This window comes from Cydia fagiglandana, chromosome 12, assembly GCF_963556715.1.
Source record: "Cydia fagiglandana chromosome 12, ilCydFagi1.1, whole genome shotgun sequence".
Taxonomy (NCBI): Eukaryota; Metazoa; Arthropoda; class Insecta; order Lepidoptera; family Tortricidae; genus Cydia; species Cydia fagiglandana.
Window position 1 is genome coordinate 2,017,679 of NC_085943.1, and position 72,089 is coordinate 2,089,767.

Consider the following 72,089-nt stretch of genomic DNA (forward strand, 5'->3'; position numbering starts at 1 on the left):
TTTGTAGCGACGCGACGAAATAGCGGAGTGAGCCACGCCTGACTATACACCATTCCCATCGAACAAAGATGGAGGAATGGGAGATGTTTCATGGCTCCTCTGCACGATGGGCCAGCGCCGGTCACGCCAAGGGACGCAGCCATGCGGTAGAATGAGATAGCAATATCACTTGCTCTCTCTAACGCATAAATGGAGTGGAGTGGCCGGCGCTGGCCCATCGTGTAGAGGAGCCATTATAATTAAGAGCCCTTCAACGCGCACACTAGCGCCACAGCTAAATATGCGTCCAAAGTTAAAACGGTCGTTTTTGTTTTGAGGTCCTAGATCGACGAAACCAGCAACATAAAAACTAGTTTGATGTATTCAAAAGGTACTTAAATACACAATAGAGTACGTAGCGGACCCCTTTTTTCAATATCTTTCGTTAAATTTAAATAATCACGATTATTTAGCTGTGGCGCTCTTAAGGAATGATGTTATTGATGATGTTGTAGGTTCCTGCCTCCTGGCAGCTACTTGGATGCACGCAAGTTGGGCGCTAAACGTCTGGCGGCGCGGATGGCCGCCATTATTGATGACCACAAGAAAGGCAACGGCCGCCTGTACTTTGACTTCTTTAGGTAATCCTTTTGTTATCATCAGGGCTCGATCAAAAACCGGGCAAGTGCGAGTCGGACTCGCGCACGAAGGGTTCCGTACCATAAAGCAAAACAAAACAGAAAAAAATGCAAAAAGAAAACGGTCACCCATCCAAGTACTGACCACGCCCGACGTTGCTTAACTTTGGTCAAAAATCACGTTTGCTGTATGGGAGCCCCACTTAAATCTTAATTTTATTCTGTTTTTAGTATTTGTTGTTATAGCGGCAACAGAAATACATCATCTGTGAAAATTTCAACTGTCTAGCTATCACGGTTCGTGAGATACAGCCTGGTGACAGACAGACGGACGGACGGACAGCGAAGTCTTAGTATTAGGGTCCCGTTTTACCCTTTGGGTACGGAACCCTAAAAATGACGTAATTTTGCACACAGGATGATGTTTGTATTTAAACTTTCATGTAACATGTCACACGAAGTAACAAAATTTGAAATCATCTCATGAGTGGTTTGATGTCATCCGCATGAATTGTTCCCTGGTTATCATGTGTTCGTTAATATTTAGGATCCTGCCTTTTTAGGTGGAAGTCTATTGTGCCGATCCGTCCAGTCAATTTGCCAGCGGCGCGTGCAGAGTTGTGTCGAGCGTCCAAATTATTTGAGCAACGTATACCTACTTTCCTTAGCACGAGTTTGACACTAACATTATTCGCTAACGACCTAACGTGTGCTAGAGTCAGACCAAGGATAGTCTGCAGCGGATTTGATAGCCCACGCAGTGACTGTTATTTTAAACATCAAACTTCTATGAAATTATGACGTATAAATGACACTGGCACTGCGTGGGCTATCAAATCCGTTGCAGACTTTTTTTGGCCCGACACTAACTTACTTTCTATGTATATCTCAGTACGAACTGACATATTAGTGCGAATGCTAATATGTCAGTGTCAAACTCGTGTGTCTACTGATGCTACTAGCATTATTTATTTATTTAGAAATTTAATTCAGGCAACAAGGCCCATGTTACAAATACCTTACACACTAACATACATAATGTATTTTATAAACTTAAAACTAAACACTAATTTAGTCGACAAAACGGCGTGGCTCCGTTGCATCGGCTGCTCTTGTGTCGAATTCGGCAGTTTGCCCCGGAACCTCCGAAACACGACACCTTTCGGCCAGAAGTCGGCGCACTCGATGGTCCCCTGCAGCGGTCGCGGCACGTGCACCACAAAAGAGTTATGATTGCATGATTAAGAGTGACCCCACACTGGCGTCACCCGAGCGTCACGTTGGCGTCTAGTCAGCGCTATGGAAAATGGCGTGGGTACGCTGCGCCGAGCGTCGTTGAGCAACGTTGCGTCGAGCAGCAGCCATACAGTTGACTAGACGCCGCGCCGACTGGCCACGGACGCCGCCGCTCGTGCGACCACTCTGTTTTGGTATAGAACGCAAAATGACCACTTTTTTAAATCACACAGGTAGGTTAGGTTCGTTAGTTTTCTTCAAATGGCCGAAGGCCAAACCGCACAGATTAGGAGCCCCGCGGTAGCGGGGCTCCGTCGACATCGCTAACGTAGAGATAAAATGACGGAAAATGATGTAGGCATTTTGCGTTCTGGACCGTCCGCGATGTAGACTAAGAGCGATATAGGCAAAATGTTACACTAGTCATTTTGCGTTCTAGACCGTACGAAAATAACCCTCAGTTTTCAATTTTTTCCATGTTTTCAGATGGCGAAACCATTACGTATTCAAAGCAACAGCTGAGGAAGAAGACGTATGCAACATATGTAAACTGCTCAACGACCCAGCAGCACTGACAAGAACGACTGTTCATTCAAATTTTAGGGAATGGTGGATGGATAAGAGCCTCTCAGAAACAGTGACCTCCAGAATAAGATAACTTTAACCCTTCGTGTGCAGAATTCCTGTAGCGGGGAGGAAATAAAATGGCCACGTCTGCGCCTCTATTTTACACTTTTTGCCACGTCTGCCGGGGTTGGGTGAGCCAACACAGCATTGCCCAATTAAACATGGAATTATGAAGTTTCTATAGGGACCGTGCGCGTTGGAGGGTCTGCCATATTGTGGTCTGAATCAGAAACAAATGTGCACATGTACATTGCCAAAGCAAGTGCTACCATCTACCGTTCGCGTCGGTACGTTTCTTTGTGCATAGTAGGTTTTCCCATCTTGTGGGAATCATAAACGACACATTTAACGCCTCGCGCCAAAAATCTGACGGCTCCTATGCTGCCCCCTAAAGTGCATGCACGGGGCCTATAAACCTAAAAGTTTGTTGACGATACTGAACAACCTGTAGCCTATCCTTGTCTAATGATCTCGCATTGTTATATTTGAATGCAGTGGAAACATTTTTGACAGTCGTTTTTCCATCAAGACCTTTTGTGCCCCAGCGAAACACCAGCAGACGCGCCGATATTGCAAAATGGCCTCTGACACAAGAAGGGATAAGAAAAAATATTTTCTCAAACATGCAATGAAATATTGATGTTATGTTCCTTATAATAGGCTGCGAAGTATGACGTTTCAGGTGCGGCTAGGACAAAAGGTCGTTAATGGAATTTCATACACATCTTGCAGGCCTAGGCCGGCAAAGTCCTCTTTTTTAATTTTCATTTCACAGATATTTGTGACACAGCATCGTGGCATTCATCCATTAAAAAAACTAGAGGCAGTTATTGCTTTATGGTTCGTAATGACACTCTGCCACTACGCCTATAAAAAAAAAACAAAAAACAATGTTTGCTATAATTTGCAGTTTTATTTGTATAAAATCAACATGAACTTAATAAATAATACATTCTATAATTTTAAATTATAAATTTAACTACACAAATAAAAATCTTTAAAATATTTCATCTAAACGTTAGCGGTAAAAAGGTCTACTCAAACACGCGTAATGATTTTTTTAATTGTTATGGAGGTAAAGTTGAAAAATATTCATTCTGTTTTATTGGATTTATGGTGCGTTGTTGATTTTTTGACTTTAATATGAGTTCCGACGAAATAATGAAATTAATATTAATTGTAATCGTATGTGTTGGAATTGGCAGCGTAAGCAGAATTGATTTTAAATAACTTGCTGCCTCTGCCGCTAAGTCAAAGACGAAGTATATATAGTAACAGCACCAGTCATGGGACATTTAAGAGGAAATTTGGAGTATTTGTGATATTTCCCTAATACATGTGAATGGTCTACCGCTTAGCGTATTGAAAGATGAAAGTCCTACCCGTCTTTCATGTTTCAGGCGTGTTGTATCAAAGATACTGCAATGAGTTTCCACATACTGAACAAATCAAAACTATGCTATTTTTCTCCAGTCATGGACACCAAAGCTCCAGTAATGGGCCCCCAGTAATGGACACTGCTCTATCAGTATAAAATATTGAAATAGGTTATCAGATCTGGTCCATGTTATCATAATATTGCATTATCATCCGATTTGCATATTTAATTACGAATACAAAATTTCAACTCAATCGGAAAACAGGAATGTGGCTCAAACTCGGCTACCAAGATTTGACCCACACTAAAAAACGATATTAATTTATCCGAAGTCCGAGCATACCTCCTGGTTGACATATTTCGTAACTACATTTTACTTCTGTATTGTTTAAACATGAAATGATGGCATGGCAAGCATCATTATGTAAATTGCCCATTATAGGAGGTATGCAGTTTTACAGCTCCTATAATGGGATTGGGCCAAATACAACTATTTTTTTACATCTGTGGAGTCACAACATAGTATGTTGTATACCTTATCTCATGGTAAATGCAATTAACAAAACACATTCTAGTTTTCAGCAAGTATTAATTAATTAAAATTTAATAAATTAACTCACCTCTCTTAGCGAAGTTGTTAAGAATTCGTAGTGGTATTTTTTTTCAGTGACACGACAACTTTTGGGTTGACGCCAATTTCTTAAAAAACAACCAAATTTAATAAAAATTCAAACTGAAACAGCTCTAGGACTCTTATTTATGATAATATACAGGCAGTGTTTATAAACTACTTTTAGACACTTATTTTACAGGATTTGTGGTTTTTTGTCCCATTACTGGTTCCACGCCCATCATAGGGTACACTACTATATATGGTTGCTTATGGCAATTTTATTCTTTGAGAAACTAAGAAAAATGGCTTACAGTTTATTAGAAACAGTTTTGTGGCATATTTTAAATGAATGTAACTACAAATTCGTCAACACTGTGGAAATTATACTTATTTACTCCATGCATAAAGCAACGATGTATGTGAAACATGATATCAACATGAAAGACTATGTAAACCTTTGTGACGAAAACGACAGTCAGACGGATACAAGGCGAAAAAATCAAAGATACGTGAAAATATACGGGTAGTAAAAATACACGACTCGTGTAAAACATACGCGTGATAATGATATAGGTACGTGTTGGTTATATTTTGGGTGTAGTTTACTTTTAGTTTTTTCTATAAATAAAACTTGGGTTTCGTGGATTTTTTATTTTATTTATTTCATTGCATGTTTGAGAAAAGCACTATACATACCTCGGCGGGAAATGGGGTTGCCCGCGCTCAGACCTATCCTATATGTCTAGGTCTATATGTCTTCGGCCGGCAACCCCTTTTGTCCCGGCCTCTGTAGTAATGTACTATTTTACAATCAAGCATTTTTCGTAAAAAGATATTAAGTAGAAATTACGATAAAAGAAATATCGTGCTGTCTACAGATTCTGAGTGCAATTAAATATGATATATATATACAGTGAAACCTGGATAAGTGAGATCTCAAGGGACGATCAAATTTGTCTCACTTAAAGAGGTTTCCCACTTACCCAGGCTCCCAGTTAGCCAGGTACAAATAAATTTCTATCTCATTTACAGAGGGTTCCATTAATAGAGGTGAGAATAGAGTATATATCAGTTATAGAGGTGGTTATTAAGGTAATTAGTAATTAGGTATCTTTAAAAATAAATAAGGTAAAAATAATCCTTGTCCCTAAATATTTTTTAAGTCTGTTTAAATATTTCTTTGAATTTATTTTGAATGATTCTCCAAAGGATAGATATTTCAACATTAAATTAAATTTGATACGGACTTCATTGCGTATTAGAAATTCAATAAATGAAATTTAATTTTTTCGTGTTACTTATCAAAATTTCAGCTTTCGTTTCGGTAGTTTTAACTACTTACATAAATTAACTAAATCAAAGTTTGAAGTTGTTTAGACACAATTAGGCAAATGCGGAATTTGTGGATAGACTAAGAGTTAGTAAGAATACGGAAATTGTTTAATGAAGTTCAAGTTAGAGAGGTCATAGATTGACGTTATCTCAGATACAGAAGTCAATTCCCTATAAAATTCTAAAAAACAATTAGGAAAATGTAATCTTATAAATATAGTCTCAGTAAAATACACTCTCTGTCTCAGTTATAGAGGTAAATGTGACTATAAAATCACAACAACAAATCCCAGTTATAGAGGTTCGTTTTATCTCAGTTACAGAGGTAATTCAGTGCTAAAGTGTCGGGACCGCACCATGAGTCCCAGCTATAGAGGTTTCTCACTTATCCAGGTCCCACTTAACCAGGTTTCACTGTATATATATATATATAGGTACCTATTAAAGTCGAGATAGAAGAAAATGAAAATTGAAGGATGTCGATGTTTTACGTTTGTGAATGAATTATTTAAATACATGATTGGCAATGGAAACGTAGTGTTATATATTAATATATCTCGTCGGCGTAAGATCTTTTTCACATGCTGCTCTCCTGCAGCTGTTTTCTCATAGGCGCCTTCCGACATTTTCTGATAATTTCAGTCGTGGTGTCGGAGACCCCCCATCAAACCATACGTAACCAGTTATTCGAGTTTCCAATAATCGGAAATTCTTTTCGATGTCTTGTTTTTTGTTCCAAAAAATGTGACGGAGTGCTTTTTGTATGGGGTGGCATTTAGTATTTAATTTTTCTCAAGAAAATTTTATTATTTATAATCTACAGCTAGAAAAACATGCAATAGCACTCAACTTTTTTTATTTATTTGATAAAAGACGAAAAAAGAAGCGTGACACAGTGGTCAGAAGCAAAACGAAATGAATTTTTACCCTTTTGTCAAAGTAATCGGTTATAACCGACATGCACATGGCCGGTTTTAAGTATCCGACGGGTCGCCTTGTTTTTGGAGGACATAATTAACATAATTATACGGAGATTTATAAATTCATCAAGTTCTGAAACAGCTGCTAATTTTCTTGGCTGAAAATTAAATGTCTGCGCCGAAACTTGTTCGTAAAATCTAAAATTCACGCAATCGAAGACCTTTTGATGTCCCTATTTAGTATTTAAGACAGTGACTAGTATTTTTTTAACTTCATTTCAAATTACGCACGAAAATCAAAAGTTTTATTAACTCATATTAAACAGTGTTTTGAGCTCTGAATCAAAAACCTAACACCTTGTACATATCGATAATAAACCTTCCTAAATCGTCACGACAAAAAAGTCTCGTCACGATGTCACGACTATTGACTATACTGACCACGACTTGTCACTCCAGCGATAAACAAGCCGGTAGTTTGTCGCTATCTCCGCGACTACGTGCGGGTACCGATAAACGTGAGTTTCTTTAGTGCGAATATAATACTCTATTCTGTTCGTACGAGTATAATATTCGTACGTACAGAAATAGTACAAAGGCTGGGAAGTAAGGGGTTGCCGGCCGAATGCATATAGACGGCGGATAGTTATGAGGCCGGCAACCCCTTTTCTCGCCGAGGTATGTATAGTTCTTTTATTAAACATGCAATGAAATATTAATAAAAATTGATGATGATGATTGTTTCATGTCCTAATGTGATAGGATATTCAGTGCGTGTGGTTCTTAAGGGGAAGGGAATTTTATTATTTTTACGCTACAACGCAGCACGGTTTAGGAGATACAGCCATAAAGATTTTTTAAACTTTTTTTCGTTTTTTGTTAAATATTAATTAAATAGGGGTCTTATAAAGAAAAACGAAAATTTTATTATTTTTGCTCTACGATGCACGGTTCAGGAGATACAGCCCTAAAAAGATGGAAAAAAAAAGAAATCGAAACATAAAGCAAATACTGCCTGTAGTTTTTTTTAATGATTGAATGCCACGATGCTGTGTCACAAATATCTGTGAAATGGAAATTAAAAAAAATATACTTCCCGGCCTAGGCCTTCAATTTTGTATGAAATTCGAGTTGCTCTGTAACAAGGACATTTCGTTTCGACAAAATATTTAGAAACATAAACTAAAAAAAAAGAATTACTCAAATCGGCCCACAGATCTCGGAGTAATCGGTGAACACACATAAAAAAACATAGCCACAACCAAATTACAGAACTTCCTCCTTCTATGAAATTGAAGTCGGTTAAAAATCGACGGAGCCGGAAAGCGACAACCTCGATTAGCGCAACGAGCCGAAAGTTGATGGTTTCCGTACGGATAACATAAAACACTTTTGACAACACAACCCTTCGCATCTTAATTACTTTGCCACTCTTGTTGATAAGATGCGACTTACTCATCAGTTTTTGGTGAATAAAGAGAGATGTGGTGAAAATATTTTACCTATACCTACTCTGTATCTTTAGGTAGGTACTTAAGAGCCCTTCAACCATAGACTTACAATACAGGGTGAAATTTAAATCACTGGCCATATTCATTCCCGGCACTAGGTTACACTTAAGGAATCTATTTAGCGAAAAAAAAGAATACACTTTTTTTTAATTTTCAGTTGTGGTCACCCTAATACCACAAATGTAAACAAACCTAATAGTAGGTTTTAACAACAACATCAGCAAAACCCTTATCTGACCTTCACTAAACCTTATAATCGTTGCAATAGGGTCCACCCAGTTAGTGTTGGCGATGGTAGGCAGGTTTATCAATTTCGAGGGTAGTCTAAACTAAACCATTCCGCGCTAGCGGTAAACATAACGGTAAGCATAAATGATTAGTCACTCGTCACTCGCCAACCTTAAAATAATAATCGCGCGCGTACTAAGGTTAAAAAAAATGTTTTCGAACCGGGAATATTACGAAGTGGTACGGTGTTATTGACCGAAGCGAAGCGAAGGTCTACGTTTTGACTCGGGCATTTTGCTTTCGTATGTCCGGATGTTCTCCTCTACAGGTCGCAATTCTTAACCGATTCTCGTGAAATTTTGTGACCGAATTTTATGACTAAATAAAATTTTTTTGTCAATCCGGTTTTTGGAATTTTTTAAAAATGGCGGAGTCGTGATACCTGGCGCCTAAACAAATAGTCGTATCGATATCATAAGCCTATTTTCTTTTTGAAACATGTTTACAGAGTTAATAGCAAAAAATGCAGAAAAAAATTATCGCTGGTTTAGGCGGTATTTAGATATTTAATTTTAACTAATTTTAATTTGAGAAGGAGTAGCTAAATTTCGTCAACCCATCTAAGAACTATTTGGCTCAGTTTGTAAACGTTCGCTTTTTCTGTTTGCACAGAGGGTCTGGGTTCGATCCCCAGTAATTGTATGCTGGGATATTATAACTTTTTGTATTTTTTTACACATAAATTTCGTATTGTTTTTCTTTAATTTACTATACACCGTGTTTTTATTGAATTCCGTTAATTTTGTAAGCAGGTTCGATAGTTAAGGTTTTAATTGTCAAATTAGATTCTCTAAATTCTTCTAAACAACGAAGCCATACATTTACTCAGTTTTAAGCTCAGCTCGCGAGGTCTACAGCTCACAGAGCCACTAGTTTATTAAGTGGTGAGTGTTTACGTGGTGCACAAAGATTATACGAAATGGAATCCGTTCCACGCCTTCGCAGACAAGGATTGAATCCAAGAGTACCATCTCGTGGGACTTTCGTTAATTGCGTCGATTTTTAATCAAATGTACGTAAGTTGATTCAATTTTTCAAATACGCCTGAATGCAAAGATTCCTGACCTAGTTTTTACTCATTGTTTTTAAGCCACGGACGTTTTGTTAATAATCATTAGTCAGAAATAACATTTTAGATTAAAAATGGGTTGCCTTTGCATTTTGACGGTTCTAAGCCCGTTAATATGAAAGGAAAAATTAGCAACTTATGTAGGTAATCTCGCTGCAATAGGGTTCATAATTGGTGACGCGATTGCAAACAGCGGGAGGGGCGGGATGTCAATGACCTTAACTGATAAGAGAGAAGCGGGTGTAGTGGGTAGTTGTCGGTTCACCATGACGTACGAGGTTTTTAGGACAACTTGATGATGAGTTATTTCGGAAAAAATGTACTGAGCGGTATTAAAAGAAAAAACACGTGTTTAATATTTTTTCGAGTTCTTTCGGTTGTTTCAATTTGGCCAGTGAATTAAATTTCACCCTGTATATAGAGACGGGGTCTCAGCGAGCTGTCACTGTTGCCACTTTTGTTTAGTGTACGATTAACAATTTAACACCACCTTGCTGTAGCCATGTCGATAAAGTCATATCGATAAACTATCGACATTTCTTACAATTTTAATTTTACTTCAAAGGTTTGACGATATCTAAAATGAACAAAAACGCTTTTATTCTTTATTGTGGTTATCAGATCACAATTTTATCGTCACGCCCCAGCAGGGAACCAAGGGAAAGTTCAGATATTTAATTAAAATACATAAACACCTACTAAGATATGTGTTCCGCAATAATTGAAATATTTCATATATTCTAATATATTTATTATTCATTAGCATTTCAATTATGTATATTATTTATTTATTTAGAAATTTAATTCAGGCAACAAGGCCCATATTACAAATACCTTACAGACTAACATACATAATGTATTTTATAAACTTAAAACTAAACACTATTTAGTCGACAAAACGTTTATACGTTTTACGTATATGTTTAACAAAGATATTGAAGCTTCAATTAATTGCTATTTCGTTCCACTGTGTAGCATTTATCGATATATAACATGATTAAAATCGACTTTTCACATCCCTAAAAGAGCACACATACACGTTTTTACGCACACATACACAGCCTGGATGCATCAAAAAAGGCAACACTTGATTTGAAGTTCACCTTGTCAACAGTATGGTTGTCCTTTTTTGACAAATGGCATTTTAAAAGAGCGAGGAGAGAGAAAATGATTCTAGCTGCTGCGCCGTCAAAGAGAACAGAAAAGGTAGGGTGTGCCTTCAACGTGCACACTAGCGCCACAGCTAAATAATCGTGATTATTTAAATTTAACGAAAGATATTGAAAAAAGGGGGCCGCTACGTACTCTATTGTGTATTTAAGTACCTTTTGAATACACCAAACTAGTTTTTATGTTGCTGGTTTCGTCGATCTAGGAACTCAAAACAAAATGGCCGTTTTAACTTTGGACGCATAGATTGACGAATCCAGCAACATAAAAGTAAGCAAATAAACTGCATTTAACCAACCAAATACAAAACCACCTGGATCTATCACTCTGAATGACCTGACTTTAACCTACATTATTTGATCATGCAATGTTTTCATCTACCCTCAAATGGCTTAAGAAGCCATTTGAGGGCAGATTTTGTTTACTCTTTTTTTTTATATACCTGAAGATACAGACTATAGGTATAAATACTATAGATATACACGGTGTAACATGAGTAAACCGAATAATTTTAACAGCGTATTCCTGATCATATTTAGAGACAAAAATGTCCTATAAACTTTTTTGAAATTCGCCTAGTTTCAGAGATATTATTAATAAAAAAAAAAGTTTTTATTGTTACATAGTGTAAAAGGCCTTTTTGATGGTGATGTTGCTGCTATGGGACGTAGTCTAAATATCCTTATTGATAGATGTCAAAAAGTGACAAGTAACACTTTGCAAAAAGTAGGTTCTACGAAAAAAAAATGTAAAAATCAATTTTAAGTGACAAGTTTACCAATAACATTTATTTTTTATGTACAAATACATTTAAAAAATTGAAAAAAATCAAAACAAAAAAAAATTTTTTTTCTGGGACTTGACCTAAACTCATATTACATTTTTTACTTCTTTTGCACTCAGAAATGTGTGGTTAAAATTATTCGGTTTCCTCATGTTACACCGTGTATGAAAACTGATACAAACATATTACTTTAGTATAGTTAAAATTTTTCGAACTGATCTTGTTCACTTACCTGTACTAACAATGGCATTGTTCTATTACAATCCTATTATCTGCTTTTGTTCTCATAGGCGCCAACCAATTTGCTTACAAAATAAGTTCGAAGTACATTGCATGTATATTGAATTTTAAACCTTATTTCTTGTCGAATGGGGTTAAAATGGTCTAAAAAGATAATATCATATTCAATCTTTTGGAAAGACACATGCACCTTAGTCACGACAGGGACGTATTCTGGTGTTAAATAAAATATGTAGAAAGATAAAAATGTATAATTATTAATTATAATTTATTATACATATTAGTTAACAAAAATAATCACATTTAATCAAAATCAACAAGTTCTTATACAAATATATTATATCAATATTCAATCTGCGAAATGTTTTACATGCTACTAGAGGCAAAAAAAGTTACATAAGTGTATATATAAAAAAATAATCCCATGTGTCAAAAATCAACAGATTCTTATACAAAAATATGCCTATAATCTTAACACACACAATTTGATAACAGGCCAGGTAATTATTTTTTATTGGTGTCCCGCTCGCTCTTTTATTAGGTATACTTTTAGGTATAGGTCAGAAAAAATTACCACTAAATAACATTCCGACATAAACAGATAAACCACGTGCTTATCAATTGCAACAATGCGAGTACGACCCTGGCGGCACATCTGTTATCTCTAAATGCAAAACGTATGAAGTGTTATTCTTACCTTCAAAGCAATTTTATCCTTATGATAAGACTATAGAGCCGATAATATAATGAAGTTTTATGGTATCTCATAGCTGTTTTTCTACTGAGTGCATTCTTTTTGAGTGTCGATGGTGGTTAAATGCAAAAAAGTTAGGTTAGCCATTATTTAGTTAGTGTATTTTGTAGTCTATTGTTTAAAGAAATAGAGTCGTTAATCTATACTAACATTTCAAGGCGGTTATAATCCGCTTTTACTACGAGGTGATTATCCTAATTTGTGGTTTACCATCCACCAGATAATAGGATTGTAATAGAACAATGCCATTGTTAGTACGGTAAGTGAACAAGATCAGTTCAAAAATTTTTAACTATAAGTACCTATTCCGTTATCAGAGAAGATAATATTATTTTACGAGCGGCACGAGTGCGAAATAATATCTGAGGAAAGTAATAAAGTTTAATACCTACAAGTAAAAATGAATACCGCAAAAGTATAAAACTTTGCCCTTTGCAAGCGAAGGAGAAGGAGGTTTTAACTGTGACGCGGTGGGCAAAATTATGTTAAAGGGCAAAGTAAAAAAAAAAAAGTTTTTTATTTTTAAAGTACTTACTATTATCAGTATAGACATGCCTTTTTCTAGACGTGGAGTAATTGTAAGATGTATTGTTCTTTTTGGCTAAGCGGGACAGAGAAAAGTGTACCTACACATGTCATTTCCCTTTTCCCTTTCCCTCTATCTTTCAACTAAACGGTATCAGAATATTCAGGATATTGAAGGAAAAGGTAATTATAATTTCCATATATGTAATATCAATATTCAGAGAGGAAAATGGTTTGTATGGTTTGTATTTATCATTACAAGATACAAGATATTTATTCATAAACAATGTCAATTGTGTTTGAATACATAGAGTAGAAGCATAAACATTATTCTGTCATTATTAACATTATTTCTATGTACTATTCCAGAATATCGTACCATGTTCTGGGTGACCATCATCGGGGCTGCCCTATTATGGATCGCCTGGAAGCTGCTGGCAGACGATGATCCGCTGGACAAGCTACCAGGGCCGAAGAAATGGCCAATTCTGGGCAATCCGTTCATCCTGTCCATGACGTCACAAGGTACCTAGATTAACTTTGAACGTCAAAAACCATGGTCCCGGGCGTAAGCGAGCTAATGTAAACCTTTATATAACACCTACAGTGGTACATGGCGCGGTGGGCACGACTAGTAACGACGACTACGTTCTTAGCGTTCAAAAGGTTTAAAGCGGCGTAAGAAGTCATGCCCGTGACGCCAAGAACGCTTATTACGAGTGCTATGGCTATGGCGTACGTGGTCAAAGTAACCTTCGACGTCCCCAGTACAGTTTGAATTTGATAATGATAACATATAGTGATGTTGTCCGCACGAGCTGAAAGCGCAAAACGCGTCTGTTACGATCAGCCGGCCTAGCCAAGGTTATAATCGCTATCGCTTCGACAACGAAAAGCAATATGTCTCTCTATCACTCTTCCATATTAGTGCAACAGTGACAGTTGCGTTTCGATCGCTACGGAGCGTAAGCGATCGGCATCTTGGCTACGTGGCCAGGACAGATACGACCGCTAGGTGGCGACAGCGCCACGCGCTGCTTATGGCTAGCCACCAAAATTGGTGTGGAAGGGATGTACTTGTTGCAAAGCGACGAAATTGCGGAGTGAGCCACGCCTGGCCTAAGTATGAATTGGCCTTCGAATTCATGAAACACAAAGTTGTCTTTCACACTTATCAAAACAAGATAAACTCCTTAACAAATGGTTTAATCACAATCGGCTTAGTGCAATCGTGGAGACAAATTGAGTCTGTAATTCCATTATCCCCTCTGCTTGAAACTTATTGAACCCTTAAGTAATTTGTAATTTGATTGTAATTTCTATCTAATCCTTTCACAGTGATTAAAACCAAGTACATTTATCAACCAAATCCTGCTTTAGGATTGCGATTCATCAACAAAGTTTCACCGTAAATCTGAACTTTGAATGAGTTTGACAATCCAAAAGGTTTCGAAATCTCAAGAAGCTCTCGCAAAGAAAGTCGTGGAATTCATTATATTTATAAGATAAAATTAAGTTGATAAATAGATGTCCCTTTTCTGTACATTATAACTTATAATAATATATAATTTATAAGCGTTGGTGGCCTAGCGGTAAGAGCGGTAGCGGACTTGCAGTCTGGAGGTCGCGGGTTCAAACCCCGGCTCGTACCAATGAGTTTTTCGGAACTTACGTACGAATTATCATTACTTGTTAGTATTATTTTCATGTGAATATACATTCTAATATTATTCAATTCTACATATTAATCTGTACGAATTGTCATAAAAATAGCTAGTATATAGGTATGTACATACTCATTCTTTATATGATTATCTCATTATGAAATTACACTAAATTATTCTCATTATGTACCTACTTATGTCACATTAAAACCTAATTAAAAATTTTTAAAATCGGCCTAAGTGGCATTCGGAAACTCACTTATTATTTCTTAAGAAAATTCAAAGTATCGATATTTTTACTCAATTCTATCTCTTGATGTCGTCGTGTGGAAGGTTATTGAGGCTCATTGTGTGTATACGACAGGACGTAAAATTAATATCGCAACAAACGAACCGTACCTACTCAGTTTACGAAGGTGATGATTTGATGAAAACACAACGGCATCTAACAGGCCGTTTATATGACCCGTTCAAATTTATGAGCTCTCGGGTCTGTATTTTACACCACATTACCGCCTGCCTTTTTCTTATTCTACGGAAATTTTATTTCTTTTCACGACACGTCATGGTTTTAACGTCGATATATTTTACGGTGCGATCGTGAGCGGATCTATAATTATTGAACGGTTACAATGTTGTGGACGATTTATGGGAGTTGTACAGTAAAGTGTAAAAATATGTGTGCACACATCATACTCAAAAATATGTCCCATAGCTCTTATGTCAGCGAATTAAGAACTATCAGACATTTATTTGAGTAAGTTATATGCTCCCATATTTTTGCACTTGACATACGGTCGAACGTATTAATTTCTTACCTATTTCGTACCTTGTCACAGTGACAATCAAAATAAAATTCAGCGCGGCGCGCTCTTTCTTTCTTCCGTGTAATAAGTTTTTCGCAAAAATTTCATTTTTGGTACAAGCTTTTATCGCTGACTGTACTTTTCTTACGACAGACAACTAATGCTCATCGAGACAATTCTAAAAACCCCTAACACAATTAGGTTACGTTGTTTCATCACAGAGTTCCTATGGCCACCTCCTGTCTCCATCATCAGATCAGCTCGATGGTACCATAATATTGCATTGTCATCCGATTTACACACGCATGCAAAATTTCAGCTCAATCAGAAACCGGGAAGTGGATCAAATTTAACTTGCAAGATTTGATTACAGACAGACAGACAGACAACGGTCAGGTGAAACTAAATAAAAGCTTGTAAAATTCGCTAGAGACCTCATACCATTGTCACTGTACCTTAACCCACTATTAGCTAATCTACTTTAATAAAACTCATCCAGAATTAATTATAAATAAATAAAAATAAATAAATTTGGCCATGTGATCGTCTAGTGAAATTAATACGTTGTGAACCTTAATACCCTTCGTCTTTTATGTGCAGACTGATTAGATTTGGATTTAAAATACTACCCCTAAAATACCCTATGTAATTGTAAATATTTCTACTGTATTTCTATATTATAACACTATCATATGAAAAAAATTAAATAATAAATTATATTTTTTAGAATTTATCTTCTACCGAGCCCTACCGTGACCAGTTACCATGAACAGTAGTGTAAGCCCTTGTTGTTTGTAATTATATTTTCCTTTTATATCCATTCGCTAATCTAGCTAGCTAAAGGAAAATATATATATGTAAATGTTGCAAAAATTAATACGTACAAACATACTTTATCTACTGTCACGCCTCGGATGAAGTCGGGTCTCTAAACTAAATAATACCTATTTTATTTTGTTTTGTTTTTAATAGGTATTCCTAAACACTATGTAATATTTACTTTTATCTGCGTTTCGGAACCTATTTTCAGACAAGAAGAAACGCCAAGAAACTTATCTGAATATACTATAAATATATGGAATACTGAAGCGATCGTCTAATAAACATGACTTTTTAACCCTTAGATACCCAATATAGAAAAGCTCAAATTGTCACTAGTGAACTGCTTCGCCTGTCACTAGCTCCCTATAACAAAATTATTTAGTATGTCCTCAAATAACTTTGTTCCCCTATCTCACCAAATATAAAAATGTATTACCTTTAAATCATATTTAATATACGAGCCTCAGTAACCCATCCATATGCTACTAAAACTAGACTTTAATTTATTCTGTATTTTAAAACAATTAACACTCTAATGATTTTAACACTGTATGTAACCAAAATACATGTGAAAGAATAAATAATAATAAAGAAAGAAATAATAATTAACCCTAACACCCAAATAATGACTCTACCCTAACTCTACCCCTAATTTCACCTATTCTAATGTGTAAGACTAGAAGCGAACCTCTAGTATTACAGGGGGGGGGGGGAAGTGTGTGAGAGGGACCCTAATTTAAGCTGTAAACGTTCGGCCGACAAAACCGAGGTATTGCAAACCCTAGTGTCTGTGTAATTTGCCTCCCTCCGCAGTATAGGCCGTAGCCAAGGGTACTGACGAATAAGGCGCCCTATTCCAAATATAAAATGTGATTATATAAATATATATAACAAGACCACGCTTCTTCAATTACCAACAGATTTCAGTGAGTAAAGATTACTCTTAATGATCCACACGTGAGATCCTCACATCCCTCTGTCAGACCTTGAAGAGAACGTAAGAGGTATAATCGTCACCTGTGTAGGTAAAAAGGTTGACGCCAGGCCCCTCTCGCGACCTGGACCTAACACTCTACTGGATTCCCGGAAAAGCCTGCTTATCACCGCTAGGTTAGGCGTTTTCGGTTGATTGACCGTGCAATCAGACACTAATCTGGCTCTAAAACACAAAAACACCAAAACACACGTAAGTATTTACACTGAACTAGCAATTGAACAGTCTGACAAAAAGCAGCATAGTAGCTACGTAATGTCAAACATTCAACCGTAAAAATAACACCTTTGTTTTAACGTCTACGGGCGAGCCAGAGATCGTGACAATCCGACGGACAAAAATAGAATCACCCGTTCCCAGCTTGGCGTGGGGGTATTTATAACCATAAAAGACATTAACGAAACGCGTTTGACGCATTTGACGCGTTAGGCGCACTTCAAAATAAAAACTTTGTTATTTATTTCCTTTAAACTCGAGTTCCAATCTTGAGTAGTTTTAGCAAAGAGATGTGAATCCCATAAGACAAGCAAAGTCAAAAGAAACCCCTTGCCTCGGAAATCAAGACAAAGCCACTCTCTAACAGATGGCGCCACTCTCTTGATATTCAACAATTCTAATGCACATCAATGTAAAAAACATGGATCAAAACACATGGCGTTCCAAAATTAATAAAAATCATTTATGTCTATATGTAAATATATATGTTTTATTGATATTTTTATACATTTTCATCTTTAGTTTCAATACTGCGTCAACAGATGGCAGCATAATCTTCGTGACTACAAAATTCACCGACAGTAATTATCTATACACATTCCATTCTCTTTGGATTCAGCGAATCAGTTTTTCTGATTAATGGCCCACTACAAACTTGACTCAGTTAAGTTTTTGTTTGTTGTTTCGAATTTCTCGTGAGAATGTTTTGCTGTTATTTAAAATTAATTTACTGAATGCATATATTATAGTTACTTACATGTATTTATTTTAAGGCGCTCTTATACTGGAGTTTTACGTTTCCGAGGGGGTGAAGCAGACGAGTGGTAGAACAGGCGGGCGGGCGCCCCGCGCGCCCCGCCGCACCATTCTCACGCAGCACGTCTACGTCCTTATTCTGGCGCCATCGGTATTCTGAATATTCTGATTTGTCAGTTCCGGGATTTTTTCCGGCAATTAATATCGAATAAGGTTTATTAGCAAATTCGTATTTTAATGAGTACTTAATGAAATTATATGTATACAATATGAGAGTATACCCCGACAAACTAAGAAACTAATCAAATTATACCCAATTATTATGAGGCAGAAATTAGTACTTACTTACCTACCTTAAAAATATAATAGAGTTAGACCAAGAAAATTCTGCAATGATTTTGATTGCACACGCAGTGCAAGTGTTATTTTGAACGACAAACCTTTATGAAATTATGATTAACACTTGCACTGCGTGTGCAATCAAAATCGTCGTAGACTTGGTCTAATTCTAGAAGTCAATTTCGGGCAAGTAGGTATTGAAAATAAGGAAGAATACTGTAGTTCGTTTTTTTAGCATTAGAAAGTACTTGAAAGAAGGTAAGCGATCTTGACATGTCTTTTAATTGAATAGCGCTTTTTAAAAATCAGTAACTATTAAGTTTATGAAAGCTTATTTTATATATTAGGACTTTTATTTTATATAAAATCAATCAACATTTGCATGATGTGTCACATCCCCGTAGCTGCAGGCGTCCATAGGCTATGGTGAATGCGGGTCGTATGCTTGCTTTAAAAACAGCATTTTTTGGAATAAATTTCCATAAAGCACGGTACGGACTTGGCGGAAATAAGGTAGAAGTACCAGTGCTCAACGCTGCACTAGTATTCGACACGGGCACTTTATGTCAAAGTGACAAGAATTAAATTTGAATACAGAAAGATCGTCGCCGTTCAAATTTAACCTATATTACTTTGACATAAAGTATAGTGTGTAGCTTTCAAATAGAGCTCAACGGCTAATCCTATTGTCTATTGTTAAGTAAAACCGCACGTGCTACTTACCTGCAAAAAAGGGTCTTAATTATTTTATTTGGCACCTGGCCGCGTAGCCAAGATGCCAATCGCTAACGCTCCGTAGCGATCGAAACGCAACTGTCACTGTCACACTAATGAAGAAGAGTGATAGAGATACATAATGCTTTTCGTTGTCGAAGCGATAGCGATTGTAACCTTGGCTAGGGGGCCTGAGCGCGGGCTAAGCCAACGCTAAAAAACCAGTGTAGGTGCGCTCTCCGATAACGCGCCTTTGTTACGCATCTCGATGACACATTTTAGACTGGTTCTGTAGCGTTCGACTCGCCGGCATTCAGTAACTGAAGTACGTATTTTTTATGCAGGTGGTGGGATAAGGGCAGGGGAAAGAAGAAGGTTGTAGCACGTGGCATTAGCGGTTTTACTTAACAAAAGGATTAGCCGTCGAGTTCTATTTGAAAGCTACACACTATACCCATGTCGAATACTAGTGCAGCGTCGAGCACTAGTACTTCTACCTTACCCAATCATCATTCATCATTCTCTTGCCCTTGTCCCATTCACTTTAGGTCGGCGCAGCATGTCTTTCTCTTCCACACCTCTCTGTCGCCCGTCATTTCATCATTCACTTGCATTCGTTTCATATCATCTCTCACACAGTCCATCCACCTTTTCCTCGGTTTTCCTTTCCTCGTACTTCCCTCCACATTCATTCGTAATACCTTTCTCGTCACATGACTTTCATCCCTCCGCATCACATGCCCGTACCACGCTAGGCGATTTGCCCTTACTTTTTCTGTTATGGGTGCAACTTTCAGGCTTCCTCTTATATATTCATTCCTAATCCTATCCATTCTCGTCACGCCACACATCCATCTCAACATTCTCATCTCCGCTACATGCAATCTACCTTACCCAATATTAAACAGAAAACCATTTTAGGCATTTTTCGACCACTTCCCTTAAAACGCATGTAGGTAACTCGGAAACTAAAAGCGGTGAAATGATGGTGGTAACCATACACTAAACACTCACACATATGTATTTGAAATCCGTACACATATGTTTAAAAATGATTAAATTTGATTAATTTAATAGCCTTTAATAAAATATGTTTACACAATTTATCAATCGTGACTGAATTCCGGATTGGTTAGATGGGTGTGTGCCTTTGCTTCCCAACTTGTTATAAAATGACAATATGATGGGCGAATGTCTGAAATGTCACAGTAATTAAGAATTATTTTGCTTTTCTTCGTAAGTATGTTGAAAAACATTGTGTGTATAACATTATTTGCATATTTATACAGTGATTACCCATTTTATGAAACGTCGACTAAACTAGCATAGGTCCGACGCTGGCAGTGGCCACGGGCGTACTGGCGCGGGGAATGGGCGCAAGGTATTGCCGCGTAGGGTGTAATTTAGTAGGCAAAAGTTGAATTCATAAAATTATGAATGAAAAGATTAACGTATCGATAAAAGGACCAGCAATAACGAAGATTTACTTAAAAGCTATCGAATGAGGTAAGTTTCATATCCATTTTCGTCGTATTACTTCTAAAATATGGATCAAAAGACAGCTTTAAGCATGTTTTCAACTTAAGATTCTATCGAGAAAATAATGAGCCGTTGTGTTTCTGACAAGCAATAACGTAGTTCAAGGACTAAAGTTATACATACTAGAAAATAAAGCATGAAGTCCTTGTAAAAGTCTGTAAATATGTTTACAAAAAAGCGCATTTTACTACACACCGCGCCATTAACATTTGTATATAATAATTGAGGTTTTAAAGTTTATGAAAATAATATAGATCGATTGATCAGCTGTGTCAATCATTATTTATGTTAACTAGATCAGCTAGTGCGTCTAGTTACATCACTATGACAAGTGACAAAATCAGTCATAAATTAAAACTGTCGAGTGTACATAGCTTTCATGATATAACATAATTTATTAACATGTACCTACGGAAATGTGTTTTTTAGGGTGCCGTACCCAAAAGGTAAAACGGGACCCTTATAACTAAGATTCCGCTGTCCGTCCGTCCGTCCATCAGTTGAAATTTTCAGATGATGTATTTCTGTTGCTGTTCTATAACAACAAATACTAAAAAGTACGTAACCCTTCGGTGGGCGAGTCCGACTCGCACTTGTCCGGTTTTTTTAATAAGGGTCCACAGCTTTAGCACAGAATAAGTAATAGTATTATCATACAGAACGGACACGCACCGCCCCGCCCCGACTCGGATTACCTCACCCCGCGACTGAGTTCTGACGGACTCCTGACGTACGCTCAGTTCGGCTAGCGACGCCGCGACGCGATGACGCAACGTTCAAAATGCCGGTGTATTGTGCGATGTACGGGTAGTACGGATACCTACTTATTGTAGAAATGAATAATAATATAGTTTTCCAAAGAGACGAAATATGTATCAGTAAATAAGGCTATACTTTTGCGTAATAATAATAATATCATATGAATTAAAACCCGTTCGTTGAATTTGTGAATGTTAAGCCAACATTTAATATTTAAAGTACCTAAGGTAACTAGACCTTCTACACAGATATTCCTCGTAAATGTTTTATTTTTAGTTTAACACTCTTTTCACAAAAAAGAATATTGGTGGTCGCGGGACATTCGCGTTTGATTTTTAATTTAATTTTAAGAATTTAAGAAATAATTATGTATGTTATATAAAATAATCAATAGGCATCAACAATAAGGTACATTTAATAATGGCGTGTTGAAAGTCCAAGTACGTTCAGGACTATAAACTGACAAAGCCAATTCAACAATTGGAGCGAAATAAAACATAAACCTATATTTTGTTAAACATAAACCTATATTTTGTTTTTTTACGTATTTCGGCCGAATTATGCAACGCAGCGGGCCGCTTCGTCGTGTCCTTCCCCGCGCGCCGCACGAGTCAGCCCTAAGCCACTTACTCACATAATGACGCGTGTACAGACGTGCCGTGCACACATATAAACGCAAATGATTTTCTATGTATGGCGTGTCCGCCCTGTGGCTTTAGTTCATGTTTCGAAAATATTTTAAGCTATTTTGATTATGATGGCCAGTTAGAGTCTGTGAGGAAAGAGAAGAGTCGTAGAATGTATTGGTTCGCATATATTTTCCGTGCACAGACTCTAAACAATTTTTTTGAGAAAGTTTATATAAGTATATACCTATGCCAATATTTTTTACTAATACTATGTATTAACATGTATTAAGTAGGTACTTAAAATACTTTCCTAACCTTAACCATCCTTAACAAAAAGATGAAAGAATATCTTTTTCACCTCAGCAGCTCGAACAAGGATACTTTGCTGCTTAAAAACAGTGAGCAAAATGCGATTTTGCTCACTGAGTCATTTTGTCTCACTGAGTGACACAAATTGACATTCAAGTGACCTTTATTGTCAAATGTCATTTCAACATGCGGGGGGGGGGGGTTTCAACTCGCTCCGCTCGTGAATCTATTATAGAATCTTTCGCTGGCACGGGACTCAAAATAAGCACTCGAAGAAATATCAAACTTTGATCTCTTGTTGTACAAATAACTATTCTTGTAGAATAATTAATCGAAATGTCTTCCAGAGGAATATTTCGCCCTAGTGCGTGAATTCGTGAAGCAATATGGCGACCGGTTCGTGTTCAAGATTTTCAACACTCGAGTCCTCAACATCTGCGGCGCTAAGGATACTGAAGTGAGCATAATTATAAGAAGTGAACATATTTCAATATCGTAGAGTGCCATGTATTTCATATAAGACCTTATAAAATAAAATAAAAACAATAAAATGTTAACATAAGATTTGCGCCTAGAGAACATGAGATAATTCAACGATTGTACGGAACCCACGGTGCGCGAGTGAAACGAACTCGCATTTGACCTTTTTTCTTTTAATTTCTTATTATTTATTGTTACGACCCTGTATAAACGCACTTATACACTAACCCCCCTATTCATAAACGCGCTACAAACCTATTAACTAATAAAATAATCGTTTGTCTTCATCTTTCATTTTGACTTATGTATTTGTAAGAAAGGAATAAAACATAATTTAACTAAATCAGGCCCGTAAAGTTTTATGAATAAGGGAGTCACACTGTAAGAACATTTTTAATGTGTATTTAACTCACATTTATAGACTGGTGTAACGCGAATTTCATTCAATTACCTTTATTTACCGACGTTTCGACACAGGCTTCACTGGTCGTGGTCGCGGCTGACCGGTGTCCCAGCAAATCCAAATGTCTATAAATATGAGTTAACATGTGTTCAAAACGCGAAAGTTTTAAATATTACATTTTTAATGTGTACCTACGAGTAATATATTATAACGGTCCCTGACACATCCCTTTAAAACACGGATGGACGGACAACGGTAAGCTTCAGTAATCCGAATGTCACCGCCTCCCCTGAGGACGTAACCCTAAAAAGTATCACAAGACACGCAAAGTAGGGCAAATAAGGAAAAGGCTACAAGGAAAACACGATCAGGAACAATTATTGCGATAAATTAGTTAATGTTAATCCCTCGGGCCGCGGATGGACGCACGCGGCGCGGCGAGCGGCGAATCAAGGCCCCGTTCATTTTCATACATTTGGTTGATACAGCCAGACCGTGAACAGTCTGCAGCGATTTTGATAGCCCACGCAGTGCCAGTGCCATTTTAAACGTCAAACTTCTATGAAATTATGACGTATAAAATAACACTTACACTGCGTAGGCTATCAAATCCGCTGCAGACTTTTCTTGGTGCGACTATAAAGGCGTCGCCTTAGGGGTCGTCCAGAAATCATGTTATCATATTTGGCCTATTTTTGACAACCCCAGTATTGATTTATTTATTTATTTAAACTTTATTGCACAAAACATAAAAATAATGGCGAACTTAATGCCTAATTTAACAATGCCTAATGTATTTAACTTATATTTAACAATATTTGACTCCCCATTCCGTAAATAACGATACTTTTGCCTAAATTGTTTATTGAAAGTACCCTCAAACAATACTATAAAAATTTAAACTTAGTCATGTTTTTAAAAAAACACAAGCATTTTACTTTCCTCGTATTCGAAATGAAAAGTAGAGTGTTTAACTCGGGTAAAAGGCATCATTTCAGCTTCGGACTATTGGCGCTCTCACTGCGTTCGAGCGCCAAACTACCTCGACAGAAATAAGTGCCTTTCATCCGTTGGTTAACAATCTACTATTCAGTAATCTTAAGGGCCACCCCACATTTAGCGTCTTTCGGGAGTCCGCGTCTACAACTCTATGGCCGCTGCTCGACGCAACGTCGACGCAACTTCGACGCAACTGCGCAGCGATGTCATTTTCCATAGCGCTGACCAGACGCCGACGCTCGAAAGACGCTAAATGTGTGCTGGCCCTAATATTCAGAAAGAAAAATGGGAACTAAGTTTGTATGAAAAGACAGTTTCGGGCCGGTCGTACACTGTCGTCTTTAAGATATTTCTTTCTGCAGGTGATTTTATCGCACTCTCGCAACATTACTAAAAGCAGCCATTACAAATTTGTGGAGCCGATGCTTGGGACCGGCTTGCTGCTTAGCACAGGTTTGTTTTCACAAAACATGTATTACCTACTTATAAACGGCCTCTTAGCCTATAATAGTCGATAGTAACCTGCGATCATATATAACCATGGATACCGCCTTTAGGAACATTACCGTTCAAATTCTCGGGCCAAATTAGCACACATACACAATTACGCCTACATTGAAATAAGACGACGCGTTTACAGAGCCTGTAATCAAAGCTGGTAAACGAAATAATAGTCATCTTTATTACACTAATGGTACATAGCTAAGTGTAGATGAAATGCATATAATGTCAATAACTACCAATCAGCGACATTAATCCCCTAATAACCTTCTTGCTGTACGTACTGGCCGCTGAGAGTTCGCGGTTCATATTTGATTAGAATATGACTTGGACAGGGACAGGTTTATGCCATACATTGAAGAACCAGTCAAATAATTCACGTATAATAATTTAATGCAGATTAAAAGATAACTAGTTAAAATATTGTTATAAAATGACAGACTAACTCAACATAAGTAAATATATCATTGTTGTATAAATGTATTCCGCTATAATAAGTATTTTGTATATTTTATTATCAATCTGTATGGCAGTGCGAATTCACGTTCAGGTATAGTCTGTCCGTTTTTCTAAGATCAAGTACGCCATAGTAAATGTAGGGCGAACTTGATCTTAAAAATCGGACTGGCTATACAGTCTGCAAAATTTACACGGGTACACGAATCGGGTCAAAAATATTTGAATAGGCGGAGTCACAATAAATCCCCACTTTCAGTTACAATGGAAATATTTTATATGTATATAGCCGGTCAAGCAAGTTTGTCAGTAGAAAGAGGTGCAAAATTAAAATTTTGTTTGGGACCACACTCGTTCGCGCGCTTACATTTTCTAAATTTGCCGCTCTTTTCTACTGACGGAAATGGCTTGAGAGAGAACCTACATATATGTGACGGTAGAGGGTGGATACGAATGATCAACATTTTCAGATAATGTGTGTATTTGTTAAATGAATTCAGTGGAAGAGTATCTACATATAGGAGACCGGGTATGATTATCTCACGAGTTATATCTCATGAATAGAACATATTCTAGATATCTTTCCAGGCATCCACTTAATTTCATGTCTCTCTAATTGGACAGCTTTTTTCCATAGTTCTCTGCGAATAGCATCTTGTGGGAATCTGAATGGAAAGTAATGTAAAATGATAATATCAAATTTGATTATTAATTTGGAATAATTAGGTAGTTTTTTTTACAGCTCCATCTCATGAAATAAAAAAGGAAAATACAAATCTGTAAGAAAGAATTCATTACTACATTTATAATTATATAGAAAATACCTAAACCAAGCACAAGTTAATAAAATAGTCTACTACATTTGGCATAACACCATCCCTATTATCCTCGCAATTTAAAAAGTCGTATGTTGTTATGAAAGTCGTATGCAGTTGTTACGTTTTAGCTTAGCACGGTAGTATTGAAAACAAATCGTCATGTTTATTCCAAATTTTACTGAAGTTATCTGTTTACTACAAGTGAAAAGTGATTCCACTATCCTTGGTATGAACTAAAATAACTTCTGCACCACTTTACGACACATGAAGACATTTTTAATTACAAAAAAACGTTGTTTTTATAAATCAATTTAGTCATCCGTCACTGACTGTCATCTCGGACGAACTGAAGTTGCGAATCGAATAGTTTGTAAGCACCGCCTACAAACGAATAGTTTACGTTGGGTCATAACTGAGCGGACAGAATACTTCCATGTATATCAGTTCGCTGATAGTAACCCTGCCTACGAAGCAGGAGGCAGGAGATCCCGGGTTCGAATCCTGGCTCCAATTTCACCACGGCTACAATTGTCAGTGACATATGTCGAGCGACAATAATTGTCAATATTGTCAATTATTGTCAAGCGACAGGTGACATATTACAATTTTATAAAATATTTTCTATAGAAATACTTATTATCATGCCGCGATCAGAAAGGGATTAGAAATAACAGATTTCCATACACTTACGTCAAAATCAATATGGATTGACAGCTATCTCAATCCCTTTCTAATCGCGATTCAGTAATACAAACATGACAGGCTTAAACTAATAACGCATAGACAGATAGTCCCCATACGGTGAACCTGCCAAAAGTGAAGCCGAAACACGATGGATGTGTGCGTGCGACGCTCGTGTTTTACGCTCAGCAAACACACACATATATACAAAATATGTTGCCAGTATTCATTTACATCTCTCAAAGTAGGGGATTTTTAAGAACATCCACACTTGGTTATTAATAATTAGGAAGTGTGTAGATTCGATTCATTAGCAAAAACTTTTTGTTTATTTTGGGATTTATACATTTCTGTACTTTGTAATATAAGGTTTAAATAAATAGCTGATAAGTTAGTATTTTATTTTTATTCAACAAAATAAAAGTGCATAAAATAATAAGAATACATTTAAATATGACAGAGCATATTCGACTGTGTTTAGTCGGTTTCCAATGTTTCCATATTGCGTCATTCCGATTTGTTCTATTTTTTTCCTTCCATCTCGCAGACAGCAGATCAGTCAGAAAACTGAAACGAACATTACACATAATAAAAATACTAAATACCTAAATAATTAGCTTAATTTTAATTTTCTACAATTATACAATGAAATTCAATTGAGCGTATTTATTTTAGAATGTAGACGTCATGTCCCATTTGGAGGAAAAAATATTCACTACACTGGCAACATTTAGAAGAAATGGCAGCTGACGAAAATTTAGATTTTTGTATTTACGATTATGTAAAAATATCACCTTAAACTCGGTACTTACGTGTGAAATGTAATATCGGGCGGTTTGTTTTTATTATATGATGTGTTGTGACACCCATTCACTGTAAAAACAACCATCTTTCCTGTAGTTTTTGATTTTTAAACGGGAGGTGTAGACACACCGATTTGACTTTGAGTACTGCGACGGCCGTTCGAATACGACGATACGAGTGTGACGTGACGTCGCACTTGAAATGGCTTCACTGGGGGTGTACGGACTAGGAATCTATGCCTTATAAATCTATGATGACAGGCATTTGCTACAATAATAATTGTATGTATTACAATTATGTTGTGAAACAAGAATTATTTTTTCTAGTCGACATATTTGTAGAATTGTCGGTGAATCTTGACAGGAAATGAGTTATATGTCGGAATTTCGTTACAATTGTAGTGTTTCTTGTGACAATTGTCATAAACTTAGCAAGAGAAATATCTGTTTTTTTCCGATATAATAAAGTTTTTTTAAATAATTCAATGATGGTGGCAAACAGGAATACGGCCCGCCCGATGGTAAGCGGTAACCGTAGCCCATGGATGCCTGTGACGTCAGCAACAGTGATTTTACAATTGTCGCACCTGTCACCCTGGTGAAATTGGGGCCTGGTAATTCAAAATTCAAATTTCTTTCAAAATTCTTTATTCAATAAAAATACGTACGAATGATCAAAGGGATGGAGCCTCCCTGTAAGCAAAATAGTACAGTCATTTTATCCAAAAAACCGACCCTACCCGTGAATAATTAGTTCTTGGATTTTTTTTTCGTAGGTCCCTCGGGGGGGTCACTGGGAGTGTAAATTCAAAAAGTAGGCTGAATCAGGCTCCTGCGTATATTCGAAAAATGGTTTCTTTCCAAAAAAACGGTTTTTCTTCAATAACTCGGTTATTTTTGATTTTACAGTAAAACCGTAAGGACAAAAATTGTAGGAAATTTGATTCTCTACAAGTTAGTCCAGTCATTATATCCAAAAAAACCGTCCCTTCCCGTGAATAATCAGTTCTTGGATTTTTTTTCGTACGTCCCTCGGGGGAATCACTGGGAGTGTAAATTCAAAAAGTAGACTGAATCAGGGTCCTGTGTATATTCGAAAAAACGGTTTTTCTTGAATAACTCGGTCATTTTTGATTTTACAGTAAAACCGTGAGGACAAAAAATTTAGAAAATTTGATTCTCTACAAGTTTGGTCCTCACAATTTTTCTTCTACGATCGATAGTTTGGAAATAAAATTTAAAAAAAGCGACATATTCAAAATATTTTCAACATATCGTTTATTTTCAACTTTACGACATAAATGAAGAGGACTAAACTTGTAGAGAATCAAATTCTGAACAATTTTGGTTCCCACCCTTTTTCCCCCAAAATCCATATTTTAGAAATTAAACCTGAAAAACGCGACAAATTCAAAATATTATCATTATCTCCTATGTTCCACGCTTTACGTCATAAATGAAGGGAAACAAACTTGTAGAGAATCAAATTTTCTAAAAATTTTGTCCTCACAGTTTTACTGTAAAATCAAAAATGACCGAGTTATTCAAGAAAAACCGTTCTTCGAATATACACAGGACCCAGATTCAGTCTACTTTTTGAATTTACACTCCCAGTGATTCCCCCGAGGGACGTACGAAAAAAAATCCAAGGACTGATTATTCACGGGAAGGGTCGGTTTTTTGGATATAATGACTGGACTAACTTGTAGAGAATCAAATTTCCTACAATTTTTGTCCTTGCGGTTTTACTGTAAAATCAAAAATGGCCGAGTTATTGAAGAAAAACCGTTTTTTTTGGAAAAAAACCATTTTTCGAATATACGCAGGAGCCTGATTCAGCCTACTTTTTGAATTTACACTCCCAGTGACCCCCCCGAGGGACCTACGAAAAAAAAATCCAAGAACTAATTATTCACGGGTCAAAATCTATAATGACTGTACTAAAATAAATGCTTGTGTTGGGAGACACCGCTCTTCCTTACATGGGTAAGCATTTATTTGTGTGTTCATCACAAATATTTGTTCCTGACTTACAGTAAAGGGCCAAAAAGAATGCACATCGAGCTTTAGAAAGAGGCAATCGGCTAATTTCGACTTCGTATAGCGATATCTGTGTCGCACACACCATGACGTTTGTTTTGTCAGTCATGGTTCAAATGCGAGAGAGTGCAGTCGCCTATCTAAGTCAATATATATATAGAGCTGCTAAAACCCCTATAAAATTAAATTTGTACTATGGCATCTATAGGGAAAAAAGGTAAGCCGTTACTCTACCAGTCACGCGAAATTATCCACAATGTTTATAAATATTTTTTATCTGAAGCCAACCAATTTAAAAAACATGAGGATGTTAATGTAAGTAATTATTTAGGTTCAACAGAGATTTGTCATAACAATATTACACTTTTTGTCGATCTTATATAAAATATATATTTATGAAGATTATTTTTCCCTAACAAGAATATAGCAATAATTAAAAATAGTTACATCGTGTTTTACAGCTCTATACAGGGTGTGGCCTGTAATAAGAGCAAAAAATTAAAGTACATACCCTTTAACTAACCAGGAATCAAGTCCAAATAGTTTCAATTAATTAAAATGAAAAAATATTTTTTTATTATTTTCTAACAAAATTAATCGACCCAGCAATGTACTGCAGACATTATGTGTCCAGTCGGATTTGACATTGACATTTATGATCGTTCTCAATAATATTGAAAAACCTATTAAATACATCAATATTGCTTTTTAAACATGCAGTTCTTATGAAATAGTCACATCTTTCAACATTACTTAACAGTTTTCTTATCAAATAGACCTGATGGGCAAAAGGATAAAATTAGTAAAATGCTAATAAAGTAACTTGAGTTATTTATTAAGCAGTTCCAACTAAAATAATGCACTTTAATAAAATCACTGATAATAATTATGTAAATCTTACTGGATAACCACTTCACAATTCACGAGAAAACTTACACTTTTATAATTTTGTAAGAATGTTTCCTTTTCACGACAACGACTACGAACGGCAGTTCAACCTGTTCTCCGTTTGACTCCGCTCCGACACGACACGACATCGACATATGCACAGGTCATATGCAGGTGAGGCCTTCTCAAAAGTCTCAAAACGAACGAAGAATTTCACAGCTAATTCATCTGGCTGTACAACGGCGTACGGTCACAATCAGAATCACATTTGTTGCACCCAAATTCGTAGCTCTGAGTTAACAATAAAGCTCGGTTAACATTTACTCTTGTTTCGTTATTACTATGTTACATAATTTAACGTGCATAATTGATTAACTTTATAATTTTATTATTTCTATTTTGGTTTATTTTGATTTAGCAACTTGACTTACATTGTCATTTATGTACCTAGTAATAGAGTAAACAAACTGAAAAATTTGCTTGCGTGGTTTATGTCTTGTGACTGTGAAGGTTTAATACAACAATTATGAACTTTTTGAAAGGCAACGCACTCCGGTAGAAAACAGTGGTTAAAAGTCTAAACAAACTGTTGTTAACGTATGATGTCTTTATTATTTCTATGAACTGGCAATAATAGAGACAAGTGTATCTCTGATCCTGTTGTCGCTATCTCTATCATCGTCGTGAAGGTTTGAGATAGTTTGACATAATAATTATGAACTTTACTTATAATAAAAAGCAACGTACTTGATGTTTTTACATGCAGTCTTTGTAAAAGTACTAAATATGTACAGAGTGCTTAGCCAGGATGCCAATCGTTTGCGCCGTAGTGAACGATACGCTAATGTCTCTCTCTCTCTCTCTCACTGTCGCACTAATATCGACGAGTGATATTAGTGCAAGTGAGATAGAGAGAGATAACCGTTTTGTTCGCTACGGCGCGAACTCAGCCCTCTGTTCTTTTCAGTGATAAAGTACCTTCGATAACACTAAAAAACAGCCAACCAATTTGGTTGGTTGGCCGCTTCAGAGCCATGTTCAGTACAGATGAGGAAGTTGCGGAAAGTGAAAGTTTCTAAGAAGTTTTTGGAATGGAAAGTTTTATTTCTCATACAAAGATCACTTTGACCACGTCGTAGCTACGTCTATCTCTCTCTCTTCCTAGCTATTTATCCCAAATAATGAACAAAAACTTATAGTTACTGCGTTTATTAATCTTAAGCAACTACATAACATTAGTACTTACATTAACACAACTATTTAACAAACAAGAATAACACTTTTCAGTTTCCATTCAATCTTACCCGATTGCTTTTTTGCTTTTTCTATTTTCGATGTGATGTATCATTAGGTACCCATATTTTATCAAATGACTTTATTATGAATGAGGTATTTTTTCTCCTCTAGACGACTTCTGGGTTAGATCAATAGAATACACATAGTTCTGATATTTTGATACTGGTGGTTGTCGAAAATTGCGGAGTATTCTCTGGTATACCGCCAACAACAGACTCGAATATCACCGCCTGATGCACGCTGACTGATAGGATGCACATTGCACCGCCGTCCCGAGCCCCGGGAAGGCTCGTTGTCCCGCAAACGTGGCACTAGGTTCAAAGTTGACGATGACACTGTCAGTCTGCTTCCGATCGGGAAATCGTTTGCTGTGCAACAGCTTGGTTTGAAATTCTTCTAGCTCCACCGTTCAATCATGTAATTCAGTCATCTTGTTTAAATTGAATTACATAATTAATTGTTATGCACATGCTTGACAGTTGTCAATATTGACAAAGTTCAAAGCATTTTTCAAATAGGTAGATAATGAAGTAAGTGTATTATGGAGGTTTTTATTACGAGAATAAATTATTTTAAAAACTGTTTCCATTACATAGCAAAAAAAGTTTTTTGAGTTTGTCAACAAAACATAACGTGGCATTGCATATTGATAGAGTTCTGATTTCCTAATAATAAGAGCTACTTTTCTCTGTATTAATTTTTAAAATAAATTGTACTAAAAGGCGCGTACCAAGACGTCCCGGTACCATGACATCTTACGACAGATAAGCGACCGTAACGCAATGTGAAAATCCATTGCTTGCTAAACTTGACTTTAAATTAAAATTTCTCCTAAATTAAGAATTTTGAACCATCGGGACCATTTGGTGGTAACTTTGGGTACTCCAAGGAATCTCCAGTTTGATTTTTTGCTCTTATTAAGGGCCACACCCTGTATATTTCACGTGAAATCAAAACAAAACAACAATAAAGTACTTAGTTCTAAATTCAAATTCTGATAAACGACTAACCTAATAATTGATGTACATGGAAATGAGCATTCGTTTGTATTCGGAAATGCGATGATTGCCGATGTGCATTCTTTTTGGCCCTTTACTTTTTTTTTGTATGGATGTTTTAAAGACGAATAGAGCGTCCTTGTGGCAAGCGACAATGTAGAACCTTTTGATTGAGAACGTCGCATTTATTCTGCGGTTGTGCAATAAAGAGGATTTGAAAGAAAGAAAGAAAGAAAGAAAGAAAATACATTTATTTACGTCAACAGACTAGTTAAATTATAAATTTTATATAGAGACATAGACGTTAAATAGGACCTCCACTCAGCGTAATGCTGCGACGGTAAGCCGCAGCGCTGATTTTCGATATTTATTGTACATTTCATAGGTAACAAATGGCACAGTCGACGGAAACTGCTGACCCCGACGTTCCACTTCAACATCTTGAAGAACTTCGCAGTGGTCATGGAAGAGAGGAGCAGATCCTTCGTGCGTCAACTTCGCGAGACGGAAGGGTCGGAAGTCGAAGTGGCTTCGCTGATCAAGGACTTCACACTTTACACTATTTGTGGTAAAATAAAAATCATTTGTTTCAGACGTTCCTCCAAAGAAAACGTCACTTTTGAGACTGTCACATCTAATCCATATCGTTTCGCCGGCCTAGCCAAGGTGACAATAGCTATCGCTTCGCCATCGAATCGCTTTGTGTCTCTCTATCACTCTTCTATATTAGTGCGACAGTGACAGTTGCGTTTCGATCGATAGGGAGCGTAAGCGATTGGCATGTTGGCTTAAGAAGAAGAAGAAGAGTGATAGAGAGACCTGCCGGCCTAGCCAAGGTTACAATCGCTATCGCTTCGATAACGAAAAGCATTATGTATCTCTATCACTCTTCCATATGAGTGTGACAGTGACAGTTGCGTTTCGATCGCTACGGAGCGATAGCGATTAGCATCTTGGCTACGCGGCCTGATCCTGCCTACTTACCTTTATGTATTAAGTTTATTGCGGCAAAGAGGAAAAGATCTCCACTTTACATCATGCAAATAAACTCGCATTTTTTCCACAGAAACAGCCATGGGCATCAGCCTTGATCTAGATAAGTCCAAGACAGCTTTAAACTATCTTGACGCTGTCATCAACATCGGACCTTTGATATTAGAAAGAAACTTATGCTTCTGGCTGCAATCGGACCTCATTTACCGCAGACTACCCACCGGTAGACGGCATGAAAAATACTTGAAAACCATCCACTCATTTGCCGATAATCTTATTCATGTGAGAAAACAGCAGAGACTGAGAGATATGGAAGAGTTTGAGACGACAGAAGATGGAGTTAAAAGGCGGTTGGCGTTTTTGGATCTCTTGTTGGAGGTTGAGAGCAAAGGGGAAATCGATTTGGAGGGGATCAGAGAGGAAGTTAATACGTTCATGTTTGAGGTGAGAAAACGCTCGTTTGTAGAGTTAGACCAATAAAAATCTGCAGCGATTTTGATAGCCTAGCAGTGCAAGTGTTACTGTGTTATTAATACGTCATAATTTCATAGGAGTTTGACGTTTAAAATAACACTTAACAGAATAAGGTTTGGTTTTTACAAGTTTTTATTTAGTTTCACCTGACCGTTGTTTGTCTGTCGGTCTGTAATCAAATCTTGAAAGTTAAATTTGATCCACTTCCCGGTTTCCGATTGAGCTGAAATTTTGCATGCATGTATAAATCGGATGACAATGCAATATTATGGTACCATCGAGCTGATCAGATGATGGAGACAGGAGGTGGCCATAGGAACTCTGTGATGAAACAACGCAACCTAATTGTGTTAGGGGTTTTTTGCCTCGATGAGTATTAGCTGTCTGTCGTAAGAAAAGTACAGTCAGCGATAAAAGCTTGTACCAAAAATGAATTTTTTGCCAAAACCTTTAACCCTTGCAGATAGAAGATTTCTCAAATGTCATATAGGCTAGCCTATTTAAATGAAACTTTTTAATCAGGTTTACGAAGTCACTATTGATATATGATAAAATTCTTTTATTTGTTGAAATTTGTTTTTAGGGTCATGACACTACCGCGAATGCCTTAATTTTTGGCATAATGTTGTTGGCTGATCATCCAGAAGCACAGGTGCGTATGTTGCTATATCATCAACGTACAGTCAGCTGCAGAGACAAGAGATAACTGAACCACTCTGCATATAAATTTGTTTGTATGAGGGCCAACTTTACTATGTCTGCAGTTGACTGTACAGTCGCCATCAGATATATCGGAGCGGCCAAGGTGTTCACAATATCTGAACACGCTCTAACGCCCTGACAATAGAGGCGTGTTCAGATATTTGTGAGCGCCTTAGCCGCTCCGATATATCTGATGGCGACTGTACATTTACTGATATTCTGTCTGTGTGTGTGTACAAATATATGTCTGTGTGTTTTAAATGACAAAGCTGTCACTCGGACGCTACGTCACCAAAGTGTCAAAACTGAAATTGAACTTTATACATATGCACGTAGGTCTGTGTTACTCTGTGGTCTGTGACCGATTAATCCGTCTGGCGTTGGACCTGCGGTGCGGATATATCGGTCATTAGCGTCCAAAAGGAGTCGTGGTCATTGGAGTCGGGTGTTAGAGATGGTGATGGTTGGGGAGTTGAGGAGTGGGGGTGGGAGCAGAGTGGGGATTTAGGAGTCAAGGGGGAGATTGTCCCGTTTTATCCCATTATTAAGATAGGTTAATGTTTGAAAGAGAATCACCGTTTTTAAACCTACGGCTTGTTACGGTAGGCAACGTAAAGTACTTATTATTTTTGACTTTTTTTAACCTACTCAAATTCCAGGATAAAATTCGTGAAGAATATCGCAATATCGTCGGCGAGGCGGATCGCGCGTTCACCATGTCTGACTTCACCGAAATGAAGTATCTAGAGGCTGTGATCAAGGAGACGCTCCGCCTGTATCCCAGCGTACCGTTTATTGGACGGACTGTTACTGAGGACTTTATGCTCGGTGAGAAGGAAAAGTTTCTTGACTAAAAGTAAATGGTAGGTACACCTTTTAAGTTAAAATGCCCATATAACACCTCAAATTGTGTTTGGTTCTGTTAGAATTGTCTCGATGAGTATAGTTACCTGTTAAAAGAAAAGTACACAGCGACACAGAATAAATAATAGTACTAGGTACAGAAGACTCACTCTCTAACAAAACGCGTCTGTTACGATCAGCACAGATATGGCCGCTAGGTGGCGACAGCGTCACGCGCGGCGTAGGGCTTTCCCCAAAATTGGGGTGGATCGGATGTACTTTTAGCTACCTGTAGCAAAGCGACGAAATCGCGGAGTGAGCCACGCCTGACAGCGATAAAAGATGTATCACAAATGAAATTGACAAAAATGATAATTAGATTCCGTAATGACTAATTACTGTGATGAAACTAGATAATTAACTATATTAAGCAATACATATATAATATGTTTTGTAAGGTAATTTTAAGTATGTAGCTAATTAAGTTTAACTTGCCATACCCTATTCAGGGTCCATGCTGTTCAATTTAATTTAAAATACCATCTGTACATACCATGGAATGCAATAAATAAATGAAATGGAAACATATTTGGACCATTTTATTTAAAGTTGTCCCCTACACTTTTTTTTTCAAAATTGGTTTTTTTATGTTATTTCTACTCAGAATCATGAGCTCTTTTTATCCTAATAGGAGAAAAAAAGTGTCCCAAGATTTCCATACATTTTTCGATCTTTCCATTCCGAAACCGCCATACAAAGTCTATGAAAAAATGGTAACGGAATGGGGAAAAAACCTTGGGACACTCTTTTTCTCCTATTAGGATAGAAAAATCCCAATTTTGAAAAAATGTGTAGGGGACAACTTTAAATAAAATGGCCATTTGTCCAGATGACGTTCTAGTGCGCGCCGGCACCCAAGTCGCCGTCCGCATTTACGACCTCCAGAGACGTCAGGACCTGTTCCCAGACCCTCACGAGTTCAGGCCACAGAGGTTTCTGGAGGCAGACCACAGACCCTACGCCTTTGTGCCCTTCAGCGCCGGCCCTAGGAACTGTATTGGTAAGAATATCTTCAATAGGGAATATTACACAAAACTCTGCGTAGACGGCGTCACTAGGTCAATCACTGGCTTACCGTGAAAAACGACAGTCGAAAGTTCGGTTTCTACCTCTCTAGAGTCGGACCAAAAAAAGTCTGCAGCGGATTTGATAGCCCACGTAGTGCAATTGTTATTTATACGTCATAATTTTATGGAAGTATGAGGTTTAAAATAACACCTGCACTGCGTAAGCTATCAAATCTGCCGCAGACTTTTCTTGGTCTGACTGTGTCAGTGTCACTCTTGCCTATTCGATCGATAGAGAGGCAGATAAAGAAATTTCGATTTTTGCGTTTAGCGGTAGACCAACTGTAAACCAACCGCCTTGATGCATCAATGTCATAGTACTCATAGTGAAAACTTGTCAAGAAACTGTTTAAGACCTAGTATGTATAAGTTACTCTATGGTTTACTAAACAAATTAGTGCTGCACTCTGGCGGCAGAACATTGCAGTAACACTCCCTGTTGGAATCAAAAGATTATACCCGGGTAGGACATTTTTTTTGTCTAAATATGATCAAGAATACGCTGTTAAAATTATTCGATTTCGTCATGTTACACCGTGTATTTAAGATGAAAGAGGATGCTTCTCCATACAAACCTTGTACCCATTTTCCTCTCTGGATATTGACATTATGAAAAATATTTTAACATAACTTGATGTAAGGTAAGACTATCACCGGGATAAGACTATCAGTTGTATGGATTCCTCATACTGTTTGTCTTGCCCCGAGGAAAATAAACTATGTTAATCTTACGCTCTTACCCCACCTTACCTTATATTTACCATAGCTCTGCCCCTATGTTAGACTCTTTTAATTTTTTATATTATTCAAAAAATTAGGAGTGAATAAAAAAAAAATATTTTAAATTTTATTCCTTTTTCACTTAAGGTCAGTTATTTTTTTTTTAGTGTTCCGTACAAAACTTTGTTCACGGAACACTTATGGGATCACTTCGGTCTTGTTTCGGCTATAGGTTCAGTAGTCATTAAGTTCGGCTTCTTCTCTTCGCGTTATCCCGGCATTTTGCCACGGCTCACAGCCTGGGGTCCGATTGACAACTAATCCCAAGAATTGACGTAGGCACTGGTTTTTACGAAAGCGACTGCCATCTGACCTTCCAACCCCGGGGGGAAACTAGGCTTATTGGGATTAGTCTGGTTTCCTCACAATGTTTTCCTTCACCGAAAGGTGACTAGTAAATATCAAATGATATTTCGTACATAAGTTCCGAAAAACTCATTGGTACGAGCCGGGGTTTGAACCCGCGACCTAGTCATTAAGTTCGGCTAATTATTTATTATTCAGTGTAATTTTTTTGGAAAATTACTCGCATGCCTTAAGGCATTAAGTCCGCCATTTGTACCTTCATGTATTGTGCAATAAAGATTAAAATAAATAAATAAATAAATTACCTTATTTAGGGTCAAAAAGAAAACCCGTAGCCTTCCGGATAATGGATTTTCCCAGTCAAGTTAACCCTTTGACTCAACCTTCACTTAGCGTTATCCTAATAACCTGGATTCCTTTCTAAGCTAAGAGGTCACGAGGTCAGTCCTCAATTATCATTTAGTTTAACAGTAAAAACACGAGTTCTCAAGATTTTTCCCTCTAAGAGTTGTTAGAAATACGTAAAAGCAAGTTTAAAAGCCGTGATCAGACGGATGCTATTCTAGTATGGTCGCCGTGTTTGGGTGAATCCAAGATTTACCATAAATGAAATACCTAAGATGATTTAGACTGCGCGCGAACTCGCATGGGATTTTAGTTACATTGCGGACTGTTGGTTAAATCATCATCATCATCATCATCATATCAGCCAGAGGACGTCCACTGCTGGACATAGGCCTCCCCCAAAAAGTGCCACAATGACCGGTCTTGCGCCACCCGCATCCAGCGGACTCCCGCGACCTTCACCAGGTCATCAGTCCACCTTGTGGGGGGTCTACCCACGCTGCGCCTTCCGGTACGTGGTCGCCACTCGAGAACCTTTCCGCCCCAACGGCCATCGGTTCTACGGGCAATGTGCCCCGCCCACTGCCACTTAAGTTTAGCGATTCGGAGGGCTTCGGTTACTTTGGTTCTGCTGCGGATGGCCTCATTTCTGATGCGATCACGCAGAGAGAGACTCCAAGCATACCCTCTCCATTGCCCTTTGGGTGACTTTGAGCCTTCATATGAGGCACACAGTAAGTTGGTTAAATGGTTACGTCCAATTCAACCAACCGATCAAAAACCGCAATATATATTGTTATTGTAGGTACCTATACTAAAATTTTACGGTTTATAAAAAAGACTCGAGACTCGAGAATTTGGGCTCCAGAATTCTCGAAACCCTAACTGTACCCGAAGATTCGCCCGCACTCGCGCTTTTAAAGGGAACATGGCCAGCCTATAAAGTCTAAGTGCATGTCTGTTCGTGTTCAACTCACGCATGGCTTGAAAAGGTACTTTATTTAACTTTTCAATCGACGTAAAAACTTCGAAGGTACTCAATCTTTCTTTTTGATCGATCTTTTTAGGGTTCCGAACCAAAAAGGTAAAAAGGAACCCCTCTATGGTGCGACTCCGTCCGTCGGGATGACTGTCCCATCGCTAAATATATCGAGAACTACTTAACCCTTAATCAAATATCGGGAAATTATTTCCCACTTCATTTTAATTTACGAAATATTTTTTATCTTTTTAAAGGCAGCACTCAGCGATACCAACCATACAGATTTAAAATCTTAGTAACATTTTGAATTTGAAAAATGGCAACACTTTTCTAATGGCCGCCATTTGTGACCATAGCGGCTACCGCAAAAACCGAAATTCGCAAATTGCGGGGCTCTTTCTCTTTTACTCCAACGAAGGCGTAATTAGAGTGATAGAGAAAAATGCCCGCAATTTGCGAACTTCTATTTTCGCGGTTATAGCCCATACGTCAAAGTTAATGTCAGTTGTTGTGATTTTTTGCAATAACGACATTTTTTTTAGTGTTTTGAGGTTAACTGAGAAAAAAAATCTTGTAAATGCCTAGTTTATGATAGTATTCAGTGTATGCACACTGAATACTATCATAAACTAGACTTATTTTCCCTGTGTTTTGCTTGAAAAGAATTTTGATAACGATATGATTTAGCCAAGATTTTAAGGTTTTACTAAGTGGGTAATTATTTCCCATTGTTTGTTCCTGAGCGTACGATTTACAAAAAAATTGGTAGGTTTTATCAAGTGGGAAATTATTTCCCAGTGTTTGTTTCCATAAATAAAAATATATGCCCGTTTGCCTGTTACGCTACGTCTTACGTAGGCGAACAACGCGCGAACGCGGCGCGGCGCGGCGCGGCGAAATCAATCCTTTGATGCCCATAGAAGTGTCCTACGTAAGCGATCTCGTTGCGAACGCGGTGCGGCGCGATTTGCACGCGAATGTCAGGCGGCGCGGCGCGGCGCGGCGCGGCGGCGGCCGCTTTCGCCGCGCCGCGCCGCGCCGCGCCGCGCCGCGTTCGCGCGTTGTTCGCCTACGTAAGACGTAGCGTTACCTACACAAAAAAATCTGTGCCTGTTTTTGTTTTCTTTTTTCTTTTATTTATTTCTTTGATTTTTGAAGATAACGCTAAACGATCATACTTGAATTCCAAGCAAAGCCGGGGGGAGCTACTAATAGTCCGATAGCAATAACTTTTGAAGTTATAAGATTATTAATGTTGCTTATTTTTTACATATAGTTTCCAGACCACATACTAAACCTAATAATAATAATTTGTGTCATCCTAGGTATTTGCTTAGGTAGAAATTTAGGTATTTCTTTTTTTAAACAGCATTCGGTAAAAACAATATTCGAGATGAAATTCTTTGTTTCCCTGTAAAAGCAAAGTGGCTTCCGACATACACACGCATTTTGTGTCATTTTCATCCACGGGTATAATGACATTTAATAAATACCTAATAGTGAACCTAAAATGCCTAAAATAAAATTATAGTCGGTAAGTGAAGTGTTGTACTTCACAGGATATTATAATATGTTATTCAAACAAATGTGTGTCAAATTCATCCACCGCTTTTATTTTTAATTTTTTTTTTCTTATAAAAATCAAGTATCTGCCACAAAAAAAAATTCATGTTATTAAGTTTACGTCTACATTATTATAATGCCACATCGAGACAACATTCATAATTTGGGTCATTTTCAACCACGGTTTTTTACTATTTGGCAAAATAAAACTTTGCATGAACGGCGTACGCGGGGAAGGCTACCTACGCGGGTAGGGTGCTTGTTAGATGAACATTATGGCTTCTCTATCCGATGGGCCAACGCCGGCCACTCCAAGGAACGCAGCCATGCGGTAGAATGAGATAGCAATATCACTTGCTCCCTCTAACGCATAAATGCGTCCCTTGGTGTGGCCGGCATTGGCCCATCGTGTAGAGGAGCCATTACAGTGTATTTATTTCATTCGGAGGCATCTTTTCATAGGCTCCTCATACTGACCAACATTCGTGAAGTTCGCAATCAAAAGGTACCACTTTATCCTTGCCATAAGGACTCTCTGACAGGTTATTTGTATAAAGATACAATAAAGTTTCGTCTTTATGGTAAACGACAAAGTGGTCCCTACCTTTTGAATGAGAATGTCACATCAGCGACTTTTAAAAATAACTTTTATTCCATATTTAGAACACTTTTTAAGATTATTTTAAGACGCAATGTATTGCAAATTTTGTGATGTATAAAGCCTGGCAAGCAACGTCAATTATAATGATGATGATGTACATTGAATACAAGACTTCATAAATTATAAAAGTTATTGAAAAAAAAAGTATGTTCGTTTGAGGAGCAGAATATAATTGTTTTAATTATTTTGGTGATATTACGGGCTCCACCGGGTTGGTATAATTATGAGAAAAAATGTTGGCTTGCGATTATCGTTAGCCACGCCCCCCAAAACATAGCATGAATTGAATGCAATGAAAATATTTGCACTTGCATGTGCAACTATAATATGTACCTAGTTGATACATAATATAAAGACTGATTTTATTAATTTTAGTAATATATATTATTACGATACCTTTTGGTTCAATTGGCGTAAAGAACAAAATGCTACTTTTCAGGAGACGCGAAAAACTGCATTTTTTTTAAATGTTATAATATATTTTTGTGGTTTATCGAGCTATGTTTTTGATGTGTATTGGAAAAGTACTCAAAATGTTAGTCTCTTTAACCTGAATTAGCAATCATATCTATAAATTAAATACGAAAGAAGTTAATTTCCTTTAAAATTGGTCAAAAACACTATGAATGTCCTTTACGCCCATGAAATTTTTTATTAATTTAGTGAATCTTGTTTATTAGGGGGACGTAAGAGACGTTATCAGACTATTTTATTCCAAATTCGGGGTGTATTAGTTACCAGTCACGGTACACATGTTAACTTTTCTCAGCATAATTTACTGTTACGAAGCTTAAAAATGTATCAAACGGTAGTTGATCATGCCAGGTATATCCCGATTAGAGTTATAATAGTATAGTATCTAAAATCCTAAGAAATTTGTTTATTAAAATTTTCATACATAGGAATTTTACATCTTAAAAATAATTACACAGTAACTATTAGTCACACCCGTTCTTTATCGCTTCCGGTGCAAAAGTGCCCATAATACTCACGGCATTACCCCGCTGGATGGCTATGGACAGCCTCTGCACCAGAAAAGATTCAGAGTGGGGATCCTCTCCCTTTTGCCTATGTCACGCACAAATTGTTTCGCGTCAGCACCCCAGCAGCCCGCAGTTTCCTAAAGGGACGAAAATAAAGGGCAAGTAAAATAATATCAATATGTAGTATAATATGTCCTTTACGACCATACTGACCATACGAGATACGATATGAAAAATCATCAAGACAAATGAAGGGCTTAAAGGAAGACAAAACACATGTAAGTCATTTACAACAATATTTATAGCGGTAACCTTTACGATAATATCCATATTTCTAATTTATAACTGGTAATTTACCATTGAGATAAGCTGTTTTTGCAAGCTCATAGTGCAAAAATTGGGTCGTAAAGGCAACTTTTTAAGAGATATCGAACGAAAGCGCTTGGAATTCTGAACAAAACTGTATATAACGACTACCGTAGGCTCAAAGGGCGTAAGGGACAAAATTGCGAAAATGCAGTTATACTCAGTATTTTTTTTTCTATCGAATAGTATTATTTAACGTCTCGATAACTTGAAAAAAATGTCCGTTAAGCACTATGAAAAATCAATGCTTGAACACAATTTTCCAACGCATTTGGCCGTATCTGACAATTCAAAAAAATTTTGTTAGACATTTTGGCGTAACTCCCAACTTTGTGTACGATTTGCGTGGATGTCTTTTGCATCGGAAATTTTATTAAATAAATATGTGGTAATTTTTTGTCCGTTACGCCTCTTTGCGCTTTTTGAGTGCTAATTGTACGTTACGCCCATAACTAATGGATGTTTACACGAGTGTTAGATAATTCAATGTACGAGATACGCCCCCATACTATGTATAATTTCGGGTTTATAATTGTTGTTTTTTTGTGTTTAAGTGGGATGAGCTAGTTATACTTTCCTTGTGAATTTTTTTATTAAGTAGGTACTTACCATTACCTACTCATGTGCTCATTGCTTTATTTATAGGGTTACTAAATTTTGACAATTTAAACTGAACTAGTGGGTACTTTTTCATCAGTTTTATGAAAATAATAAAACATGACTATATTCAAATGATAATTATGGCGTTTAATTAAGGTAAGACTGATAACTTTTAGTTTTGTTTGTGACTGGGTCATTGGTAATACCTATTGATTAAAACGTATCATTAATACTTTTTTGTTTTAACCCTAATTTACAGGATTACCCTTATGAAAGTTACTGTTTAGTTAAATTAACGTTTGCATTTAAATCCATAGAAGTACGTAAGCCTGGCCTTTTTCTACTCTAATGTAATGTCATAAATATGCGATCATATTCATTAAGTTTTACTGAATAGGCATATGAAATTTCTAAACTACTATTGTACCTAATAGTATTTTAATATGTAAAAGTTAAATTTATAATCTAATTAACATTACAAACAGAAATAACGCATAATACTTTCTATAGTTAAATTAATTTGTTAGAAATTGTTGTATATCTATTTATTTATTTATTTATGTTAGGAGAACCAACAGCTATAAAATTTACAATAGACAACAAGATTAAAATAGGAAGCCAATTACAGGAACTCACAGGTAGTTACAAAGTATTACATTTTAAACTAATGCTAGCACCTACGCACACACACATGCGTACAAAAAGAAAGAGAAAAAAAAGAAGCATAATTGAAAATGGCAATAGAAGCCTTACAATAGATCTTAAGTTTTAACACTTATAGCTAAGTTTAACACTTATAGCTAAGTTTAACACTTATAGCGCCTAGAATAACAGAGGTCTTAGAATTCAAAAGATGAGAACAAAACAAAACAAAATAAAAAGATTGAAATGTAGTTAATGAATACGTTATGTAATATTGGTATATTAATACACTAAGTTGATAAATTCAATGCATTTGCTCGCCTAATGAAGAAAATAAAAAGAAAAGCCGAAAGTATAGGTACATGAATTAAATACATTAGTAGAAAGGTCGCTCACACAAAACACCGCTTAACCAAACTGTGCCTCACACTGGGAACTTTGCAATATCAATATATACATCAATGGTAGGACAGCAGTGATTCTGTTGAAGTAATATACCTAAACAAATAAATAGAACATTGTTTTAGTGGCTAAGAAAACGACCTTTTCCACGTTTAAGTATTCAAAATAACAAAAATGTGGAAAAACTTAACAGTGAATACTACATCTCTATATTTTTTCGGAACAAAAATGTAAATTATAGTAAGTACTTAGAAGTATAGTGTTCCCTAAATGCAAGTAGTAGCAATATTGGCAATATTGCAACGAAATTATTGGATTTACGCCAAATGGTACTAAAACAGTTTAAAGTTTAGTACATTACGCCCTTTTTCTAATAAGATAAACAATAAAGAAAAGACGTAAGGGACATCCTTTATAAAAAACAGTCGTGTTTTTTGGCGTAACGGACATGCTATTTTCGTTAATAAGCATTGTATTGTAAGTTCAAGAAATCAGTTTAAAAGACCTCAAAAAGTTAGGAATAAGCCACATACAGGCATTAGTTTATTCAAACAAACAAAAAAGGTCTGATTTTTTTCCTCAAACAAAACTGTTTTTTGGCTCTCCTGAAAAATCGCGTTTTGTCAGTTAAGCCCTTTGAGCCTACGGTAGTCGATATAACTCATTTTCACCAAAATGTCCTTTACGCCAATTGAACCCAAAGGTAATTATTATCCAAGAATCTTGAACTATCAAAAGTGTTGGTAATTATTATTGAGGGTAAATGTATAATAATAATACTTCAATTTAATTAGTTCAAATACTTCATAGTAGCCTAGCTCTTGTCGGTGGAGTATTCGCCATTCCGTTCTTTTCTCTGCCACTGTTTTGAGCTCCCTGATGCGTCACGTCACTACATTAATTTTCTCTTTGGCCTGGTCAATATATGCACGTCTCGGTCTTCCTCTGCCTCTCTGTTCTTCTATTCTGCCTTCAATTATAGAGTTTATGTAAGTATCGTGACGTATCATGTGCCCCAACATGTTTCCCCTTCGGTTTTCAATTGTTTTTAGCAGAGATCTCTTCTCACCTACCAAATTAAAATATAAACAAATAAAAAAAAAACATTGTTTTTGTGGCTAAGAAAACGACCTTTTCCACGTTTAAGTATCCAATATAACAAAAATGGGGAAAACTTGACAGTGAATACATCTCTATAATTTTTCGGAAAAAAAATGTAAAGTATAGTACTAGAAGTATAGTGTTCCCTAAATGCAAGTTGCCAATATTGCAAAGAAGAGGCGTGAGGGACGCCTTTTTAAAAATAGTCGTGTTTTTTGGCGTAACTGACATGCTATTTTCATAAATAAGCATTGTATTCAAGAAATCAGTTTAAAAGACCTCAAAAAATTAGGAATAAGCCACATACAGGCATCAGTTAATTCAAACAAACAAAACTGTCTGATTTTTTTCTCAAAACAAAACTGATTTTTGGCTCTCCTGGAAAATCGCGTTTTGTCAGTTAAGCCCTTTGAGGCTACGGTAGTGGATATAACTTATTTTCGCCAAAATGTCCTTTACGCCAATTGAACCCAAAGGTATTATCTAAGAAGCTTGAACTATCAAAAGTATTGGTAATTATTATTTAAGGTAAATGTATTCAAAACATAAGAATAAACAGGCTTTAAATAACGTCAATATGTGTAATTAATAATATCTATTGTAAAAAAATGCTAAGAACAAAAAAATACATAAAAAAAATTATGTGCATAATTTACGTTAAGTATGGAAAGACTGGTTTGTGCTATTTATAATGAAAAAAAAAATGTTTATATTAAAATTTATTAGTCCATATAATTAAGATATATTGAAGTTAGACTTGATTAGATAATTAGATATAGAAATCAAAATATTAATAACATTAATATAAATTAAGTTCAAGAAGTAATATTTTTATCAAAGAATGAAAGTTACCTCAAGTCACGGCATTAATAAGCAAATTTTACTCAAGTGGTACCTTTTTCCTGTCATTGTCACAAGTATATGATGCGTAACCGTGAACACTAAAGTTTGTAAATTGCGAACTCTTTCTCTTTTACTCCAATTAGACGTAATAAAAGTGACATAGAAAGATGTCCGCAATTTGCGAATTGCGATGTTCGCGGTAGGCCCTCAGGATGGATATGTCGCATATTTGTTAATCAACGTTACGTAACGAATGTTAAAGAGGAATTTCACATTTTCAATGTGTATAGATATAAACAGACCTTAATTCTCTTTCTTACTTACACACTTACAGTTATTTTGCTAAATGGTGACATAATGTACAATATCTATAAGTTCTCTTTGTAGTAGTATAACTTTGCATAAGTTGCGTTAATTTGGCGCGCAGGCAAAGTAAACATGCGTTGCGTACGCAACGTGTGGTTTTTAGAGAGAGGCCCTTACCCGCCGTCACGCCAAGGTCGCGCCGCGCCCGCCGCGCCCGCTCCCCGTGCACGGCCCGCGTTGCCCGTTAAGAGCCACCCGCTAGCGTCGTATGAACGCGAACATTATTTTTGTATTATTTGTTTATGCAATGGATGAAACTGACACAAATTCATATTTCTTATTTATCCCGCCTTTTATATTAATAAGGTGTGAACTCTAGTAACCTTAATATTCTTTTGTTATGGTAATAGCCTGTTAGAACAAAATTATCAAAAATCTTATGAAGCTGTGCCTCAATAAGACACAAAAACATGTAATGTACATATCGATACGATTAAATGCGACGTCAGCAATTTATTTTAACTTTAATTATTTTTTGAGTCATTTTGAATAGTATGACATAGTATCCGATTGCAATGGACGTAATTGACACAAACTATGTTTTCACATTAAAAAAACTATCCTAAATGCGACACAGTTACATGTTTTCTCTCTAATATTCTTTTCTCCAAAATAATTCAAAATAAAAATAATTACCACAAATTATTAAATAACTTAAAAAGCAAATAATATCTGTGACACAAAACAAAATGTAAGATTAACATCTTAAAACAGCATTCGTAAGCGAAAAAAAATTTGACTTTAATATTACTTTAAGTTAGGGCTCAAAATATAGCCAGCGCTGCAGGACTATAACTAGTAAAAAGTTCGTAACCGTATCGGACAATGGGAAACTATTTCCCACTTCATTCAAAATTTTGCTATTCCGTAACGGGAAATTATTTCCCACCGCAAAACCCCCTTTCCCCCCCACTAATATTCTTTTTATATATTTTTTCGTAATTTACGCACCCAAATTACCTAAAAACCAATCTTAGTTTTCAAAAATCTGATAAAAAATGTTCCGTTTGATTAAGGGTTAAGCTATCGATTTAAAATTTGGAATAGTAATGAATGAACAAGGCTAACCCAGACATAGACCCAGCATTGAAAGTGTTATTTTTTATTTACCAACTATGGAAAAAGCCCAATATTACCTAAGAAAGAAGTGAGCAAAATTTCGTTACTAAGTAGTAGGTACCTATACAGACCTCTTTCGTGTTGAAAACATTTTTATTGGGCGCATTAATTAATTTTAATACTGAAACTTCTGCGAACGATGCTATTAAGCTTAGAATAAATTTAAAAATGCCACTTAGGGCTTGTGCACAAATCACGCGGGGTTCGATAGGGGAGGGGGGGTCACGAAAAAATCACGATAAATCACGTTGGGGAGGGGGGGTATAAGGAAACCTCACGTGTATTTTTCTACAGCGAATGAAACTAAGGAAAAAAACCTACCACATGAGTACCTAGATATACTTTTTCTCGGTTTCGTTAAACATAAATCTTCACTCTGCACTTCAAAATAGCGAGTCTATTTAACGAAAATAGAATAATAAACAAGATTTTCTACATACAATACTGTTTATCTTAAAATTATGTCGAATGAAAAATTTCAAAAAAATACACGAGATGTTGTGTGGGGGGAGGGGGGTAGGTAAAAACCTCACCAAATATCACCAAGGGGAAGTGGGGGTCAAAAAGTAGCCGAAACCACCTCGCGTGATTTGTGCACAACCCCTTAACGCAAATGAGTAGGTACGTCACGTCGTCGCTCTATCGAATGAAATTTACACTAGGGATACTGGTCAAAATCATTTCACTTTTGTAGTGCATGAAACAGTTGCAAGTTTATGTACGGAACTCTCAGTGCGCGAGTTAAACGAACTCGCGCTTTCTCGTTTTTTAAATGTAAATACTTATGTGTATTGAAGGTGGTTAAACCGATTCAGGTCTTTCATTGTTTGAAAAGGTTTAGGTATTCTACATTTGATCCCCGTGAAACAGTGAAATTTAGAGTGACTCAGGTGACGGTAACCATGGCAACGAATGACAAGGAAAAGTTAATTCACCAATATAATGCGCATTGAAACTCATTCACTCACAGAGCACTTTAATGAGGACGAAAAAGTTTGAAATGGGATGTGTGGCGTGTGCACATTAAATATTCAACGGTGAAAATGCCTGTGCAGTGGGAAAGCATTTGTATAATATGTAGCCTGGCAAAAAAGAGTAGAAATCGAAAAGTGGCAACACTGTAGTGTCGTCCCTTTCAAATCAATATACACAAGAGAACGGGACGACAATACAGTGTTGCCACTTTTTAATTTCTACTCTTTTTTGCCAGGCTGTAACAATTTGTCAATCTCACATTAAAACATATTATGAAAAATTATTTATTTACAAACAAGATATACACGGTGTAACATGAGGAAACCGAATAACTTTACCACGTATTTCTGAGGTCAAAAGAAGGAAAAAATGTAATATGAGATTAGGTCAATTTCACCAAAAAAAAATGTTTTGTTTTGTATTTTCAATTTTTTGAATGTACATAAAAATAAATGTTATTGGTAAACTTGTCACTAAAAATTGATTTTTACATTATTTTTTTCCTAAAACCTACTTTTTAGGGTTCCGTACCCAAAGGGTAAAACGGGACCCTATTACTAAGACTTCGCTGTCCGTCCGTCCGTCCGTCCGTCCGTCCGTCCGTCCGTCTGTCACCAGGCTGTATCTCACGAACCGTGATAGCTAGACAGTTGAAATTTTCACAGATGATGTATTTCTGTTGCCGCTATAACAACAAATACTAAAAACAGAATAAAATAAAGATTTAAATGGGGCTCCCATACAACAAACGTGATTTTTGACCAAAGTTAAGCAACGTCGGGAGGGGTCAGTACTTGGATGGGTGACCGTTTTCTTTTTGCTTTTTTTTTTTTTTTGCATTATTGTACGGAACCCTTCGTGCGCGAGTCCGACTCGCACTTGCCCGGTTTTTTCAAAGTGTTACTTGTCACTTTTTGACATCTATCATTAAGGATATTTAGACTACGTCCCATAGCAGCAACATCACCCTCAAAAAGGCCTTTTACACTATGTTGTAACGTTGCACGTTACTATATGTAGGTAATTGAACTAAACATAATCTTAAACTCAACTAACACTTAAAATAATAAATAAATAAGAACTGTAATCATAGGCTTAGAATGTAGATTTAACCAAATCAATACATTAATTTACGAAATGAACGTAACGTTTCTGTGCGCGAGTGTACTTTCGGCCGAACAACGTTGTCAGCAGATTTGCCCTACTTATACGACCGGCCATCACTCAGCGCCCCACTCTCCCTCCAATCGCTTAAGAGAACGGCCGTGCCGGCTGCGTTCACGAGCCTCGCGCCGTGACCCTACACGCGCCGGCCGGTCCTCGTTTTATTTAAAATTATAATTGTTTTATTGAGAAAAGTTTAAATCAGTAAAAGTAAGAAAATAACATAAGTAATTATGCTATTGCATAAATCAAAACGTAATTAAGTTCCGTCTTGCACCCCGAGTAAAGGGGTGCAAGTTCCGGACTCAGAACCTGGGCGGCGGCGCGGTATTTTGCTCCCGGCCGGCCGCAGAGTACCCCAGGCCGCAGAGGCCTCCGTCCACTCCAGCACCAGCGGGTCACGGCACCTACCCACTGTTCCCCATCAACCCGGAGCGGTCCAGCGACGCGACCAGCTAGCGCGACAGGGGAGTACCGTCCATGCCACGGAACCAGACGGCCATTTTTTTTTTAAATCATAACGGACCTTTACCACGGCCCTCGCTCGGCAAAATTGGATAGTTCTTTTTTTTATAATAAATTATTTATTTGTAAGCAACTGGGTGTTTTCCTTGACCACCCAGCCTTAACCGCATCAGTGGCGCCCTTTAACGTGGTCAAGGTCTGGTTCCGTTGGTAGTAGTAGTTGGTGTTTGTGTTGTTTTTTTGTGAAACGTCTGCTTTTATTTTTTGGTTGCAGCAACTAATGTGTACGAATTTTATTTAGTGACAAGTGTGTTTATCCTTAAGAGCTTCTCGAATTTTAATTATTTTAACGTTTTTAAATTATTTATTTAATTAATTTTAACAATCAATTATTATTATTTTACCAGTTAATTTATTATTTTAATCAATAATTTATTTTCTTTGATGTTCCTTTTAAATTTGATACCAAGATTGCACTATTTGGGTTTACTCTATGTTGTTCGATACTCTATGTTGTTTACTTCGTCGGTACATTAAGCAACACAAGTGTTATAGTTGTTAGTAATTTTCTGTGATATATTTATTTTTAATCTAATTGGTCGAATTAATTGTAGCTGTAGAACTCTAGTCCAGTTGAGTCACGCAAGCGTTATTATTATTATTTTCTTTATTTATTTTCCTTCTTAAGTTAGGTTAATTATAATATGCATATAAAAGTAAAATATAAAAACACTTACAAAACAATAAAAAAGAAAATTATAAACACATTATAAAAAACCTAACCTAGGGTGCCGCCGGCAGCGGGGCAGGGCCCAAGCTGCCGGTGGTCAGGGCCGCAGAGTGAGGAATCGACGTACTATACGCGCCGTGTCCAAAATTACCGCCTTCTGCATCTGACCCTTGATCCAACCACCTAGCGAGAGTCTCTCTAGGTGTTGGTCGAGACTCTTCGCTATGAGACCGTTCGCTGACACGACTATAGGAACAATGATCGTCGAGTCAACATCCCACATGGCGGTTATCTCGTGAGCTAAGTCTAGGTACTTGCTGGACTTGTCCTTCTCGGCCTTCACGAGATTCTCATCATGGGGGATGGTGACGTCGACGAGCACGGCCCGGCGCTGCGATCGATCTATCAGCACGATGTCAGGCTTATTGGCTACAATAGTCCTGTCAGTGATGATAGATCGATCCCAATAGAGCGTGGCACGACCATTTTCGAGAACTGGCGCAGGTGAGTACTTGTAGTACGGCACTTCACGGTCCACAAGGCCGTATAGGAGGGCAAGTTGCTGGTGAATAATTCTGGCTACGAGATTATGTCTGTGCAAGTACTCGCCGTTAGCAAGATGAGAACAACCGGAGATAATATGCCTGAGTGACTCTCCGGGACGGCGGCATGCCCGACAAATGTCGACCGTACCGTCCTTCAGGATATATCTCCGGTAGTTATTCGTCATGATAACTTCGTCCGCAATTGCACAGGCAAAACCCTCGGTTTCTCCGAAGAGGTCCCCGAATCGTAGCCAGTTCACCGACGCGGGTAGGTCTACATCGGGTCCCATGAGGGCCTTGTAGAACCGCCCGTGTAGCTGCTTATCCTTCCATACCGCCTTGCGGTCCTCGGTGCTTAGTACTACAGGTTTGCGCCAGTTCTCGTTCGCCAAGGAGAGCGGCGTGAGGCCCCTGTCAGCTGCCACCACATCACGATGCATCCCACACTCATTGTTGAGGAAATAATTCCTGAGATTGTACACCTCACGGTTGTGGAGATTTTTGGCGTTTAGAAAGCCGCGACCTCCACATTTCCGTGGGATATACAATCTCATAACAGACGAGCGTGGGTGCAGCATACGGTGTGTGGTGAGCAGCTGTCGGACCCTCCGATCCAGGGCATCCAGCTCGGTCTGAGTCCACCTTAGTATGCCAAAGGAGTATGTGAGTAGAGGCATTACCCAGGCGTTGAAGACGCGCACTTTGTTGCCTCCTGACAAAAGACTGTTAAGTACTTTTGTGAGCCGACTAAAAAAGCGCTCCTTCACCGACCGTCTAATACCCTCTTCCTCAATACCCAACGACTGTGACATACCAAGGTATTTATAGGTTTCTGATTCAGAGATGGATCTGAAAGACATTGTCTCAGAAAGTTGTAAATTTGTTGAATTTACAACTTTCCCCCGCTGTACGTGCATAACCGCACATTTATCGACACCAAACTCCATGTTGATGGCATTACTGAAGACTTCGGTGGTTTTCAGTAGCTCCAGCAAGTCTTGGCTATTTGGTGCAAATAATTTGAGGTCATCCATGTACAGAAGGTGAGAAATGACTTCACCCCCTCTCCGAAGCCGGCAACCTAGTTCTAAATCCATCAGCAAGGTACTGAGAGGATTCAGAGCCAGGCAGAACCACAGGGGACTCAGACTATCACCCTGAAATATTCCTCGCTCAATCCTTATAAAATCCTGCGGGCCAGGGCGTTCATCCCCGCCTCCTGGTTGACGAAGAACTGTGGTCCATTGCCTCATACACGCGCTTAGAAAGGCTCTTAAAGCTGTATCAACTTTATACAGCTCTAAGACCCTCTCCAGCCATGAGTGAGGCACCGAATCATAGGCCTTCTTGTAGTCAATCCAGGCTGCTGAGAGGGCCCCCCTGTTCCGCCGGACTTGTTGGCAGATGGTCATGTCTATGAGGAGGAGCTCTTTAGTACCACGGGACCCAACCCTACATCCATTTTGAGCAGAGGCCAAAATATTGTTTGCGACAATGTGCGCGTTGATTTTTGCTCTCAAAATGGATGTAAGGAGCTTGTAGAGTGTAGGCAAGCATGTGATGGGTCTGTAGTTCTTCGCTTCCGTGGTACTACCGGACTTATAGAGCAGGAAGGTGACACCAGTTGTTAAGGAAGGTGGGAGAGAACCAAGCTCGAGGGCTTGTTGAAATTGTGCTGCCAAGCAGGAGTGCGAGCATCGGAACCATTTTAGCCAGAAGTTGTGCAATCCATCCGGCCCAGGACTTTTCCAGTTCTGGGCCGTGCGGATGGCACAACTTACGTCATCGGGGCTGATGGTGACTGCCCCCATAGGTTCGATGGACTCGCACTCACGCTCGACAACACTCATCCAACCCCCCTCGGTGTGTCCGACAGGCACTGACCAGATGCTACGCCAGAAGTCATTCATGACAGTAGCATCCGGTGGCTGCGAGTCGGACGCACGAAGGTTGGTTTCCTCCCACTTTCGGTACATCTTCCTTTGGTCACTCTGGAAAAGACGATTCTGTTGGTATCGGTCCACACGCTCTCTGTAGCGGCGAATACGGTTTGCCCATGCATAGACTTTCTGCTTTAGAAAGTCGATGCGCTCCGTAACGTTGGCCATGTAGTCGCGGGGCCTGATATCCGTCCCCGCGAATGCCTGGTTTACAAAGCGCATTACTCGGGGTCGATTGTTGCCCCCCCTGAAGCAGATCAGCTTTGCGATAAGAGTCCTAAAAGAGCTGATACGTCGCTCGATCCGTATTTGCCATGCGGGGGCACCTTCGGCGGTCCTAGGTGCACGTTCAGAGTCCGGAAACTTGACTCGTGCAACACGGCACGCCGCGATGGCTCCGCAATACATGATCGCGTGCGTATCATCTAAATCTTTACTAGTCCGCAAGTATGGCTCTAGTAAAGCGTTTAGGGCTCCCATTAGCGCTAGATTGTGTCTATTCATAGGCAAACGTGGTAATCGTGGCCTAGTATTGGGTGTGGAGCGATACTGCGTAATCGCCTCATCCAGAGTCCTCCTCAGTTGGTCATTGGCTGTACTACTCACACTCTGCGCGAACTCTTCCTCGTCGGCACAGAGATCTACTCGCGGCGCCCCCGGTGCCTGGTCGGGTGCCGGCACCGGATCCGGCGATGTGGCGGGCGGGTCCCGCACCGAGGTAGAGGCTGCGCGAGCAGAGAGAGCCTCCAGGCGAAGCCGATCAAGTGTCGAGTCATCCAACCGCTTTAGCCGCTGGATGACTCGCACCTGATCCGATAGCCGTTGCGCAGTCACGTCGATGGTTGGTTCGAGGGCCTGAAACAGTGGAAGCATTCGGACACGGTACGCGCATAAGTCGGTTCCCCCCTCTGTAGCCCCATAGTAGGCGCGCATGACGTTCTCGTTCATGGTTTGAGACCATCGCATGCGACGCACTACACCACCGGCAGCGGGAGCCGTGGGCGGAGCAAGATGTCCCGCAGGCCCCAAGCGTGCCGGCAGCGGTGGCCGCCCTCGTCGCGCTGGTGGTCGTGGCGGCGGCGGCGGCGGCCCGCACTCGTCGCTCGACTCGCTGGTGTCGGGCGCGGTGGCGAATTCATCGCCCGACGACGACTGCGAGGAGACGGACGAGGCGGGCGAGGGTGGTGGGCGTGCGCTTTGTACTCGTAGAGACGCTGATTGCCGTGTTTTGCTTCTCGTTATCATTTGATTTTCTTTGACAGTATCTTGTAGAACATGTCGAACCTGTTTTTTATGGTAGTTGATACCCGATATATACCTTATCGTATGTGGACATGTTTAGGGTATCTTTTCCCATAAAAGTAACTTAAAAATCAACACGTAAATACAAAATATAGAAAATAATTTAAGAGAAATTATAAAAACACGTTTGAAGTTGACAGCGTCATTTTTTTTTTTATTATTGTTTTATGTGTTTTTTATTAAGTTTAATTTTGTGAATAGTACACATTAGTTGCAAATTTTATTTTGTTTCTTTTTCTGTTGCGCTGCTTCCTTCTTCTCTTTTGGTGGCGTCGCTTTTAATTTGCTTCTTTACTAAGCCAATCATTAATGTCTCAACAATCATAACAACCATAACGTTACCATTATCTGATTATGTAACAGAACGGAGTAGGTATAAGTTTTAGCGCTCAACTCTTACCCCTTCACGGTTGGATAGTATATTTTCTTACGCGGAATATATTATTGAGATTTTATTTTATTTTATGTATTAGAATCGCTTCCCGAGTTTACTCGTGAATCTTGTTGTTCACGTAATAGGACAATAATTATGTCTCCCAACTTTCGTTTCTCAACGACCCTCGCGGTTGGGATACATGTTCTAATGATATGTCAATAATGTTATGTCTCCCAACTTTCGTTTTTTAACGACTTTCGCGGTTGGGCTACATGTTCGTAGGATAGGTATATAATTATAGGTCGCGGTTGGGACACACTTATTCTAAGAAGCCTTTAGTTTTTATTTCTCCGCTTTGATCTGTTGTGCTTGGTATTCGTTTGGGTCTCTGGTCTGATAAATAGACAGTGCACCTTACCAATGGCAGGTTGCGTTAATATTTTTATAAGATTATTCTCGCTTAGTTGAATGCGTGAAGAATGAGAGATTTCTTTTGGAAGGATAATGCGAATACATAGGTACTCAGAATTAGTGCGGATTTTATTAATTAAGATTAATAAAATCCTTCGGTTTCGTGCGGGGTAATGTAACGTTGCACGTTACTATATGTAGGTAATTGAACTAAACATAATCTTAAACTCAACTAACACTTAAAATAATAAATAAATAAGAACTGTAATCATAGGCTTAGAATGTAGATTTAACCAAATCAATACATTAATTTACGAAATGAACGTAACGTTTCTGTGCGCGAGTGTACTTTCGGCCGAACAACGTTGTCAGCAGATTTGCCCTACTTATACGACCGGCCATCACTCAGCGCCCCACTCTCCCTCCAATCGCTTAAGAGAACGGCCGTGCCGGCTGCGTTCACGAGCCTCGCGCCGTGACCCTACACGCGCCGGCCGGTCCTCGTTTTATTTAAAATTATAATTGTTTTATTGAGAAAAGTTTAAATCAGTAAAAGTAAGAAAATAACATAAGTAATTATGCTATTGCATAAATCAAAACGTAATTAAGTTCCGTCTTGCACCCCGAGTAAAGGGGTGCAAGTTCCGGACTCAGAACCTGGGCGGCGGCGCGGTATTTTGCTCCCGGCCGGCCGCAGAGTACCCCAGGCCGCAGAGGCCTCCGTCCACTCCAGCACCAGCGGGTCACGGCACCTACCCACTGTTCCCCATCAACCCGGAGCGGTCCAGCGACGCGACCAGCTAGCGCGACAGGGGAGTACCGTCCATGCCACGGAACCAGACGGCCATTTTTTTTTTAAATCATAACGGACCTTTACCACGGCCCTCGCTCGGCAAAATTGGATAGTTCTTTTTTTTATAATAAATTATTTATTTGTAAGCAACTGGGTGTTTTCCTTGACCTTAATTAACCGCTTCAATGTAACAATAAAAACTTGAATTTTTTTTAATTAATTTAACAACTTAATTTTAGGTACCACTATGAATATATCACTAAGAAAAGCAACCAAATGCTGGGATTTATCCTTCGTGTTACCAAAGACTTCAAAAAGCCGAGCAGTCTTCTATGCCTATTTCAGAGTCTCGTACGCAGCGTGCTCGAGTATGGTTGCATCGTCTGGTCGCCCCATTACGATGTGCACTCTAACAACATTGAGCGAGTACAAAAAAAATGCCTTAAACTCTTGTCCTATCGATACAAACCTGATCTCATACGTCATAGTTATGATCAAAGACTACATACACTTAGCATATCCTCCCTTAAGTCTCGCCGTCTCCTACATGACTTCTTATTCCTACACAAACTTCTTCATCATAAAGTTGACTCGCCTAGCTTATTATCCCTGGTCACTTTCAATACCCCTCGATTCAGATCCCGTGCTCCCAGGACTTTCGCCCTTCAAATCTACAAAAATAATACATCTTTTTATAACCCAATCGTTAGAATGTGTCGTCAGTACAATGATTTAGTTTCACAATATAGAGACATCGATATTTTCAACTCACGGCTAGCAGTTTTCAAGAGGCAAGTCATTAGTGTTCTTGGCCACCATACTACACAACAACAATAGTAAGCAATTTAACATGTTACGATCATTTATGTAATTTAAAAATTTAGTATGTTTTAAGATATTTTGTGTTTTTTTTTTTATAATTTTAGGATAGTTTTTGCTCGTTGTTACTTATTGTTCTTGCTGTGCTCACTAATTTTGGATGGCATTTTTTATACAAAGCCTACCACTTTCATTGTAATCATGCATTGAATGTCGTCTGTATAGTGTGCCTTATGAATAAAATAAAATAATATAAAATTAATATTATCTCTGAAACTAGGCGGATTTCAAAAAAAGTTTATAGGACATTTTTGTCTCTAAATATGATCAGGAATACGCTGTTAAAATTATTCGGTTTCCTCATGTTACACGTAGGTATTACTAAAAGAAATTAATAACTAGCTTACATCTAAAATAGGCCCTTGAGACATTTTATTTTATTATTTTTTATTTAGGATTACCAACAGATAAAACATCTTGCATGCTCTTAAATCTATGTAACAATCAGGACTGATGCTTATCTAATTATAGGTAACCACAACTTATACAAGTGTCTTAATAGATAGATAAATAATTTCTTTATTATATTCATACCCACAACATACACGGCATTATAAAAGAACAAGATAAGAACATGCAAAACAACTTAATTACTAAAAACTATTAACTAAATATTGCATTTGAATAATATAAAGCCATGTGTGTGGCACAAAAAAGGCGCTGGCTCAGCATTGTGATGCGGCAAGCCACATCGCTGGTATTCTGCCAGTATCTGTGATCTTGTATCTGTGAACAATAGTAAACATGCAATAAACTTAATGGTTAAATGAATTAGTAGGTATCATTACATTAACTAATGCTAGTACTTGACATACTTAATATACAAATATTTTCTATAAATATTTTAAAAATAACAATTTAAGGCATCTGTGAATCTGTGGCTCTGGGGCTAATTACTTTGGGGTATTCAGTGAGCCAACATATTTCGTCACCTTCCTTTTAAACTGCTTATTGTTTAAGTCTGTCGTTAAATATGTCAACTCCCGCAGAGCCAGGGATATAATTGTATAATTTTGCCATTCTTAAAAGGGCAGAATTACGACCTAAATTTGTTTTCCCAAATGGAACGCTAAACGGTTTCTACAAACCAGGACAAGGTAGCTTAGCAGGAGTAGTTATTTTAATTTTGCTTAGCAATTCTGGACAATCCAGCCCCTTACTATTAACCAATTTATAATGGAACGTTAAATGAACATTTTTTTACCAATTATGTTGGCGGAATTTCCTTGCTGTATCGCAATTCCGAGCGGCTACCGCGAAAACCGAAATTCGCAAATTGCGGGGATCTTTCTCTTTTACTCCAAAGAAGGCGTAATTAGAGTGACAGAGAAAAATTCCCGCAATTTGCGAACTTCGATTTTCGCGGTTATAGCCCAGATACGTTGTGCGAAGTAGCCGTCAGCTCTTCGGTCACCATTTACGTCAACCAGACGCTTCGCGATTTCTGCGAACAACTTAAGGCTCCTCTTCACGTTGGGCCAACGCCAACGCCAACGAGGGACGCAGCCATACGGTAGAATGAGATAGCAATATCACTTGCTCCCTCTAACGCATAAATGCGTCCCTCGTTGGCGTTGGCGTTGGCCCAACGTGAAGAGGAGCCTTTACGCGCGCTGGGACATCATGGACCTATGTTTAAACTCCAAATGGTACAAAATGGTACTCTCTACATATTTAAAACCTCTATCGCGAATTCACTTTGTTAGCAAATAATTATTTACGTATAAATGGTCCTATTTTCCCGCACTAGTGCGTAAAATAGCACTTTTCGTGCGATGTCAAAAGTTTAATGGGCCAACTGTAAAACGTTGTACGATACACGTGCGAATAGGTAATTCGCAACCCGTGCCGATTTAAAACACACCCTTCGGTCGTGTTTTAATTTATCGCCACTCGTTTCGAATTTCCTCTTTTCCGCTCTTGTATCGTAAATAACTATTTCAAATCACTATATATTTATTTCAGGCCAGCGTTTCGCCATGATGGAGATGAAGTGCGTTCTCAGCCTGATCTGCGACAACTTCAGACTGGAGTCGAGGATCAGGAACCACCGGCCGGCGCTCGCGGCGGACTTAGTGCTGCGGGCCGTCGAACCCATCCATGTACGCTTCGTGCCAAGATAACTAAACATCTATATCTGCTGTTTCTAAAGGCCCCTGTACAGTCGCCATCAGATATATCGGAGCGGCCAAGGTGTTCACAATATCTGAACACGCACTCTAACGCCTTGACAATAGAGGCGGGCTCAAATATTTGTGAGCACCTTGGCCGCTCCGATATATCTGATGGCGACTGTACACACTGAGCCGGCGCCAGTCAGTCCAAGGGACGCAGCCATGCGGTAGAATGAGATAGCAATATCACTTGCTCCCTCTAACGCATAAATGCGTCCCCCAGACTGGCCCACGCTGGCTCAGTGTGTACAGGGGTTTTTAAAGTTACAATATTATACAATAAAGGGTCAAATTATTTTGCACTTTTTCATCTCATGAATACACATGCCATAATGCGTTTATTTATTTAAAACATCAAAAAAGGTATAAATGGCGAACTTAATGCCTCATGGCATTCTCTACCAGTCAACCATAGGGCCAAACAGAAAAATGTCAAGGTGGGTGCAGCCGTTTAAAAGCTAGCTGGTATTGCAGAATGCATAACTATACCTTATCTATATCATAACATTCATAATACATAATAAAATATTATGTTTAAGTACATATTGTACATAATCATGCCTAACAGAAATTCCTACTAGTACTGCTAAATATTATAAATGCGATTTTTCATTTCTTTCCAGTACCTTTTGCCGTGGAACGTCACATATCGTTACTATAATTATCATATCTAGTGAAACTCTAATTCATTCCCCGAATCGTGCCGTATGTTTAAGTACCTAATCAATTAATCATGCCTAACAGAAATCGCTACTAGTACTCGTACCACAGAATAAATAATAGTACTAGGTACAGAAGAATCACTCTGTAACAAAACAACAAAACGCGTCTGTCACGATCAGCACAGATATGACCGCTAGGTGGCGACAGCGCCACGCGCGGCTTATGGCAAACCCCATAATTGGGGTCGAACGGATGGACTTTTAGCTACCTGTAGCAAAGCGTGGAAATCGCGGAGTGAGCCACGCCTGCTAGTACTACAAAATATTATTAATGCGATTTTGCATTACTTTCCAGTACCTACTTAACTCTGTCTGACAGTCTGTTTCCTCTTCACGCTTAAACCTCTAAACCTTTAAGCATTTAGTAATTGGAGATGTCATGGCTGTCATTTTCTGTACGAAACAGTCTGCCGATTTTCGCGGGGGGTACATCAAATGTATTGCTAATTCTACGTGATTTGTACGTATCGTACAAAAAGCCATTAAGTCCATACAAAAGTTTGCACAATTGTGCAAGTTTTTCGGCAGAGGGGTAAGCTCTCAAAGGCGACTCCAGTCCAGTTATTAAATGCTCTAATCTCATTAAGATGAGGTATGGAGATCGTTCGAATCCCGGGGAAGGACATAGGGTAGTTTTTAGGGTTCCGTACCCAAAGGGTAAAACGGGACCCTATTACTAAGACTTCGCTGTCCGTCCGTCCGTCTGTCTGTCACCAGGCTGTATCTCACGAACCGTGTATTTCTGTTGCCGCTATAACAACAAATACTAAAAACAGAATAAAATAAAGATATAAATGGGGCTCCCATACAACAAACGTGATTTTTGACCAAAGTTAAGCAACGTCGGGAGTGGTCAGTACTTGGATGGGTGACCGTTTTTTTTTTTTGCTTTTTATTGTTTTTTTTTTTGCATTATGGTACGGAACCCTTCGTGCGCGAGTCCGACTCGCACTTACCCGGTTTTTTATCATTCATCATTATTTTAAGCAGACCAAGTCGCGGGCAGAACCTAGTGAAGTAGGTAGTCACTAAAATATTAGATCATGATGTGAAGTTAGAAATTTCGAATACGTTTGGATTTGAGGAGAATTCTGTTCAATACAGTATTGATATTGACAAACAAACAAAGGAAACAAGGATCTTTAACTTAAGCTGGAAGTCGCATCTGTTAAAATATACACGGTGGCTAAAATATAACTGCATTCCCGTTGCCAGAGAGGTTTTGGGATTATACCGAGCAATTTTTACTATGTGACCAACCCCGATCGTGAAAAAAATTTACGCTCGCATATGTGACGTCTCACGGGTAAAGGTATCTTATGGCGTTTGGCGCTTACGCTATTATTAACGCCGCTCCAATGTTATTGCGGCGCTATGCGACGTAAGCGCCGGCCGCCATTTGGTACCTTTTTCTGTGGAACTTCACATATAGAAAATGAAACACCCAGATATGTTTTTCGCGACTTCGGGGAGGGTCCCATAGTAAAATTTGCTGTCATCAACTTCCTCGCGTTGTCCCGGCATTTTGCCACGGCTCATGGGAGCCTGGGTTCACTTGGCAACTAATCCCAAGAATTGGCGTAGGCACTATAGTTTTTACGAAAGCGACTGCCATCTGACCTTCCAACCCAGGAGGTAAACTAGGCCTTATTGGGATTAGTCCGGTTTCCTCAGTAAAAGTTTCTCAGTATAGTCCCAAAACCTCCATGACAACAGTTAGCCACCCTGTATTGTCCTAGCCTTGTGCCGCCCATAGTACATAAAGAGGTTCACTCAGTTTCGATGGAATGTCAACCTTCATTAAAACAAACTAAGAGTCTTTTCATGACTATCATGCATGACCCTATGACCCTGGATCCGCCCTTAACTGTTAACAAAATGACTTGAAGGCATGTTGTGAAAAACGCTTATTATTACAAGCTTTTATTTACTTTTACCTGACCCTTGTCTGTTTGTCGGTCTGTAATCAAATCTTGCAAGTTAAATTTGATCCACTTCCCGGTTTCCGATTGAGCTGAAATTTTGCATGCATGTATAAATCGGATGACAATGCAATAATATGGTACCATCGAGCTGATCTGATGATGGAGACAGGAGGTGGCCATAGGAACTCTGTGATGAAACAACGCAACCTAATTGTGTTAGGGGTTTTTAGAATTGTCTCTATGAGCATTTGTTGTCTGTCGTAAGAAAAGTATTACAGTCTTATTAGGCTTATTAGGCTTAAAAACTCGAGCCCTCAAGACCCGTAAGTCTTGAAGACTCGACTATATTTGAGAATTGTACGCGTATGGATGTAAGAAATCGTATTTGCCGCCTTTGAGGCGTTAAGCCTGGAGTCTTTAAGGCCCCCAGTGTTGCCAACTTGGCATAAATGATGCCAGATCTGGCATATTTTCACTCGCTTTGGCACCAAAATTTTCCATTTAGCATCTGGCATATTTTTTAGCATAATTTAGTCTAAGCCAAATTTGCACCAACTTGGCAGCAACAACATGCGCCATCGCCTTATGTGGTTCATATTTTCATATGAATTTTGACTTTTGTGGACGGATGGACGTCAACGGACTATATAAAGTTGGTCAAGCAGATCTTGTCAGTAGAAAAAGGCGGTAATTTTGAAAAATGTATGTGTTTTAGGTGTCTAATTTCAAGTGATATAATAGCACTTTTTTAGCATAGGTGTTTCAAAAATCTTTGGCATAATTTTGGCATAATCTAGAATTCTAGACATTAGTCTAGCATTTTTTCAAAATCCGAGTTGGCAACACTGAAGGCCCCATTCGCACGGCAGCTTTTTGAATGACACAAGTGGATAGCCATATATGTATTCACACGACAGCGGTGGCGCTTTTTATCAAGGGTTGTTGGATTTTCGGCTTTAAGCCTTGGTCGTTAAATCGAAGTTAGAGTGCGGACAGATTCAAGCGCTTTTTTAACACGCGTTGAAAAAGCTGTCGTGCGAATGGGGGCTAAGCCTCGATAAAAGCGTTATTCACAACACTACTTGAAGAGACATCCAGCTTGAGTCCTCAGCTTAAGGATCCCTGGCTCTGAACGTTGTGCAGTACAGACTTAGATTGGATCATTGGAAATCCTACGGAACTAGTCCTTATTGATTTCGATACGACTTTTGTTTACAATAGCTGTTTGCTTAATACGAAATTGCTGCGAAATTGGAATTTAGGTTCTTGACTAGTTAGAGAAGTTACAACATTATTATAAACTAGCGACCGGCCCCGGCTTCGCACGGGTTAGGCCCCGTTCGCACGGCAGCTTTTTCAACGCGCGTTAAAAAAGCGTTTGAATGACGCAAATGGATAACCATGTATGTATTCACACGAAGGCGGTTTTTAAGCGCGGCGCTTTTTTATCGAGCACTGTTCGATTTTCGGCCTTGAGCGTTGGCATCAAATTGAATAGAACATACGGAACTCTGTGTATCTGTTCTCACAAGCGTTAAAAAAGCGCCGGCGCTGCTGTCAGCTGGCTGTCAAGTGTCAATTTTTGGTGTCAATCGTCAAGATTATTATTAGTTTCACCTTAAAAATGTCAACTTATGCTTACTAATTCCTGAAATATTCAAGCTATATTCAAATAATACATCGTAATAGCAAATAAAGTATGGCTTTGCTGAGATGCGTACGTGGCAGTACGACTCACAAGTGATTTTTAAGCGTTCATATGAACTCAAATATTGAAAACGGTAAAAAAGCGCCAACGTCGGGTTTTAACGCAACGCTTTTTAACCTGTCGTGCGAATGGGGCCTTAAATTGTACACCTAAACCTTCCTAAGGGGTCATCCATTAATTACGTCACACGAATTTCTAGGTTTTTTGACCCCTCCCCCCCTCCTTCTCACACTTGGTCACATTTGGCAAACCCCTCCCCCCTAGTGTGACGTCACATTTTTTCTACGAAATCGCCAAATCGAATTAAGTAAGTACCTAAGTTTTATTAATATTTTATCAAAATATTTTTGACGATATAAATATTAGTAATTTTATAACCCAAAACTGCTTAGGAAAGAAAATTAAACGAATAAAAACGATTATCGTTTTAAAAACTTGTTATTTAAATGTACAGCGAATAAAATAATTTAAATAAATTTTCGGTTACTGATGAAGTTAAAGTGACGTCACAAAGTTTGTGTCTCCCCCCTCCCCCATGTCACAATATGTCACATTTTCTTGACCCCCTCCCTCCCCCTAAACGTGTGATGTAATTAATGAATGACCCCTAAGTATCAGTCATCGATGGGTGAAAACCGCATGAAAATCCCTTCAGTAGTTTTTGAGTTTATCGAACATACAAACACACAAACAAACAGACGCACTGGGGGACTTTGTTTTATAAGATGTAGTGATGTTTTCAAAATTACGGTTGATATATGATTTATACAGGTTGCCCCTAAAATGCGTAAACAATTTTTTTTTAACATTCTCACACGATGTCATTAAAAATTTAAACTACAATCATTCAACTATGGGTCATTGTCTAAGCGCCACTTACACCATCCCACTAACCCGGGGTTAACCGGTTAAACCTTTTTTTTTTTTTTTTTTCTCGCAGGGGTAAATACATTTACGTATCTCACCCCCGGGCCGTGAGGCCCGTTGGGGATGGGGTGGTATGTGGGACTCGCTCCTCCCGTATTCCCTCTGTTACTCAGAGGGAGGGGAGGAGAATACCCACTAACTTCCCCTGCGGCGTTACCCTCTCTGCCGTTTTTGGGGAGCATCGTGAGATCACGAGTATTCTACCACGATGCTCCCCCGATAACCGGTTAAACCTGGAGTTACCATGGTTACCCGTACAATTTGACACTGGGTTAACGGTTTAGCCGGTTAACCCCGAGGTAGTGGAAGGGTGCAAGTGGCGTAGAGAATGACCTATAGTATAAGAATGTCTGAGGTTGCGTCTAATTGCCACGTCATTTCATACATTGTGTATTATTATATGATTCGCGGCAATTACATATATTTTTGAGAGAGAGATTAAAATTTATTCGATAGAAATACAGTACAGAAGTCATTCGTTGGGCAATGCATTCATTTTTATAACAAGTTACCTGAGGATGCTTTAAGATTACCCTTTCCAGCTCTTAAGAATTACTTAAAAAAGTCATTGATGTTGAAGGCTTATTACAGAGTCGAGGACTACTTGACAGACAAACATGCATGGTCCAAACCAGAAACTGTAATAACGACAAGTAGCAATTAAAAACATTGTATTATGTGTAGAGTTAAAGGTGACTCAGCTCAGGTAAGAAAGCACATCAAATTGTATGAAAGCATCTCATAACAATCAGTTAGATTCATATAATATGTATTCTCATTTCTTTTATTGATTTTATTTTCTTTTCCTTTTGTAAGATTTGATTTGTTTTCTGAAAGAGCTACGTATTTGTGATTTCATGTGCATATATGTTTATTTTTTATATCAAATTCTATAAAGTTATGTACTCACTGAGTATAATTGCATGAATTCTATAGTAATTTAAATTGTATTAATTACTCGTAATGCATGTTAATTATAAGATGTAATAATGTTTTGAAAAGATGTGTCCCGCCGAGTTTGTTGCCGGTCCCATATTGGGATACCCTCCTCCAATTGAGGGGGGATTTAAATCTTCTCGGGGCAGAGGTGTACGGTTGGAGCCGGTAAAGGTTTATTTGACGTTCATAAGCGCATTGTAATATGCCTACTTGAATAAACTATTTTTTATCTTATCTTTTATCTTTAATAGCTCTAGTATAACATCTCTTTTAAAACTAGTGGTTATGAACGTCATGCTCAGTCGTAATGAAACTTCTCCGCAAAGCTTTTCAAAAGTAATTTCCTCTCGCAAAGAACATTATTTACTAGTTTAAATTAAAAGAGGGGAAAGCCCTTTTGAAAGCATGCAATATAAACGCTCACGCTATATTACGGAATTCGTATTACCCACTTATTTCTACAAAAAAAACTAGACAAGTGACTAGATCCCACCGAGGATTCCGTACTTCTTAACTGGAGTGGCCATTAACAGCTTGCCCCTCTGCCACAGAATAAATAATAGTACTAAGTACAGAAGACTCACTCTCTAACAAAACGCGTCTGTTACGATCAGCACAGTAGCTCTACTATGAGTTCCGTGAATGACAGTGAGAAGTGAAGATAGTGAGAAAGTTAAGGAAAATGTATGGAGTAATTGTACAGTGCCTCTACCGGTCACGTAAAGAACTAAAAATTTCAATTTGTACCATGAGTTACAAACGTTTTTACGCGAGTTTTCCATACTTGCCTAACTTCACACCTAAAACGCTCTCTTTCTAATTATATAATGAAAACTGAGCCAGAATTATTCTGCGTAAATACTTTACGCGAGTAAACGTGACAGATGTTATGGAAAAATACGTGCGTTTCCAACGTGACATTTCTGTCAACTTGTAAACACAACAAATACGCAGATTTTTCACGAATATCAATGCAATTTTCAACGTAATATGTATAAATTTATAACAGTATGTGAACTTCAAGCAAAACTTTAAGGGATAAATCAATTAATAGTTCGATAAAAGGCTGATTTAGTACAAAGGTAATGAGTTATACTTGACATCATATTTTCCTATTTCTACTACTACATTTGCGAAAATCACATTGCTTACGAGCAGTTTTTGGTTTTAGGCAAGAAGCTGATTGAAAACAACATTTCCATGAAAACCCGGATTGCATCATGTATGCATGTAGAAGTTACATATGTATTAAGAATTAAGGCTCAATACAAGGAGCGGTACATAGAAATGTTGCTGTTTTTGTTGCTGGGTGCACATAACACATATGGTTAGGGAGGCGAATAGGGGAATTTTCGGCAATACTCGAGCGTGGCAGTTTAAGATATGAGAGATACCTTAGACCTAATAGAACAACCTTGTAAAGTATTTAGCTCTATATGTAGTGACGCGCGCCTAGGATAGACGATCAGATTAGTAAAAAAAAATGGATAGTCTGAAATACTCGAGCGCGTCAGATTAAGATATTGGGGGTTGATTTTAGTGTTTAAAGACTAAATTTAACTAATCTGACGATAAGTCCTTGACGCCGCCGAGTTATAGGGTCTCGAACTTGTAAAAAAAAAACGTTAATCCGGCATTCTCGAGCGCGATTTTTATTTTTTTTATTTTGAAGAATATAATCTAAAACTTACTAAAAATACAAAATCTGCCGGTTTCCGCATGACCGGAAGTGTGGAGGAGCCATTTCGTCTTCCTAAGAACGCGTTGCGGCATATAAGTCGCGAACGATACATTTTACAAAAAAAAAGTTTAAATAAACAAAAAAGGTAATTTTATTTTACACAAAAAAGGTCTCTTTACATAAGAAAGGAAAAAAAAGAAACCAAACCAAACCAAAAAACCTTTTTCGGTCAGATTAAGAGAACCCACCAACATTTTTGTCAGATTAAAAAAATATGCTTTCAGGATACCGAGATAAACCTCTTCTATGAAAATCTGACGCGCTCGAGTATTTCAAAAAAACTTTATTTTTTTGCATTTTCAAAAATTCATCGTAACTTATCGTCACGCCGAAATCGTCAGTTTTTTTAAAGGAAGCTTCCTTGGGGCCTACTTAACACCCCTTCCGAAAATCTGACGCGCTCGAGTAAATTTTTTTTTTGCATTTTTGACTACTTTATATGCCTACCCCCACCACGCAAACCGGCAGATTAGTATACCGTTGTTATCAGAGGCACTCGGGGCATACGTAGTATGAATATCTGACGCGCTCGAGAATGCCCAAGTAACTGTTTTTTTTTAACATTTTTGAAAAACCGTACACGCCAAACCCACCGCTAAAATGGTTTTTGCCATACGAGCTTTTCTTTTCGAAATTATTTTATCTTTCGATTTTGATAGGTCTCGACGGCGCCGTTGAATTACGCCATTTAGCTACCTCGCCTCCCTAACTAATAGTAAGAAAAAGACATACCGCAAGACCTATTATAATATTTACACAAGAATTGCTACGTATTTTATTAAGCATTATTATTATTATCTTATATAAAATAAATCATACAAATGTTCTGTGGGTTTATTTATTTTTCTTTACTAAGTAAGTATTATTTTATTTTCCGTTGTTCAAATTATTGTGTTTGGTACCTAGGTAATCGTTTTTCATGTCAACTTGGTAACAGGAAATATAAAACTTTCTTCAAAAACTTTTGCTGGTGGTTCTGAATCTGAAAATTTAAATAAGATTTAAACACATTTATTGCCAAAAACCCGCTGCGTGGGTTCATTTTGTATTGGAAATGGGGCGCTTGGCACTGAAATATACTCGAGATCATATAGGTACTATAAAATTAAGATCGCTATTAAGGTCATACGTAGGGTCTGTGCGGAAAGAGAAGAGTCGTAGGTATAATGTATGGGCTCCCCTAAATTTCACGACTTTTCTCTTTCCGGACACTATTAGATAATGTTACTTAGCAGTAGGAGACGGCCGCTGTCATGATGCGGACTGAAGCGGACCATTATAATACATACCTATTTTAATATTTTAAGATTTCTTCTCATCAGCCAAAAGTAGCCTGTATAATCGCGCCGTATACTTTGCTTCCTATTTTTTAACACGCAATGTCATAATTTTAACTCGATTATTAATGATGTTTACGTAATTATCATATTTTGCAATTTTTGTCTTGAATACAATTATATTTTAATTTATACACTGTTTACCTATGATATTTTATAAAATATCATAGCTGTTTACTAACATTGATGTGTTTATTATTTTCGTAACTATGGCAACGTCAAATCTTTAAAAAATTGTAGAATGAAGGTTGAGTCAGTAACAAAGTGACAAAACTGGTCTTAGAGCATTTAATAACTGGAGTGGCCATTGAGTGCTTACTGTTAGGATTTAGGATTAGGGTTCCAAGCAGGAAAGAAAAGCTTGTTTTAACACCATATAGCCCAACTAGCAAAATCACGCTAACAACAGTCTCTAGACTACAATTTTGTCGCTCTTATATTGATTTTATATCATCGTATAAGCCCGGGTTTGGGCACAAAGCATAAGCGTATTTATTTTAATATCGTTCTAATATCAGTCTAATTGAATGTTGTTTGCATTCACAGTAATCTTTTTCAAAACTATATTAAGCTGCTTTAGGCTAATATCGCTTTTACGTAAGTATCTTGTAAGCCTACATAGGCTTATATTGGTCGAACGTAAGTATCTTGTAAGCCTACATACTACATAGGCTTATATTGGTCGAACGTAAGTATCTTGTAAGCCTACATACTACATAGGCTTATATTGGTCGAACGTAAGTATCTTGTAAGCCTACATAGGCTTATATTGGTCGAACGTTAGAATCTTGTAAGCCTAAATAAGCTTATTTTGGTTTGAAACATTCTATTTGTGAAGTATAAATATACGGGTGAAATAACTGCAACGTGACAAAAACATATTAGTGTAAGTGTTTATCATACTTTTTATGAATTATGTTTAAATATAATAACGTGCTGTTTATCATCGTCTGTTTATGTTTCAGGGTAAGTATTCACATGGGAAAATATTATTTATTGTAAAGTAGACCCTGTTTTACACTTCAAACTTTATGCGCCTACTCAAATATGGTATTTGAATATTTTTATAATTATTTTATTTCTTTATTTTGTATTGATAGTCAGCCATTGATGTAGGTGCATTTTTCAAGCGCACTATTAGAGTATTTTAAGCATTCTGAATACAAATGATGTGGCCATGTTGAATTACTTATACTAACAATAGTGTTCCCAAAAACGATTTAAGATCAAACCATCTGATATTGATCTTCTCTATTGTGATATAAGTGTCTTGATCTTATATCACTCTAATATCTTACTAAAGTGCTGCTGTTGATCTTATTATAGCTTTAGTAAGATCAGAAAAGTACGTACTTACAGTGTTCTTATGCTATGTTAATATTAGTCTTACATTCTTACAATAGTATTTAGAAATCTAATATAAAATCAAATGAACTAAGAGAATGAGGATATAAGACCAGGTACTCTCAAGTTCAATGAGACTTCGTAAATGTTGTTGTAAGAGCAAGAGGCTTATAATAGTATTATGCTATGTTGATATTAGTCTTACATTCTTATAATAGCATTTAGAAAGTCTAATATAAGATCAAATGAACTAAGAGAATGTGGATATAAGACCAGGTACTCTCAAGTTCAATGAGACTTCGTAAATGTTGTTGTAAGAGCAAGAGGCTTATAATAGTATTATGCTATGTTGATATTAGTCTTACATTCTTATAATAGCATTTATAAAGTCTAATATAAGTTCAAATGAACTTAGAGAATGTGGATATAAGACCACGTACTCTCAAGTTCAATGAGACTTCGTAAATGTTGTTGTAAGAGCAAGAGGCTTATAATAGTATTATGCTATGTTGATATTAGTCTTACATTCTTATAATAGCATTTATAAAGTCTAATATAAGTTCAAATGAACTTAGAGAATGTGGATATAAGACCACGTACTCTCAAGTTCAATGAGACTTCGTAAATGTTGTTGTAAGAGCAAGAGGCTTATAATAGTATTATGCTATGTTGATATTAGCCTTACATTCTTATAATAGCATTTAGAAAGTCTAATATAAGATCAAATGAACTTAGAGAATGTGGATATAAGACCAAGTACTCTCAAGTTCAATGAGACTTAGTAAATGTTATTGTAAGAGCGAGAGGCTCATAATAGTATTATGCCATGTTGATATTAGTCTTACATTCTTATAATAGCATTTAGAAAGTCTATTATAAGATCAAATGAACTTAGAGAATGTGGATATAAGACCAGGTACTCTCAAGTTCAATGAGACTTAGTAAATGTTATTGTAAGAGCGAGAGGCTTATAATGGTATTATAAAATGCTCTAATATACATATATAAGACTAGGTAATAAGACTAAACTTACTAAAGTGCGTATTAGCTTGTCTAAGACTAATATAAGAGCGATGACAAGTTCAAAACAAAAATAAGAGCGCTATAAGCTCACTACTCTTATAAAGTGCGCAATCTGAGACTTTTTTGCTAGTTGGGAGGTAATGTTTATTAATCTCAAGCAAGACTACATAGTAATGGCGTCTCATACGAGAAGAAAGAACACCTACGTTTGTTTTATATTGACAACCGAATAAATCAAATATCATAGTCGTAGTAGTCTCGAAGGTATACTCTTTATTTTTTTGTTGACATTATTACTTACCCCTCTGCCGAAAAACTTGCACAATTGTGCAAACTTTTGTATGGACCGACATGGCTATTTGTACGATACGTACAAATCATGTAGAAATAGCAATACATTTGACGTCCCCTCCCCCGCAAAAATCGGTGGACTGTTTTGTAAAGAAAATGACAGCGATGACAACTCCCTTCTAAATGCTCTTAGTGGATGGTAGAGG

At 37.8% G+C, this 72,089-nt stretch overlaps 2 protein-coding genes across 2 annotated transcripts in view; both read left to right on the top strand.

Moving 5' to 3' along the window:
• LOC134669312 (alpha-(1,3)-fucosyltransferase C-like) overlaps window positions 1-2,511 on the top strand; it is a 5,487-nt gene extending 2,976 nt beyond the window's left edge. Inside the window, exons 2-3 of the mRNA XM_063526819.1 lie at window positions 495-620; window positions 2,340-2,511. Coding sequence (XP_063382889.1) covers window positions 495-620; window positions 2,340-2,511 — 298 coding nt within the window. The remainder of the gene's footprint in view (window positions 1-494; window positions 621-2,339) is intronic.
• A 4,615-nt stretch (window positions 2,512-7,126) lies between these two features.
• Window positions 7,127-59,876, top strand: LOC134669417 (cytochrome P450 4C1-like). Its single transcript, XM_063526988.1, has 10 exons — window positions 7,127-7,241; window positions 13,434-13,589; window positions 22,959-23,068; window positions 24,856-24,946; window positions 33,360-33,542; window positions 34,041-34,411; window positions 35,025-35,093; window positions 35,803-35,971; window positions 36,876-37,046; window positions 59,718-59,876. The coding sequence occupies exons 1-10, from the start codon at window positions 7,139-7,141 to the stop codon at window positions 59,873-59,875; spliced, it is 1,581 nt and encodes a 526-aa protein (XP_063383058.1). The 5' UTR covers window positions 7,127-7,138; the 3' UTR covers window position 59,876.
• Window positions 59,877-72,089: the final 12,213 nt, after the last annotated feature.

Bases quoted from the DNA above. Each gene is read 5' to 3' on its own strand.
- LOC134669417 (XM_063526988.1), top strand. From the start codon at position 7,139: ATGTCACGACTATTGACTATACTGACCACGACTTGTCACTCCAGCGAT. The intron at 13,590-22,958 runs GTACCTAGATTA...AATGTCTTCCAG, and splicing joins CCTGTCCATGACGTCACAAG to AGGAATATTTCGCCCTAGTG. The intron at 35,972-36,875 runs GTGAGAAGGAAA...CCATTTGTCCAG, and splicing joins TACTGAGGACTTTATGCTCG to ATGACGTTCTAGTGCGCGCC.